General features: G+C 43.2%; 1 protein-coding gene across 1 annotated transcript; it reads right to left on the bottom strand.

Moving 5' to 3' along the window:
• Positions 1 to 21,588: 21,588 nt before the first annotated feature.
• On the bottom strand, positions 21,589 to 49,759 carry LOC126262479 (cuticle protein 19.8-like). Its single transcript, XM_049959142.1, has 3 exons — positions 49,649 to 49,759; positions 39,399 to 39,731; positions 21,589 to 22,493 (listed from the first exon to the last, which is right to left on the bottom strand). The coding sequence occupies exons 1-3, from the start codon at positions 49,661 to 49,663 to the stop codon at positions 21,822 to 21,824; spliced, it is 1,020 nt and encodes a 339-aa protein (XP_049815099.1). The 5' UTR covers positions 49,664 to 49,759; the 3' UTR covers positions 21,589 to 21,821.
• Between the last annotated feature and the right edge of the window lie 22,330 nt (positions 49,760 to 72,089).

Genomic DNA, 72,089 nt, shown 5'->3' with positions numbered 1-72,089 from the left:
CGCACTGCGCGCTCTTTAGTTACCTAGTCAGTAACCCTAATCAAAGCCATCCCGTGGTCAAAAAATGGCTCTGAGCACTATGGGACTTAACTTCTAAGGTCATCAGTCCCCTAGAACTTAGAACTGCTTAAACATAACTAACCTAAGGACATCACACACATCCATGCCCGAGGCAGGATTCGAACCTGCGACCATAGCGGTCGCGCGGTTCCAGACTGTAGCGCCTAGAACCCATCCCGTGATCAAGTTGCTGATAATTTCTTTCCATTCCTCACGTATATTTCTTACGTAAGAATCATGTTAGGCTGATCGGTCAATTACCTTCGAACTATGACGTCGGCAGTTGCATCAGTGAATTGGTGTAGTATAGAGCTTCACCATATTAACACGTTAAAGTCATAATTAAGTGAATACGTGAGTCACATCATTAATTTCATTTACCTGTTTTTTTTCTTTTTTTACTCAGGTTTACCGTCTTCGAAAGTTTGTCTCGCCCGTCATGGTGAAAGGTGGCTACACTGAGTCACAGCACCAGAGACTGCGCCAAACATTATTATTCCGCCGCCTCCACTGGTGCAGTAGTAGTTCAGAGGATGTCGAGGGCAGTTGTTGTTCTGTTGGGCGAGAGAGTAGATGCTGTTCGGTTGGTGTAATGTATAGATGGCTCAAATGGCTCTGAGCACTATGGGACTCAACTGCTGTGGTCATAAGTCCCCTAGAACTTAAAACTACTTAAACCTAACTAACCTAAGGACAGCACACAACACCCAGCCATCACGAGGCAGAGAAAATCCCTGACCCCGCCGGGAATCGAACCCGGGAACCCGGCGTGGGAAGCGAGAACGCTACCGCACGACCACGAGATGCGGGCTAATGTATAGATGGAAGAAGTTACAATTTTCAGAGTGTATTTGAGGAGATGGGGTTTTGATTTATGATTCTGGTGTAATGGAAAATTTTCACTGGTACAGTCAACAAGGCATGTGGCTCGTGTTCATTTATTAGACTTGTAATTCTGGTTTCTATGTGCAATTATAGTATTTCTGGTTTTTCAATTAGTTCATTGTAAATGGTGTTTAAAATATTTGTTGTATTGAGAAAGAACCGAGTCAGATACATGTACGTTGAGGCACACTACCACACACAGAACAGTTACACTTGTGCTTTGTTGTTTCGTAGCTTTTATAGTTGCAGGCGACTTAATTAATCAATTGTGTTAATGGAAGTTCCTTGTCATTCTTTATTTTTATTTTATGCAGTCAGATTGCATGCTAATACTAGTCAGGGCCAACCGGTTACGAGACTTTGTAACCGGTCACACAGCTACTAAAATTATTGCATTTATTCATTAATATTTTAAAATTAAGCCCCCATTCAATGGGATTGCACATTAATCAGTATTTTTTATTTCCGTGACGTACTGGGAAAAGTTCTCATAACAGTGGTACCCAGACCTTTCTCTTTTACTATAAATTCCAGAGGGAAACATTTTGTACCCCAGTCCCGCCTCAATTACACAGTTCGCAAACATTTATAAATTTTCACTCACTTTCTCATGAACAGCACCACACGCAGACAGTTGGGTACACTTATTCCGGCCAGACGGCTAACGGGGTGGCAACAACAACATATCCTGCCACCCCCTTAAGTTAACCATGACAAATTCGTTAAAAATCATGCTGAACCTCAGCCTATGCGATACAAAAAATAATAAGAGGAAGACGAGCTGTCGGACACCGTGGGTACCTTACTAAACTGTTAAAGAGATATCCCTGAACAACATCTGAAACTCTGTCTGTAGCGTTCTCTTTCACCTAGCATAACTTCACTCAAAAAGTGTCGATGTTATTATTCGGCAGCTATAAACGTTCAGCATTACTTACGTATGTCGGGAAAATTCACCCCATTGTTCGCTCTAACTTGACAAAAACAGTAGTTCCATATATTCATTCGTTCTAGTCATATTTGGGATGATTGGTCACAGCTGCCTCAGCGTGTACGGCGGAACACGCGAACGGACAGCTTTGAGCAAAAGAGTGCAGCTGCAGGTCTGGAATTAAGGACACAGATCCATTTACCGCATCCCTTGAGAAAAACACTATAAATAAGTAAAAAGTTTACCACAGGAAATCCGAACGTGCAGAAACTGGAAGTATCTGAATTGTGGTTTTATCGAAGAACTTCAAAATTCGGTGGATAGGGTACGAAACGAAGAAAAGTCAAAAAGGAAGTCAAAAGGGAAGAAGTCTAAGGATGTAAGGGATAGGTCAGTGGGGCATCTGCGGGGACATCCTGTGTTAGTTACCTTGGTGCTGGAAGGAGTAGTAGGTGCAGACAAAGACTGGAATGTCCTGAATGGATTAAAAAGGACGTTGGGCGTAGTAGCTATGGACATTGGGTGACATACTTCGCGAGACCCCTCTCCTTTTCGTTACGCTGAACTGCCAAGACTTACTATATGCTACACAGCATAATAGGCAAGGAGATACATTGAACCAACATATTACCAATTCACATGTGTCCCTACTGTACCTTACACAAAACAAAAAGTGGTATACTAGCAGGATTGAAGTTTGGAGTTAAAAAAAGATTAATTTCAAGCAGAAAAGGTTTAACAAAAAGGTCCATTTCCCTCTTCCGCATAACAAGGAAGGAAAATAGTCATCTAGGAGCATTACAGCTAGTAATAACAACGTGTGACGTGCACCTTTTCATATGAGCTTGTGTAAAGTTAGTAACTGATCTGTAGTTCTATTTCTTCCATAGCGTTTATAGATCTTCACGGCTGGCTAATGCTTTACTATATGACTCGAGTGCTACAGTTCGAATGTATGAGTCAGACGTTTGTGATGGACGTTCGGTGGATCAAAGGAGCCGATAATCACAATTTCAGAGAAGAATCACATAAAGCCGGTAAACATATTTATTTATCGGTATTAACATAATATGATGTCTAACGCGAATCATATTATGTGTTAATGTAGTTCTCGTAGTTATATTAAGATCTAGATAAATTTTTCCTGTTGTTTCTGACTGAAAAACGAAAACTAATAACAATCTGGAATAGTACTGCATTGGAGGGACAGGATACAGAAATCCTTCTATACACCGTCTGATACGAAGCACTATAGCAGTGGTTCCCTTGAGTTTATGAGCTATTACCTCTCAACGTAGTCGTATATAAACTAAAACTCCCAACAGATTTTAGAGACTAACTAAAGTTTATATTGGAAAAAAAGCTGTTGCAAAAAATACTTGAATGATCCTATTTTTGAAATTACAGAAAATATGTAATACTTTATTATCATTCAACACATATAGCTCACATGTTTATTGCGTTATATTCAATCAAGAAATAATGAAAGTCAATGAGATGATTGTTACTGCTTATTTATAATAATCTTTTTTATATTCTGTTTGGTCTCGGCGAACGCACATCATAAATTGTGTTCCAAGTATAATCGGTTCCTCGCTTTTGTTTCAGCTCCACCATAGCCGTATATCCACTTTCACATCCGTAAGTTGTTTAAAATGAAATCACTATTCTTAAGCCTTTTTCCTTATAAACATAGATACATGTCACAAATCTTCCTCCAAAGTGTTGCTAATTCTGTTTTGGAGAAATCTGTTTCCAATTTATTGTCTTCGCATAGTCCAAGAAATTCTGCTTTTACTTGAAATTCACAATCTTAAAAATTCCTTCATTCTCTGAAAAGTTCTTAAAAGCAAGGCACTTACTTGTCGATTCTCCAGTTCAATAAAACAGTTACTGACAGACTTTATTACTAATGGCTTATTTTGTGTCTGAAGCACCAGCATCACACTACTGTTTCAGTTCTGGAAACATCGAAATGTCCTGAACTTCAACCCTGCCTTTATAAAGCTCCCATCCGCGAAGAAATCTGGCAACTTTATTTTGTGCTGTCACAAGCCTCACCAATTTCCTTGTAAGCCGAAGTCAAGCATTTCCTGAGGACATTTTTGTTCCGTTGTTAAAGCAACAAAAAATGCATGTTTTTCTCGCCAAAAGCGTTTCTCCTTATTGAAGTAGCAAAGATATTCACAATGTGATTTATTTTCTAGATAGAAAAACAGTTCATGAACAAGTTGTTGGTTTTTACTTACAGCAGTATCTGCTTGGGTTTTCGCCTGCATCAGAAAATGCCATCTGCTACTACGTCTTTTGTTTCTTTCTTCGTTAGACACTGATACTCGTGGTCTAATTTTACGCTACTTTGCAGAACTATGTTTTCTTACATTTAATACAGCTCATTTTTCGTACACCAGTTTACTATTCATTTGTATACTTCTAAGCTTGTATTGTGTTTTGCAGTGTTACCAACGTTGCCATTAGTTTTCTTTGATTTTTTTTCTTTCATTGTACATGTGTCGTTCCATTTATGTTGCTGTGCATTTACATCTGTGTAAGAGTAATTAAGGAATAGTGATGGAGTTTTTTGATGAATGGCTGGGTGAGGGAGAAGGAAAGATGATTGGAAATCAGTGTATAGTAGTGTGATGGACAGTGAGTTGGAGGAGAAAGGTGAGGGGCAGAAAATGAAATGAAATTGGGGAGGAGGGGGTGCGGAAGAGGTTGAGTGGGAGGGGATGAAGAATGGAAAAGGCCCTTTTCTTTTTCACGTGATTTCTTTAATTATTTTACATAGTGTATGGTTTCCAGAATTTATTTGATCATTGGGCAACTGTTTATTTTGTTTTAACGCTTGGTGTAAACGGAAATGTTCTTCAGAACGGATGAGGTGTCTGGCTTTAATATTCCGTTCAGTGGTGGTTGGTCTGTGGTATTCCGGATTTAGATGGTCTGAAAACGTTGAACGGTTTGTACCGTATTTTAGTGTTCTTTATATATTGTATCAACTGTCCTGCCAGTCAGCCAAATGTACATTTTTTCATTGCCTCTGCAGCTGAGCTAACAGATGCCAGATTCTTGTTATCTTCCTGGTCTTGATTTTAGTTTTGGGATGCGGTTTGTACTGAGTTGTTTGTTATGTTAGCAATGTTTATGCCTTGTTTTTTTAAAATATGTTACCTATTTTATGTGTAATTTTATGGTAGGATATTCCATGACTTCGTTTGTGTAGCTGTATGTGTCGATGTGGTTTGATTAATTTTTTCATAATTTGTCTCTTTACTTTTCCGTTTAGTTTGTCTACCAGTGTTTCTTTGTGTCCACTTTAATACTGTCTTTTTTATAATGACTAACTCTTTTTGGTCATCAGGAGTGTTTTGGGGGAACCTGTTCATTTTGTTTAACATGTATCTTATTGCAGCCTGTTTCTGATTGTGCAGGTGGTTGGACGTTGCAATTGTTGTGGGTTTTCTATATGTGTCAAATGTGTGTTTGTGGCTTTCATTTCTTATGGCTATGTGTAGAAAGTTGTGTGCGTTTTTTTATTCTTCGTCTACTCTGGACTTTATGTTCTTGATTGTAGTATTTATGACTACGTGTATTTGTTGTATTATAATTCTAGGTTCATCTAACATGCATATTATGTCATCCATCGACATGTACCAGCAGATGATGTTGTAACTATTCCTTGTGAATTATGTCTTCAAACATTAATTTTCTATATGACTCATGAAAATGTTGCCTAGTGTTTCTGAAATAGGTGAATCAATGGGTCAACCTTCTCCTTGTTTCTAGTATTCTGGATTCAATTCAAAATAATTTCTCTGTGTTATTATATGCAACAAATTATATCGTTTCATCTGTGTGCTGATGAAGTACCTGGTTGCGTATTTTCGGGTTTTCTTCAGTTAATCCTATGGATTCATTAACAGGGATGCAACTGTACATACTTTCTACATCTTTCTGCCTTGAACGGTCGGCTGCGACACACACAGTTGTGCAGCTGTGATCAAATAGCATCTCTGAGGTGCAGTTCGCCTCTCTTTTAAATGCCGGTGTTCTCACCATAAACGTTTACAACAAAACAGGTGTAACTGGTTAAAAATAATATCTCAACAATCTTCCTTCTTTCGTCTATAACATCTGCTGTGCTCCTGTGCCTGAAAACAATGGTGAGACGGGGCGGAATGGGGAGGGGGGGTTGCTATATGATCTGCAGCAGTGCGTTTCTTAACGTTGTACTGGTATGTACATAGCGCAACTGTTCAGTGGTAAGAGTGTACTTAATGTGCTATGTAGTGTAATTGATATGCTACTATTGGTTTGTGTATACTCTGTGAGGTATTTCAATTCCAGTCGTTTTTACAATGGATCCATGTCCACTGTGACGATAACGCAACAATAATTGTTTTATGTCACGTAGAGTTCATGTGTAGGTGGATGTAGGTGGTGTGGTATTGGAATTCCAGTCGTTTTTACACTGGATCCTTGTGTCTCACGGCTTTTGTGGACACTTTACTTAAAACCAGTGGGCTATCTTAAAAGTTTTTCAATGCCATTTTTCCCACCATTTTCACTTATTGAATTGCCCTAAGGTAAGTGGGTGGGGGGAGGAGGGAGAGAAGAGATGAAGAGGGTGGAAACCTGGCAACAATGTGGAGTGGGTACTATGCAGCGAAGATCTTCCAGCAAGGTGGGGTTAATCTCCACAGCTGCAACATTTTCCTACAGTAGCCTGTCTTCTTCTGGAGTATTGCTGGACAGTTGGGATACTTACTAGATAGAATTGACGGAGGACATGGAAAAAGTTCAATCAAGCGGAACTCATTAAGTATTATAGCGAAATAAAGGAGGTTGTCCTGGATTTGATACACAAGCTGAGAAGCCAGTCATTAAAACAAAGGCGATTATCGTTGCGGCAGGATCTTTTCACGAAATTTCAATCACCGACTTTTTCTCCAAATGAAATGTTTTGTTGAGGTCCACTTAGATAGGCAGAAATTATTGTAGTAATAAAATAAGAGAAATCAGAGCTCACCCGGGAAGACTGAGGTGTTCGGTTTTCCCGCTCGTTGTTCGAGAGACGAATGGTAGAGAAATAGCATGACGATAGTTCGATGAACCCCCTGCCAGGCATTTAAATGTGAATTGCAGAGTACTCATGTATGAGGTCTGTTCGGAATATAAGGTCCGATCGTGCGCGTAATGGAAACCACAGTGAAAAGCACAGTGAAGCTTTGCAGAAATGTCAGGAAGTGTCTCTAGTGTGCCCGTCAACGTGTCACGTCTCTCTTTTCAGATCTGAGCGCTCAGAGAGCACGTAAATATACGTAGGTAAATAGTGTCTCCCCCGAAATCTGAGGGCCGGATCAGAGATTTCGCCTGTTGTCATGCAGCCCACACAACGTAACTGTCATGCCCTTCCTTCTCCATGACTTTTCTCGGCCGCTCTCTGCAGGGGCAATGAAGTTGAGCCTACAGCGTTTTCCATGGTAAGTGTTTGATCACCCACAATACAGCCCGTAATTTGCTCCCCCTGCGTTTCATCTCTGCTCACATGAACCGCTGACTATGAAGAAAACATTTTGGCACAGACAGCGATCTGTAGACCAGCGCAGAGAATTGGCGCAGAACACAGGCGGCTGCCTTTTATGGCGAGGATACTACTACAAATGCCTAAATCGGAGCGGCGACTATGTAGAAAAATATCTGGAAGGGGTAGCTAGCTTTTGCAAATAAAACATTTTTGATTTAAACAATGGTTTCCATTTCGCGACCGACTGGACCTTAATTTCGGAATAGCCCTCGTAGATGTAGATGTAGGTGTAGAAGTGTCTATCATAATAGTTCAGTCAGACTTGATGCCTAGCTACCGATAGAAGTAGCAGCTATACTTTCCAAATTTCATATTTAGCATTTTATTCATACATTCTCCTTATGTATGTGTGCAATAAGTGGAATTTCTTATTTGTATCATTTCTGCTGTTGCCATTTTAATCGCTAGGGGATATTATAGTAGTGTTTTGGTCTGCAAGGACCTGTAATTACATTGTGGACAAACAGATTCCAGGAACTTGGACAAGATTTCCAAGCCAATTAAACCGTCACTGAGGAACTCTTGAGCGTGTGTTTCAATGCGCTACAGAAAGCCGACGAAGAACGCTGAATATGGAGCACTTAAGGGATTTTATTTTAAGCCCCGAGAACACAAAACTTAGAAAACGTCGCTGAAAGAAACCTCAGAGGTATTGTAGTATTGTGTCTCACTGTTTAGAGGCACAAAACGCGTGGGTGTTCTCAGCTCGTTGCTAAATGCAAATAAGTAGGAGGCCGGGTTGATAGGAGCTGAAGGAGTCCAGGTTGCGATAATATGCATTACGGCACACTGTGAGAGAGAAGGACTATTATTCCGGAAACACATAGTACAATGAAATTACTTATCTTCAGTAGTTTGTACGACTGCGGCTGCGGTTATAAACTGTTGTTGATGTTGTTGTGGTCTTCAGTCCTGAGACTGGTTTGATGCAGCTCTCCATGATACTCTATCCTGTGCAAGCTTCTTCATCTCCCAGTACTTACTGCAACCTACATCCTTCTGAATCTGCTTAGTGTATTCATCTCTTAGTCTCCCTCTACGATTTTTACCTTCCACGCTGCCCTCCAATACTAAATTGGTGATCCCTCGTTGCCTCAGAACATGTCCCACCAACCGGTCCCTTCTTCTTGTCAAGTTGTGCCACAAACTCCTCCCCAATTCTATTCAATACCTCCTCATTAGTTATGTGATCTACACATCTAATCTTCAGCATTCTTCTGTAGCACCACATTTCGAAAGCTTCTATTCTCTTCTTGTCCAAACTATTTATCGTCCATGTTTCGATTCCATACATGAATACACTCCATACAAATACTTTCCGAAACGACTTCCTGACACTTAAATCTGTTGTGGATTGGCAAGAGGGCCAACCCACTAATGTAAGAGGAAGCCGAAAGGCACGCGTTTTAGCTCATGCAGGCTGGCGTGAGGTCTGGAACAGGACAAGGAAGTTAGACTAGAAAAAAAAGGATGTAGCTGGTGGAATACTTAACTTTAATCCATTAATGTTGAACGTAGCTCTTGTCCGTACATTCTTTACAATATCAATAGCAACTGATAATGGCGCCTTGCTAGGTCGTAGCAAATGACTTAGCTGAAGGCTATGCTAACTATCGTCTCGGCAAATGAGAACCTATTTTGTCAGTGAACCATCGCTAGCAAAGTCGGTTGTACAACTGGGGCGAGTGCTAGGAAGTCTCTCTAGACCTGCCGTGTGGCGGCGCTCGGTCTGTAATCACTGATAGTGGCGACACGCGGGTCCGACGTATACTAACGGACCGCGGCAGATTTAAAGGCTACCACCTAGCAAGTCTGGTGTCTGGCGGTGACACCACAAAATCTATACTCGATGTTAAAAAATTTCTTTTCTTCGGAAAAGCTTTCCTTGCCATTGCCTGTCTACATTTTATATCCTCTCTACTTCGAGCATCATCAGTTATTTCGCTCCACAAATAGCAAAACTCCTTTACTACTTTAAGCGTCTCATTTCCTAATCTAATTCCCTCAGCATCACCCGACTTAATTCGACAACATTCCATTATCCTCGTTTTGCTTTTATTGATGTTCATCTTATATCCTCCTTTCAAGACACTGTCCATTACGTTCAACTGTTCTTCCAAGTCCTTTGGTGTCTCTGACAGAATTGCAATGTCATCGGCGAACCTCAAAGTTTTTATTTCTTCTCCATGGATTTTAATACCTACTCCGAATTTTTCTTTAGTTTCCTTTACTGCTTGCTCAATATACAGATTGGATCACATCGGGGAGAGGCCCTGTCTCACTCCCTTCCCAACCACTGCTTCCCTTTCATGCCCCTCGACTCTTATAACTGCCATCTGGTTTCTGTACAAATTGTAAGTAGCCTTTCGCTTCCTGTATTTTACCCTTGCCACCTTCAGAATTTGAAAGAGAGTATTCCAGTCAACATTGTCAAATGCTTTCTCTTAGTCTACAAATGCTAGAAACGTAGGTTTGCCTTTCCTTAATCTATTTTCTAAGATAAGTCGTAGGGTCACTATTGCTTCACGTGTTCCAACATTTCTACGGAATCCAAACTGATCTTCCCCGAGGTCGACTTCTACCAATTTTTCCATTTGTCTGTAAAGAATTCGTGTTAGTGTTTTGCAGCTGATAGTTTCACATCTGTCAACAACTGCTTTCTTTGGGATTGGAGTTATTATATTCTTCGTGAAGTCTGAGGGTATTTCTCCTGTCTCATACATCTTGCTCACCAGATGGTAGAGTTTCGTCAGGACTGGCTCTCCCAAGCCGTCAGTAGTTCCATTCGTATGTTGTCTACTCCCGGGACCTTTTTTCGACTCAGGTCTTTCCGTGCTCTGTCAGACTTTCACGCAGTATCATATCTCCCATTTCATCTTCATCTACATCCTCTTCCATTTCCATAATATTGTCCTCAAGTACATCGCCCTTGTGTAGACCCTCTATATACTCCTTCCACCTTTCTGCTTTCCCTTCTTTGCTTAGAACTGGGTTTCCATCTGAGCTCTTGATATTCATACAAGTGGCTCTCTTTTCTCCAAACGTCTCTTTAAGTTTCCTGTAGGCAGTATCTATCTTACCCCTAGTGAGATAAGCCTCTACATCCTTACATTTGTCCTCTAGCCATCCCTGCTTAGCCATTTTGCACTTCCTGTCGATCTCATTTTTGAGACGTTTGTATTCCTTTTTACTACGTTTTTATATTGTCTCGTTTCATCAACTAAATTCAATATTTCTTCTGTTACCCAAGGATTTCTGCTAGCCCTCGTCTTTTTACCTACTTGATCCCCTGCTGCCTTCACTACTTCATCCCTCAGAGCTACCCATTCTTCTTCTACTGTATTTCATTCCCCTATTCCTGTCAATTGTTCCCTTATGCTCTCCCTGAAACTCTCTACAACCTCTGGCTTAGTCAGTTTATCCAGGTCCCACCTCCTTAAATTCCCACCTTTTTGCAGTTTCTTCAGTTTTAATGTACAGTTCATAACTAATAGATTGTGGTCAGAGTCCACATCTTCCCCTGGAAATGTATTACAATTTAAAATCTGGTTCCTAAATCTCTGTGTTACCATTATGTAATCTATCTGATACCTTCTAGTACCTCCATGATTCTTCCATGTATACAACCTTCTTTTATGATTCTTGAACCAAGTGTTAGCTATAATTAAGTTATGCTCTGTGCAAAGTTCTACCAGACGGCTTCCTCTTTCATTTCTTACCCCCAATCCATATTCACCTACTGCGTTTCCTTGTCTTCCTTTTCGTACTATCGAATTCCCGTCACCCATGACTATTAAATTTTCGCCTACCTTCACTATCTGAATAATTTCTTTTATCTCATCATACATTTCATCCATCTCTTCGTCATCTGCGGAGCTAGTTGGCATATAAACTTGTACTACTGTGGTAGTCGTGGGCTTCGTATCTATCTTGGCCACAATAATGCGTTCACTATGCTGTTTGTAGTAGTTTACCCGCACTCCAATTTTTTTTATTCAGCATTAAACCTACTCCTGCATTGCCCCTATTTGATTTTGTACTTATAACCCTGTATTCACCTGACCAGAAGTCTTGTTCCTCCTGCCACCGAAGTTCACTGATTCACACTATATCTAACTTTAACCTATCCATTTCCCTTTTTAAATTTTCTAACGTACCTGCCCAATTAAGGGATCTGACATTCCACGCTCCGATCCGTAGAACGCCAGTTTTCTTTCTCCTGATAACGACATAGTACTTGTCATTAATTACCTTCAGTGGCGCAAGCTTTTGGCTTTAATGAACATTTTCTCTGGAAATAATTGTCCTTCCGTAATCTCCTTCTGGGACAGTTTACAAATCAGTTTCAAAATAAACAGAACATCTGCTATGGACAACGACACATGAGAAATGTTATCTGTGCTATTGGAAGCCAATTTGATCTTCTTATAAACTTAAAATCTTCTTCCAAAGTAAAAAGAATATTAGAAAATACTCCTTCTTAAAAGACAAATAAAAAATTATTCTCAAAAAGAAATAGAAAGAGAAACTCTTCTTGAACCTATTTCTTGTTGGAAACAACATCTTCTTGGCAACTTGTAGACACAATTCTTCTTCTAAATAGTAATTTATTTTAGAGACTAAAAACCCTCTTGGACTCTAAAATATTTTTTAAATTTAAAACTTTATTCGAGAGTGGGTCTATGAAAGATCAACTAAAATAAACACTGACTCCTTAACGTGTAAGAAGAACGAAGGATACACGCAACACTTTCCCTACGGGAGTGTTTCACATCGACAGTCGTAATCACTTCTCGTTTCATATTTTGCACCTCGATCTATTCGACCAGTCTCCTTTCTGCAGGCCACTGGCTGTCACTAACTGATAGACACCTTCTTCCTGTGTTCTTGGGTAGCGTTCTCTTATCCTTCTCGCTTGTGGAGTCCATTTTCAAATTTTTTTTTGCCACCTGTTGTCATCCAGTATTTCCATATAACCAACCAACAATAGCCCTTTTGCTTATATTATATCAAACACCGTCTTGCTGGCTACCATAACATTTCTTGTTATATCATTGTTCACAGTGTCCACTTTCTACAAGCCACAACTTTTTCTCTAAAAATCAATTTCCATTTTCACTATATTCTGTCTCTGCCTCTTATTCAGTTCCCATATAACTGCACCACGTGAAGCAACTAGGTCTTCTTCTTCATGATTAATTGGAAGAAATCCATTGTTCAACTTATTATCCTTCTGAATCAGTAATAGTTGTTTACACATTGTCGAGGTTGGTTGTGACATCTGAGATAGAGAAATATTCTTAAAAACGGATCAACCACGTAAGAAATGGACTGGACGATTGAAAGCTTGAAATCTTCTCATACTTAATGGCAAGGGGAAATAGGAAGGAAGGTAGGGGAAAATTGAAAAGGTTTTCCAGATACCACTACCAGTCGAAAAATTTATTGATTACTTAAATTATTTAACTTAGCAACATGTTTTCAGTTACAATCCTCATCTTCAAGCTACAATGGCAATATAAAAACACTTAACAAAAAATTGTTCAAATGGCTCTGAGCACTATGGGACTTAATATCTATGGTCATCAGTCCCTTAGAACTTAGAACTACTTAAACCTAACTAACCTAAGGACAGCACACAACACCCAGTCATCACGAGGCAAAAACACTTAACAAAAATACACATAGTGGACGGATGACGGGGACCGTGTAGCTAGGATGAGCTGGTTCAAATGGTTGAAATGGCTCTGAGCTCTACGGGACTTAACATCTGAGGTCATCAGTCCTGCCGGCCGCGGTGGTCTAGCGGTTCTAGGCGCTCAGTCAGGAAGCGCGCGACTGCTACGGTCGCAGGTTCGAATCCTGCCTCGGGCATGGATGTGTGTGATGTCTTTACGTTAGTCAGAGTAGTTCTAAGTTCTAGGGGACTGATGACCTCAGATGTTAAGTCCCATAGTGCTCAGAGCCATTTTAACCATTTTTTTGTCATCAGTCCCCTAGAACTTAGAACTACTTAAACCTAACTAATCTAAGGACATCACACACATCCATGCCCGAGGCAGGATTCGAACTTGCAACCGTAGCGGTCGGGTGTTTCCAGACTGAAGCGCCTAGAACCACTCGGCCAGAGCGGCCGGCCTAGGATGAGCACAGGATGGCATAGTTTCGGAAGTAGGTCTTGGGCTTGGCTCACATAACGCTTGTTGAATTCCGGTTTTGTACACGAAGAATACAAGAAAATAATTGACAGAACCCAGGTGCGTAGTTTTTAGTTAGTAGTGGACGAAATTTCGGCTAATGATGCGTAACTGTAGAGCTTAGTCAGGTGGGAAAAGTTCCACTCTATAAAATTCATTTCAGCCAATTCTAAAATTAATTGTTGAATTGCTACACCGGTTTTGACTCACCGGTCAGTATCTGCGAGGTACGATCGAAAAATATTGTGAATGATTCTATTAGAAATAAAGTAATAAGCCTACATAGAATTTGATTTAATTAGTTTCAAAGTATTGTCCTTGGCTAGCAGTGCACTCATCACAACACTGAATCCATAACTGGAAGCATTCCTGGGACTTGTTGCGGAAGGGCGTTCAGATGCTCTGTCGTGGCCCTCTCAGTGTCAGGAATGGGGCCAAATGTTTTCCTTAAAGTACGGCTATAATTTTTGAGAGGAGCCTGAAGTAAGGCGGATGTGGGCAGACAGGAATATTTTATCCAATCAGAAACCCTCGATCAAAAGCGAGGTGTGGCGTAGCGCATTGTCGTGATGAAGGAAGCCAGTGCATATTTTTCTGGTCTCTTTCTTCGTACATTGTTTTGCAGACGTTGCAGTACCCCCTTGTAAGATTTAGCATTTATAGTTGTTCCTCTTGCTACAAACTTTGGTCGCATTGTGCCCTGAATATCGAAAAAAACAATGAGCAAGACTTTGATACTCGACGTGACTTTTTAGGGCGATTCACTGATTTTCCAATGGAAAGAGTGAATTTTCGTCTCAGGGTCATAGTAATAGATCCAAGTTTCACCTACAGTTACAAATCTGGACATAAAGTCCGGGTCTGAATAAAGCCGATCCTTCAACTCCGTCAAACTGACACATGATTTTCCTTCTGTTCATCACTCAAATGTCTGTGAACAAATTTTGTACTCAATCGTCTCATTTACAAAATATCGGTTGAAATGTTTGGCACGGACCCGTACGAGATGCTAAGTTCTTAAGTACTCTCTCGAATAGATGTTTAACTGTTTGAACAATCAATTTTTGCCACTTTTATGCACGATTTCTTCTGTTTTTAAGGGTAATGGACGTCCAGAATGTTGATTGTCACCTATCGACTCATTTCTGCTTTTAAATTGCTCATACCACTTGTAAATAGTCTTCTGTGTTACAGCATCATCACCATAAGCTTATTCCAACGTTTCAAGAGTTTATTTAGCACTTTCTTGCAGTCTGAAGCGTAACGTAATGTTCACCCGTTGCTCTACATCCATTACGCTAGACAGACATGACACAACACTCTAACGCCTCTGGATACTGGCTGACATGTCAGAACATGTTCCATCTTGACGCCGCCTGTCTCAGTGGATCAGGCTATCGGACAAATTCCAACAAATGTGTATAGCGACAGCAGTTATTGCTAAAAGACCCAGTCACCGTATTTTTTGATCACACCTCGTGTATGCCACAAATATTTTTTGGCCGATGGTTGCATCATAGTATGCTACGAGTCAAGATTCTCATGAGGCTTCTACTAGAGGACTCAGAGAAAGATTAGACACAGTCGTTGTCCAAGAAATGTTAGTACATGGTAGATAATAAGTGGTCATTCTAAACGTGTATAGCAGTTATACCGTTTATACGATGTATACAGGGTGGTCCATTGATCGTGACCGGGCCAAATATCTCACGAAATAAGAATCAAACGAAAAACCTACAAAGAACGAAACTCGTCTAGCTTGAAGGGGAAAACCAGATGGCGCTATGGTTGGCCCGCTAGATGACGCTGCCACAGGTCAAACGGATATCAACTGCGTTTTTTTAAATAGGAACCCCCATTTTTATTACATATTCGTGTAGTACGTAAAGAAATATGAATGTTTTAGTTAGACCACTTTTCGCTTTGTGATAGATTGCGCTGTAATAGTCACAAACGTATAAGTACGTGGTATCACGTAACATTCCGCCAGGGCGGACGGTATTTGCTTCGTGATACATTACCCGTGTTAAAATGGACCGTTTATGAATTGCGGAAAAGGTCGATATCGTGTTGATGTATGGCTATTGTGATCAAAATGCCCAACGGGCGTGTGCTATGTATGATGCTCGGTATCCTGGACGACATCATCCAAGTGTCCGGACCGTTCGCCGGATGGTTACGTTATTTAAGGAAACAGGAAATGTTCAACCACATGTGAAACGTCAACCACGACTTGCAACAAATGATGATGCCCAAGTAGGTGTTTTAGCTGCTGTCGCGGCTAATCCGCACACCAGTAGCAGACAAATTGCGCGAGAATCGGGAATCTCAAAAACGTCGGTGTTGAGAATGCTGCATGAACATCGATTGCACCCGTACCATATTTATATACACCAGGAATTGCATGGCGACGACTTGGAACGTCGTATACAGTTCTGCCACTGGACCCAAGAGAAATTATGGGACTATGACAGATTTTTTGCAGGCGTTCTATTTAGCAACGAAGCGTCATTCACCAGCAGCGGTAACGTAAACCGGCATAACATGCACTATTGGGCAACGGAAAATCCTCTATGGCTGCAACAAGTGGAACATCAGCGACCTTATCGGGTTAATGTATGGTGCGGCATTATGGGAGGAAGGATAACTGGCCACCATTTTGTTAATGGCAATCTAAATGGTGCAATGTATGCTGATTTCCTACGTAATGTTCTACCGATGTTACTACAAGATGTTTCACTGCATGACAGAATGGCGGTGTACTTCCAACATGATGGATGTAGGGCACATAGCTCGCCTGCGGTTGAAGCGGCACTGAATAGCATATTTCATGAGAGGTGGATTCGTCGTCGAAGCACCATTCCATAGCCCGCACGTTCACCGGATCTGACGTCCTCGGATTTCTTTCTGTGGGGAAAGTTGAAGGATATTTGCCATCGTGATCCACCGACAACGCCTGACAACATGCGTCAGCGCATTGTCGATGCATGTGAGAACATTACGGATGGCGAACTACTCGCTGTTGAGAGGAATGTCGTTACACGTAATGCCAAATGCATTGAGGTTGACGGACATCATTTTGAGCATTTATTGCACGAATGTGGTATTTACAGGTAATCACGCTGTAACAGCATGCGTTTTCAGAAATGATAAGTTCACAAAGGTACATGTATCACATTGGAACAACCGAAATAAAATGTTCAAACGTACCTACGTTCTGTATTTTAATTTAAAAAAACCTACCTGTTACCAACTGTTCGTCTAAAATTGTGAGCCATATGTTTGTGACTATTACAGCACCATCTGTCACAAAGCGAAAAAAGTGGTCCAACTAAAACATTCATATTTCTTTACGTACTACACGAATATGTAATAAAAATGGGGGCTCCTATTTTTAAAAAAACGCAGTTGATATCCGTTTGACCTATGGCAGCGCCATCTAGCGGGCCAACCATAGCGCCATCTGGTTTCCCCCTTCAAGCTAGACAAGTTTCGTTCTTTGTAGTTTTTTCGTTTGACTCTTACTACGTGAGATATTTGACCCGGTCACGATCAATGGACCACCCTGTATAGCTCACGGGCCGCCCCCAGATCACGTTTAGTAAATCCCACAACATTTCCTCGAGGCAACTGCACGATATCGTCAAATGGTGACTGTTACTGCTGAGAACCAGCAATTGATAGTGTCCGCCTGCGATGGCCTGTTGCGGAGTACTCATTTCAAAGTCGTACATCCGCGCTACAGTTGCTCGCAGAGGGATGACTGTAGCGTGTTCAGAGCCCACTTAAGCCACGGCTTTCCGCTCATACGCCTAGTTATCGTGCTGCTTTCGAGTGTCGCTTTAGCCGGGAACCAAACCAGAATTGGGGGCCGTGTGTGCCCCGCTACGTTACGGTGTAGCTGTTGTCGGAAACCCTTCTTTGGTTGTATATCTAATGGCGACACGTGTAGCGTTCCAGGCCGTACGTAGTTGGAATCTTGACTTCCTATTTATTAAGCCATCCGCCGAGCGAATATGTATTTCCTCCGTTATCACCAGCCGCAGAAAGACGAAGTTGAGCATATAATCTTTGTTTTCGCGTCTATGATGCGGTGTTCTTTACTAATGTAATTTTCAGTTTCTACGGATTTTATCCAGTTGTCTCAGACGTGTATTATCGTGTTCGTACAACTTAATCGCACTTCTAATATTTATGATGACGAGCATTGTTTAGAGCAGACCACGTCGGCTATAGCCACGGGTGATGTCTGTCTGAGTCTTGTCTGTGTATTTCATAACATTGCCGAATGTAAGTAGCAGTTAGTTTATCGTTTCACTTAGCTTCGGTCGCGGATCGACTGAAAGAATTACGTAGGTGTTTGTATGGATTCTTCGTTTAAGTTCTTAACACAGACATAGGTCAGCTAAATGAGCTCAAGTGCCATCATTGTTTCATATATTAAAATTGTTATATCAAACCCAGTTTTTCTCTTTAAGCACCTTCAGGATCCCCTCAGTTTTCAGTCGAGTTCCTATCATCTCAAAATTCTAGCTTTATCCATGTGTATTAGTTCCTGCTACACGATCCCAACCATGCTTGTCGACCTCTTGAAACCGCTCACAGGACACAATCAGAAGTAAGTGGCATGCTGTTTGATCGAGCGTGGCTCAGCGATGCGATAGTATGAAGCTGGAAGTAACCTGAAGCCGAAATCGTTTTAACAGGATCTGACAAATTCCTCAGTTTCACTGTGAGACGAAATATACCTTTAATGTTGTGTCTGTTGAGGACTATTAAGGTACTGACGAAATACCACAAAACTATGGCAAGCAATCTGTGATCGTGGTCTGCTTCCTTTTATTTATTTTGCTCCCTCAAATGGGGTTGTTTTGTATCGAATGCGAAATGAATTTCTCTTTCAGAAGAACTATTCTGCTGGAAAACCGTCGCAAGGAGTTGGAGGTTGTGTGATTTACAAAACATGATCCGACGGCAGACCCGATAGCTATATATCGAACATATCCGCAGCAAAAAGGGTATGTAAGCGTTGACTGAAATAAACTTTTTAGTTAAAAGTAAGAAACTGATTCTCTCTCATAAAACGATAAACATTAACTTGTAGTCTGAAAGATATGTGGCACGTTAATGGCGTGTGGAATTTTTCATGAGGTAACAGCCAGCATCTTTAGTGTCCAGTTGCATATCACCACGACATCCCGCCACAAGGAGCGCTGCATTGTCTATAGACTAGCAGCGACCATGGAGTCGAGTTTCAGCCAAACTGACGCGATGCGCCACTGAGTCACGGGAGGTACGTCGCACTGACGTTCTCCCGTCGCTTTAGACGACAGTGTCTCCTATATCCCTCCACTTCTTCATTTCGAACATTTACCAGTTTTTGTATGTAAGTGTACCGTACCTGCCTGCGCAGAGTTGTATGGTAATCTAGCTCACAGTTGACAATGCGTGGATTTTCATTCAAGGGCGCATGTCTTTTTAAGTAGAAGTGGAACATTCGAGTCAGTTGCAGGCAGTCATACTTTTCAGTTGGTCAAGAAAATGGTTCAAATGGCTCTGAGCACTATGCGACTTAACGTCTGAGGTCATCAGTTGCCTAGAACTTAGAACTATTTAAACCTAACTAACCTAAGGACATCACACACATCCATGCCCGAGGCAGGATTCAGTCGGTCATAATTGCAGAAGTGGCTTTACATATAGCAGTAATTGTTATGATTGAGAATATTAATTTAGATGGTGAACGAAGCAGGGGAAACTTGTTGAGAGGAAAATATTAATTAGTAATGAGAGTGAAGAGACTGTCGTAGAGAGTTGTTAAAACAGTAGTTTCCTTATTAAGAATGGCGCAGATACTTACTTTCCGGACTTTGGAATCCTGGAAGATTGTGTGTGCAATTATGTAACTCTAAACGCGTTACCGATTGCATTTCGTACAGTTTGAGCTTCCTGCGCTGGATATCAGTACAACCGCATGGTATTTCGAAGCCTGCATATCAGCCTGTATTTGTAAACAGCTCTACTGCAAATGGATGCTTACTGTGTGAAACAACGCTGCAAGGTTACTTAAATAAAAGTAAGATTCATGTGTAAACTGAGTTGAGTAGTTCATCGTAGTTACTTTTGTACATACTATTATTAATTTTGATAAAATATAAATAAATTACACTTGTAATATTCTTGTACAATGTAAAATATGATTGGTATTTAGCAGTCCCGTCAGGTGCAGGGCAGTGACTTCACAAGTTCAGGCCACATTGATTTTTGGCTGCTTCCCTTTGACGTTTACAGATTTTTCTGCTTTCAAGACCTTTTACATATAAAAACATATACATAATGAGGCCATGCATTTTATAAAAAACAATAGAAATAATCCATGACTTGTAATACATTAATGAACTTAGTAACATTTTGTTTTGTTTCAAGCCACGGCTGCCTAGTACAGAAGAGGTCTTACGGACGAAGAAATTCATACTCTAATAGAAAATTCTCAAGATGATATGATACATCATCTAATATAGTGATGTAGTGAAGATGAAATTATGATAGTACTCTGTGGGATGATAATGCAAAAACTTTTCAGGCGTGTGCTAGTACTTCACAAAATATTACAGAACCTGAACTAAGTACTAATAACGAAGAGAAAGACAATGAAGAAAATTTTCAAACTGTATTTCATGAGGTACGTGCTAGTACTTCACAGAACGCGGATGGACCACTGTGCAGCTCACTTTCTTTAAAATAATTATGGGAATTAAATATGCAGTGTATCCAAAACCCAGAAATACAGAACAAAGATTGAAGTGGTGGGACGGTTGTACAAGATTATAATGTACACATGGGTGGCGTAGATAAAGTCGACATAGTTAGGTCTCCTTAGGAAACGGACAGAGAGTCAAAAAAGCATTGAAACAGACTGATTTATGCAATGGCTGAAATGACTCCTGACAATTCCGGTATTTCATACAGTGACGTAAAAGGGACACTTCGACTGATTGATTGCAAACATGGGACTACACTTGGTCTACTCACACTTGGAAAGCAAATGTCCAGAAGACCGGGATAGCCTAAAAACGATCAAAATTCTCCTTTCTCCACGCCAGGAAGAACAAAGACAGCATTTTCGTTACCAAACGACGTGCGTTTCCAGAATACAGGATCTTACTGGCCAACTTCTGTCTATTCAAAAGGTAGATGTGATCTTTTCTCAATTACAAAGCTGTAATCGAGAACGAATTCGAATTGTTCGTATAGTAATATCTTTTGTATGTATATGAAAAAAAGAACTGTTTTAGATATATCACGAGGAGCAATAATCGTAGCTGTATGGTTCTTTTCGGACTTCACAGTCTCTTAATGTAATTGACTTGTATAATCCTAAAGCGACTTACAAATTCTCTGAACATTTCATGTATTTTAATGACTCTGTATCATGTTTTAAATAATTTGCTATTAATTCAACAAGAGGTCATAAAACATTAAAGCAAGCATTTTGAACAGTGATTTTATATTTTTACAATCACAGTCAATAACGGTTAAGTTTGTCAGTCACATGTGAATGATAAGAAACAATAATTGTCATATACAGTGTTTCGGCCAATTTTACGTATTTTGCTCGTTATGATTGACTGAATATAGTCCATTCTCCGACTATTGACTAAATAAATTAAAATTAATAATGATCTAATAATAATCAAACTGTGTTCAAATCGAAATAGGAACAAAGAAAGGGTACTAGTCACACGATCACCTTCATGTCCTTACTTGCATCTTAGTTCTATCCCCAACTAAATAAATTCCACTTGCATGAGTTAAACTTGCGACCCATAATATTGTAGAAATATGAACCAGAGTGGCATTGGAAGCTAACACATAATAATGGAATATGAGAGGAGAATCAAAAGCTGAACAAACTAAAAGCAGAATTGTAGTGAACAATTTATTAAAAGTGAAATTTATTGTCATGAAAACAACGTCCTTTCATCGAGTTTACACTCACGTTTGTACATTCTCTGTATGTATGTAAAACAACGAATGAAGATTCTCTTATTTAAAAACCTTTTGCTAGCGCTTCAGATACGAAGCAATAAGCTTTAAGTGTCTCTCACAGTGAAAAAATTCCGGACAGTTTTGTACTGGCTGCTGCAGACAGAACGCGCTACCCCCTGAAGTTCACCCGACGCCCTCCAACGGCGACAGTGGGCGCAGGCGCTCCGAAAGAGCCGAATGCTGAACCTCCCGGGATGGAGAGGTCGCCGCCGGTCGGGCCAAACGAAGGAGCCTCCAGGGTGTTCCCGAAGGCCGGGCCCGGAGCGCCTCCTCTGCCCGTGGTATCGAAGCCCCCAGCGCCGAACCCTCCGGCCGAGGCGTCGAATTGCTGGCCGCCGCCGCCGAAGGCGCCACCTGCGGTCTGTCCCGGCAGAGATCCCACCCTGGGGGCGGCCAGGTTGCCGTCTGGACGGATCGAGCCAGACGCGAAAGCGTTACCGGGAGGCGCCAGAGCGAGTCCGGAGGCGGTGGGGGTGGGTGCGGGGGCGGGCCTCGGTGCCAGCGACCGCGGCTGCTGGCCGCCCACCACGCGCCCTCCACCCCCGCCGCCGCCGCCCCCGGGCGCGGGTGCAGGCGGGAAGACGGGCTCGCCCTCGTAGATGACCTCGGCGTGGAAGCCCGACTCTTCGGTGGCGGAGTACTTGACGATCTGGTTGCGGCCGTCGGGCAGCTGCACGGCGTACTGGCCCTCGATGCCCTTGCCGTCGCTGTTCTCCTGCTGGCGGAAAGCGGCGCCGCTCTCCGCGTCGCTCACCGAGTACTGGAACTGGTACGGCTCCGGCTGCAACAGTGGCGGCTTCTTCTGAGGCTAAACAATCACACTGCATCACTGTTCGAACATCATTTAGACGGCTCTTGTTTATTGTAAATGGGGGGGGGGGGAATCAACGGGCAGGGGAAGAAGACACCAATCGCCACAAGAAGTTGCTGTATACGATCTACATCTACATCTACATCCATACTCCGCAAGCCACTTGACGGTGTGTGGCGGAGGGTACCCTGAGTACCTCTATCGGTTCTCCCTTCTATTCCAGTCTCGTATCGTTCGTGGAAAGAAGGATTGTCGGTATGCTTCTGTGTGGGCTCTAATCTCTCTGATTTTATCCTCATGGTCTCTCCGCGAGATATACGTAGGAGGGAGCAATATACTGCTTGACTCTTCGGTGAAGGTATGTTCTCGAAACTTTAACAAAAGCCCGTACCGAGCTACTGAGCGTCTCTCCTGCAGAGTCCTCCACTGGAGTTTATCTATCATCTCCGTAACGCTTTCGCGATTACTAAATGATCCTGTAACGAAGCGCGCTGCTCTCCGTTGGATCTTCTCTATCTCTTCTATCAACCCTATCTGGTACGGATCCCACACTGCTGAGCAGTATTCAAGCAGTGGGCGAACAAGCGTACTGTAACCTACTTCCTTTGTTTTCGGATTGCATTTCCTTAGGATTCTTCCAATGAATCTCAGTCTGGCATCTGCTTTACCGACGATCAACTTTATATGATCATTCCATTTTAAATCACTCCTAATGCGTACTCCCAGATAATTTATGGAATTAACTGCTTCCAGTTGCTGACCTGCTATTTTGTAGCTAAATGATAAGGGAACTATCTTTCTATGTATTCGCAGCACATTACACTTGTCTACATTGAGATTCAATTGCCATTCCCTGCACCATGCGTCAATTCCCTGCAGACCCTCCTGCATTTCAGAACAATTTTCCATTGTTACAACCTCTCGATACACCACAGCATCATCTGCAAAAAGCCTCAGTGAACTTCCGATGTCATCCACAAGGTCATTTATGGATATTGTGAATAGCAACGGTCCTATGACACTCCCCCTGCGGCACACCTGAAATCACTCTTACTTCGGAGGACTTCTCCCATTGAGAATGACATGCTGTGTTCTGTTATCTAGGAACTCTTCAATCCAATCACACAATTGGTCTGACAGTCCATATGCTCTTACTTTGTGCATTAAACAACTGTATCGAACGCCTTGCGGAAGTCAAGAAACACGGCATCTACGTGTGAACCCGTGTCTATGGCTCTCTGAGTGTCGTGGACGAATAGCGCGAGCTGGGTTTCACACGACCGTCTTTTTCGAAACCCATGCTGATTTCTACAGAGTAGATTTCTGGATGCTAAAGGAAAAGAGGAACGATGTGAGTAAATGGCAAAGAAATAAATTGCATTAAAAGGGGTGGATGAGGAAGAAAAGTCCAATTAAGTGGAGGTTTACAATCTTTTGATTCAAAAAACAGATTTTTTTAAATTCCATTTTTCAATCCATAAAAGTGTTTAGAATCCACCCCTGAAACGGTTTTTCCGAATACGGAACTGAAATGTTTGTTATCCGCGGTTGAACAAAAAAATGCACCTGCCTGAAATCGGCCTTTTTCAAACACCAGTTTTTTTCTTTAGGAGAACGAGTTATTGTACCCGTGCTTGGGAGGAAAGACATAAAATTCAAATGAAAGTCTGAACGCGTGTGTTTGGAAGTTAGCCCCCAAGCATTTGCATTCTGGTGCGAAGAATGTGGAGATTGCGACTTTCCTGGCAGTGAGCAGCTTCAGCGAAGGGTCTTCAGCAATTCTGAAGACCATGACAACGATGGACGTCACCCTGGGACTCTATTCGACGCAGTTCGCCAAGCATTCGGACGACCACCGGATTCAAGCGGCCGTAACCGCTTGTCACCGGCCGTACGAGCGGCTCTGGAGCAGCGCAGGATGGCCCAGATCGCGCAGAACGCCCTCTATGAGGAAGAGGAAGGACTAATTTATGGACCCGCAATAGCAGATTTAACGAAAGTTGCATAATGTTGCATTTATATGTAGTCAAAACTTGAAACGCGTTTTTCTCGAAATGACGTTTTGTTATCGCACGGTATGGTAACTTCAGATCAACAGAACCGATTGGTATGATTCTTTCTTTCCGACGAAGCTAACTAAATTGTCTAGGAGTTGTACCACTTTTATTCCGATCCATCAACTATTAATATTTTTACTTGGCCGACGAAGTCGAAAAATCGATGAAAAAAAACCTATTTTTCTTCAAATGTCCGCCATTTTGTTTCCTATGGTCCAAATAACTTAAGCGAAGTACAACTCCTAAAGAATCTTATATACTTCGCTAACGTCAACTCAATTTTGATTTCAGACAAGCCGGCTGACCTGTGACATACCGCGCGTGGAGGTCTACATCGAAATTTTGTTTCGTTCCGACGGAACTTCCGCCTTTGCTCTTCGACATTTCCGGTCAAAAAAATTCCAGTTTGTGAAGGAAATATCAATACACATTTTGACCAAATTTGACATTGATATCTATAAAATATCCCGAGAAAAAAAATCTCAAAGAACATGCTTTTTTCGGGCCAAAGATAGTAAAACTCTTTCTGGTGCGCAGACTTGTGTAAGGTCTTGCTTTGTTGTGCAGAAGGACTTCCTTTGCATTTTTGTGACGACGAATACATAGCAGAAGTCACAACTGTGTGCGGCCGGCCGGAAAACGAGAGATCGGGCAGGTTTGCGCCACCTTGTTACGATGATGACAGACGCCTTACCCAGCGACTCATCGTGCTTTTGTTAACTGCAGGTCGTCTCCGACATTCTCCAAGCGCCTATGAATCTCTTCGATGCTCTGGTTTTCCGCCGAAAGAAACTCAATAACGGCTCTCTGCTTGTAACGCACCTCCGTTATAGATGCCATATTGCGGTCTATGTATAGTGCCGCCGCCTATCGGAACTTCCTGAGAATATAGGGGCTGAAGCGGGAATGTTCCAGTATGTCCCCCAACAAATTCCACATTTTATTTAACCCCAATGGGCCGAGAAAGAGGATATGTTGCATTACTTATCGAACACCCCTCATATAAGAATCAAGTGAAAAGAAACAAAAAGGACTTTGTTCTGCGCAGAAGTAGAGCGAGCTCTGCGCAGTACCAAGGGCGAAGGTTAGGTTTCAGTATAAGACCAGCTGGAGTTATGCGGAAACAGGAGCTGCACCGTGTGATGAAGGTAGTTTAGCCGTAGGAGATAATACCAGTAGAGTGGGATTGGCTCTTTTTTTAAAAAAGAGGTAACAACAGAGAATTTACCAATTGTAAAGACGTGATAAAGATGTGCCACTGTGCAATGGGAGATAATTCTTGAGAAAAGATTAAGGGACAAAATTTTTGATGAAAATGAAGAAAGCGCAGTACGGCTTCAATCTGACGAGATCAACGACACATTTTATATTTAAGGTAAGGCAGCTCTACAAGAAAACATTTTAAGTATGGGAGTTTGACAATGTGTGCTACAATAATGCATGGGAAGCTCTGGAGAACATATGCGTGTAAACATGCGCAGTTGACAGGGTGACGTAAGTTGCTGATGAGGCAACAGAATGGATAAAGCAGAGAAGCGGTTTAAAATATTGAAGTGTACTTCCACTTTTTATGGCTTTCATGTTGACATAATGGGTAAGATAACTGAAAGGATACTTTTATGCCGCGCGGGATTAGCCGTGCGGTCTCAGTCGCTGCAGTCATGTACTGTGCGGCTGGTCCCGGCGGAGGTTCGAGTCCTCCCTTGGGCATGGGTGTGTGTGTGTTTGTCCTTAGGATAATTTAGGTTAAGTAGTTTGTAAGCTTAGGGACTGATGTTATATGTTGATACTGTAGCTTTTGATGATGAACTAATGAACTGGAAAATAAGGAAAATGTTCAACAAGAATTAGATGCATGGACTGGCGTGGGTAGGTACATGGTATCAAACGTGAGGAAGAGTGAGTTCATGACTGTGACCAGGAAGAGAATGGCAGGAAAGAATTTAAAGAAGTCAACAATTGCAAGTATCTTGAAAGTGCAGTGGAAAAAATTGGAAAAAAATGTATGAGGAAGTCAATGAGAGAAGGAGACAAGAAGCTGTGTTTCTTACAAGTCTCAGGAGACTGGCGTGGAATAAAGATGTCCTAAGGAAGATCCTACTATATGAGGTTACACCTATCGCGACATATAGTTCCGTAACGTCGACTAAGTAGTACAAAGGTTTAAGCAAGATATAGGTTTCTGAAATGAAATTTCACTGAATCAGAGTGAGAGTACCAAAAATGCACAGAATGAAAGTGAAGAGATCAAGGAAACGTTAAAGTAGATGCACTTGCAGAAGCGAATATAATCGACAAGGGATAAATGGTACGGAAATAAAGTATGATGTTTGACTTCGAAGTTCCAGTGTAAAATATCGAGGGATGGTTGGGTGAAAGGAGTAAAGGAGGCATTCCGAGGAAAGGCGAGGGCTGTGATGGAGGATGAGAGGATACAGGAAAATAAATAGGCAAATGTGCAAAACAGTCCTAACCAGCGTCTGGAAGCTGTTCTTGATGAAGATGGTTATGCTGATGATGATAATAATCATTTATTAGTAAGAAAAGTCGCGAACTGCAGATTGCACTCGCAACAAATTTATGAAATATTCTGTAATACTATTCATATTTGTGAAGTCTATCTACACCGACGGAAAAAATCTCACCACCAAAAAATTAATGCACAGTAATAAAACTTCTGGAATACACTTATTTAGGTAACATATTTCAGTGATATGCATTGCAAGACGTTAATGTAAGTGCGAGATAACCACTGAAAAACTGAAATGCTGATATTTAATAAGTGGTACAATCGCGTGAATGTTTTGTGCAAGCATGCACACATGCATGCATTGTGTTGTACAGGTACCATATGTCTGTTTATACAGGGACACTTAAAGCTGGTTGTGAATGACGCTGCAGCTATCATCCGATGATGTCCCATTATTTGCTTGATTGGAGACATATCTGGTGATCGAGCAGGCGAGTCAACATGTCGATACTCTATAGAGCATGTTGGATTACAACAGAGGAATGTGGGCGAGCTAATGTCCTGTTGGAAAACACCCCTTGAAATACTGTTCATGAATGACAGCACAATAGGTCGAATCACCAAACTGACGTAAAATTTTTTTGCATTCAGGGTGTGTGGGATAACCTCGAGAGTGCTCATACTGTCATGCAAAATCGCATCCTGGACCATAACTCCACGTGTAGGTCCAGAGTGTCCTAGCACGCAGACACGTTGGTTGCAGGCCCACAACTTGCTTCCTAACCAACAGACGGCCATCACTGGCAACGAGGAAGAACCAGCTCTCCCAGAAAACGCATCAGACTTCCATCCTGCCCTCCAGTGAGCTCTCGCTTGACACCACTGAAGTCTCAAATGGCGGTGGATTGGTGTCCGTGTAAAGCACGCTACAGGGTGTCTCCCCGGGACTGTCATTGAAGTAACCGATTTCGAACAGTTCGTTATGTCATTATGGCGCCAGCTGCTGCAGATGCAATACGATGCCCCAGAGCCATCGATCGAACATGATGGTCTTCCCCCTCGTTAGTGTCACGTTGCCGTCCGGAGCCCAATCGTCTTGCGACCGTTTATTCTCGTGACCACGGCTGGCAGAAATCATGTAGAATTGCTATCTACATTCCTGCCAAGTCTTTCTGCAGTATCACAGAAGAAACATCCAGCTTCTCGTAGCCCTATTACAAGATCTCGTTCAAACTCAGTAAGGTGTCGATAATGGATTCATTGTCGCCTTAAAGGCATTCTTGAATAACATCAACTCACCATATCCAACCTCAAACGGAACTAACGCTTGTGACTATTACATAGTTAAGGCAAACCTGATATGCAATCTCGTATTGACGCTACTAGCGCCACTCTTATGCGACGGATGTGCTAGAAAAGACGTCATCTTTCAGATGTTGTAACATGCCTACCTACTTTTGTTTATGTGGCACAACTCCTCTTGGTCTTGCGATTTTTTTCTGTCAGTGTATAGAACATTGAAACGTTAGGAAACATTAAACGTAATAAAAAAGGAGAGTGTAAATAAGAGAATACCGTCATTACACTAACATTTATTTATTTTATTTTATTATTGCTGTACGCCTATTAGTGTTTCCCAGGCAGAATATTTCACTATGGCAGCGTACCAGCGAAACCAGCAGCCGCTGCTAACAATACGAGCTCTGACTGCGCTGTTCGCGTGCCAGAGCGGATCGAGGAGGATTGAGGCTGGGACGTAATTTGGCTCGCTCTGCTCTAATGGGAGAATTTCATATCGTATATTAGGGAAACAATTCAGGTATGGTATGGCATACAGAAAATAATGTAGATCTTTGATAAATCGACTTCACCAAGATACACTACTGGCCATTAAAATGGCTACACCACGAAGATGACGTGCTACAGACGCGAAATTTAACCGACAGGAAGGAGATGCTGTGATATGCAAATGATTAGCTTTTCAGAGCATTCACACAAGGTTGGCGCCGGTGGCGACACCTACAACATGCTGACATGAGGAAAGTTTCCAACCAATTTCTCATACACAACAGCAATTGACCGGCGTTGCCTGCTGAAACGTTGTTGTGATGCCTCGTGTAAGGAGGAAAAATGCGTACCATCACGTTTCCGCCTTTGATAAAGGTCGGATTGTAGCGTATCGCGATTGCGGTTTATCGTATCGCGACATTGCTGCTCGCGTTGCTCGAGATCCAATGACTGTTAGCAGAATATGGAATCGGTGGGTTCTGGAGGGTAATACGGAACGCCGTGCTGGATCCCAACGGCCTCGCATCACTAGCAGTCGAGATGACAGGCTTCTTATCCGCATGGCCGTAACGGATCGTGCAACCACCTCTCGATCCCTGAGTCAACAAATGGGGACGTTTGCAAGACAACAACCATCTGTACGAACAGTTGGACGACGTTTGCATCAGCATGGCCTATCAGCTCGGAGACCATGGCTGCAGTTATCCTTGACGCTGCATCACAGACAGGAGCGCGTGCGATGGTGTACTCAACGAGGAAACTAGGTGCACGAATGGCAAAACGTCATTTTTTCGGATGAATCCAGGTTCTGTTTACAGCATCATGATGGTCGCATCCGTGTTTGACGACATCGCGGTGAACGCGCATTGGAAGCGTGTATTCGTCACCGCCATACTGGCGTATCACCCCGCGTGATGGTATGGGGTGCCATTGGTTACACGTCTCGGTCACCTCTTGTTCGCATTGACGTCACTTTGAACAGTGGACGTTACATTTCAGATGTGTTACGACCCGTGGCTCTACCCTTCATTCGATCCCTGCGAAACTCTACATTTCAGCAGGATAATGCACGACAGCATGTTGCAGGTCCTATACTGACCTTTCTGGATACAGAAAATGTTCGACTGCTGCCCTGGCCAGCACATTCTCCAGATCTCTCACCAATTGAAAACGTTTGGTCAATGGTGGCCGAGCAACTGGGTCGTCACAATACGCCAGTCACTACTCGTGATAAACTGTGGTATCGTGTTGAACCTGCATGGGCAGCTGTACCTGTACAAGCCATCCAAGCTCTGTTTGACTCAATGCCCAGGCGTATCGAGGCCGTTATTACGGCCAGAGGTGGTTGTTCTGGGTACTGATTTCTCAGGATCTATGCACCCAAATCGCGCGAAAATGTAATCACATGTCACTTCTAGTATATATATTTGTACATTGAATACCCATTTATCATCTACATTTCTTCTTGGAGTAGCAATTTTAATGGCCAGTAGTGTAGTTTTTTGTTCGCCATTTTAGGTAGCAAACTTTGACAGCCACAATAAAGATCATAGAGCTTCAGTTAATATCGATTAGGATGGACACAAATTTTTTTTTATAAGATTTACGCTAACCGCAGTTATTAGAACACGTAAGAAAATCAGTTGGGTGATTGTGAGCGCTACTTGCTGTGTAAGGTGCTGTTTTGTTCATTACATGCATTTCCAATTTAGTACATTAGTCACCATATTAGGTATCCTCCAGGGGCACCTTCTTCGACCTCCTCACAGTAGCGGCTGTTGGCTTGAATAGCTTATGAGGAGACCAAACACAACCAGAAAACACCGCCCGCAAACTTCGACGTCACCCAGGTCCCAAACTCAGCATTTCTGGATAGGGGTCTCCACTTCAAATAAGTCCAGTTTTTCGTTGTCAGTAGCGTATTGAGCGTGGTAGATATTTTTTTCTACTTATCTTGCATTAGACTTTTACTAAGCACACTTTGAAGTTCCTTAATTGTTCTTAGCTTCTTTTTTATGCCGCTCTGAGTTTGAGAAATATGTAATAACACAAAATATGCTGAACAAGACTGGTACAGGATGAATTTTGTTTGCATTTACATTATATTAAAACTGTTGATTTTCTTGGTTGTTTGGATTAAAATAGTTCAAATTGCTCTGAGCACTATGGCACTAAACATCTGAGGTCATCAGCCCCTAGAACTTAGAACTACTTAGACCTAACTAACCTAATGACATCACACACATCCTTGCCCGAGGCAGAATTCGAACCTGCGACCGTAGCGGTCACGCGGTTCCGAACGGAAGCCCCTAGAACCGCTCGGCCACAGCGGCAGACTAGGATTAAAATCGAAGGACTAAAACATAAACATAAGAACAAAACTACGTATATTTAAACGCGTTGAAAAAACGGTGATGTCCCTTTAGAAAAGAGCATTGAACTTGCACTAAAACGCTGGAGGACCTCGACTGGGAGGGGGGAGGAGGTTGGGGGGCGGGAGTTTTGAAAATGTGCTCTGTATAGGTGTCGCCACCGGCGCCAACGTTGTGTGAATGCTCTGAAAAGCTAATCAATTGCACATCACAGCATCGTCTTCCTGTTGGTTAAATTTCGCGTCTGTAGCACGTCATCTTCCTGGTGTAGCAATTTTAATGGCCAGTTGTGTATTATATCCCTGTTACCTTCAGAATTTAAAAGTGTTTAATCCAGTCAGCACTGTAAAGAGCTTACCCTCAATCTAAAAATGCTGTAAATATAGAGTTGCTTTTCTTCAATCTATGTTCTAAGAGAAATCAGTACTGCCTCGTGTGATCCTATCTTTCTTCAAAACCCAAAATACTCTTCGAGGTCGACTTCTACCAGTCTTTCATTCTCCTGCAAATAACTCCTATCAGTATTTTGTAACCATGACTGATTAAACTGGTGCTTTGGTAATATTTATAACTGTCACTTGCATTTTTTTGGAATCATAATTAACTAAGCATTGAAATGATTACGCTGAAACCTGTTAAATTTTTAATAGTGTACTATTTACCAACGGAAAAGCTTCTTTACACCATACATTTCGTTTTTGGATAGCAAAGAGAAGTCTATTCAGTTTTTAAAACTTATCTGTTCTTGCTTCTACAATTTCAATAACTTTTTGAAATAACTCAATAGCACTCGTGCCTTGTCACGCTAATGGTGAATTCCCGAGTTGCCTCTCGCAAATTATTAGGCGGAGGTAGCTGTACAAGGTGATGTGTTATTCGCACCCCTGTAGCGTATTCGTTCCTTCCGATCGTTCAGTAGCAGCCGTTCCACATTGCAGCCGTGAGTCGTTAGTAGCTCTCCCCGGACAGGATGCAACTTGCGGATATAACATACAGTGACGGAAAAAGTAGACTCCGTACATGATTACTGGCAGCTGTAGTCACGAGAATGTACGGTCGCAAAAAAGACCGACCGATCTCCGGCCGGCGACATGGCACTACAGGGAGGAAATCCCATCGTGTTCGTCGTTTGGCTCTAGGGCATCGTACTACATCAGAAATTTGAGCAGCAGTCGGAACCACAGTGACACAACGAACTGTTACAAATCGGTTACTTCAATGACAGACGCCCTGCAGCGTGCATTCAATTGACCCAAATCGACAACCATTTGCGACTTCAGTAGTGTGAAGCGAAAGCTCATTGGAGGACAGGATAGAGGTCTGTTGTGTTTTATGATGAAATCTGGTTCTGCTTCGGTGCCAATGATTTCCATATGTTGGTTAGGAGGAGGCCAATTAAGGTCCTGTAATCAAACTGTCTGCGTGCTAGACACACTGGATTTGCACGTGAAGTTTCAGTCCGCGGTGCGATTTCGTATGACATCAGGAGCGCTCTTATGGGTATCCCACGTACCCTGACTGCAAATCTGTACCTCAATCTGGTGTTTCGACCTGTTGTGCTGCCATTAATTAACAGCATTTCAGGGGTGTTTTGCAACGGGATAACGCTCGCCCGCATGCTGCTATTGTAACCCAACGAGCTCTGCAGAGTGTCGACATGTTGCCTTGGCCTGCTCGGTCACCAGATCTGTCTCCAACCGATCACATATGGGACATCATCAGACGACAGCTCCAGCGTCATACGTAGCCAGCGTTAACCGTCCCTGTATTGACCAACCAAGTGCAACAGGCCTTCATCCCACAAAATGACATCCGGCGCAACATAATGCATGCATGTTTGCATGGTTGCGTTCAACATTCCGGCAGTTACTCCGGTTGTTATTGTACCAGCATTTCACATTTCGAATTCCTTAAATTAACACCTGTCCTGCAATACTGATGACTTTTTTGTTACTTAGACAAATGTATTTCCGAAATTTCATTGCTCTGCGATTTTTTTCCGTCTGTGTATTTTCTCCTTTGGTATCTTAAAAGCATTCGCCTACTGAGTGCAAAGTCGTTCCACCGGAAAGCAGTGCCACTTTTCCAGCGCGGAAACCGTAATACGTTTGCAGTTCTAAGTGTATTGTGTGTCAAGTAATTAATAGGCTTCTCTAAGTACTATGGGTCTTAACATCCGAGGTCATCAGTGCCCTAGACTAAGAACTACTTAAACCTAACTAACCCAAGGACATCACACACATCTATACCCGAGGCAGGATTCGAACTTGCGACCGTAGCGGTGGCGCGGTTCCTGGCTGAAGTGTCTAGAACCGCTCGGCCACTGCGGCCGGCCTCGTCCTCTCTCTTCTACTTTATATCCTCTACACTGCTGATCTCCAAAAGCAACCCTCCAATCTATCTCCTTCAGTATCCCGATGCTCCTGCATTCCTAGCCTTCTACCCAACACTCCAGAAATCACAACGATCCCTCCATCTAAATCAGGTTTCCTCCTGGTGTAATTAGTGGTTCCTGAAGATTAATTCCTGTAAAATATGGGCAATAACGGTAGAACGAACCAACTTTAGCTTTTTCATTCATGATTTTTACCTCAGAATTCACAACCTTCTATCTAGTTAACTGATGAGATGATGAGGTCTTAAATACACTAAAATATGTTGGAACAAGCCTCGAGCGACAACTAAGAGCGAAAATTCACGTCGTAACCACCCAACAGAATGTCTACGTTGGAATAAACTACTGACTGGCCGAACATTAGGATCGCGACGCTCTGCTGTAGTCAACAACCACAAAAACTCCTTCTGTTCCATCCTCTCGCACACCAATGTTGCCTGAATATCCACTCCACCCAAATTATTTCATCCCTTTCAAAGACCCTGCACTCCGTCATGCTTTCCACATCCGTTTACCTTCACCGCACATGGATCCTCTACTGTCTCATAAAATTACCATCCCTTTTCATCAAAATGGTTCAAATGACTCTGAGCACTATAACGACACATTTAACTGTTCTTACAGTTTCAAGCACTTCATATCCTGTCCCAGCGCAACTTCAACGGCTCTCTATTCCAGACAATGTAAACCGCCTCGATACTTAATCATCCTGTCATCTATAACTTCTCCTCACCTGTCCCATTCCAAATTAATGTCCCCCCTCCCTCTTCCTTCTATATCTTCCCCACCCATCCTCCTGGTTACACTATGACCAAACGAGGTGGCGCAGTGGTTAGCACACTGGACTCGCATTCGGGACGACGACGGTTCAATCCCGCGTCCGGCCATCCTGATTTAGGTATTCCGTCATTTCCCGACATTGTTTCAGGCTAATGCCGGGACGGTTCCTTCCCCGTCCGTCCCTAATCCGACGAGACTGATGACCTCGCTGTTTGGTCTCCTCCCCAAAATTTAGCAACAACAACTGGTTACACTGTGGTCGTGCTTACACACAAGGCTTCTTCCCATTTTCTACCAACTATCCATTTCCATGGCACTGAACCTGATATTTACAGGACATCAGGAAAGTTTCCAACCGATTTCTCATACACAAACAGAAATTGACGGGCGTTGCCTGCTGAAACGTTGTTGTGATGCCTCCTGTAAGGAGGAGAAATGCGTACCATCACGTTTCCGACTTTGGTAAAGGTCGGATTGTAGCCTATCGCGATTGCGGTTTATCGTATCGTGACATTGCTGCTCGCGTTCGTCGAGATCCAATGACTGTTAGCAGAACATGAAATCGGTGGGTTCAGGAGGGTAATACGGAAAGCCGTACTGGATCCCAACGGCCTCTATCACTACCAGTCGAGATGACATGCATCTTATCCGATTGGCTGTAACGGATCGTGCAGCCACCTCTCGATCCCTGAGTCAACAGATGGGGACGTTTGCAAGACAACACCCATCTGCACGAACAGTTGGACGACGTTTGCATCAGCATGGACTATCAGCTCGGAGACCATGGCTGCGGTTATCCTTGACGCTGCATCACAGACAGGAGTGCCTGCGATGGTGTACTCAACGACGAACCTGGGTGCACGAATGGCGAAACGTCACTTTTTCGGATGAATCCAGGTTCTATTTACAGGATCATGATGGTTGCATCCGTGTTTGGCGACATCGCGATGAACGCACATTGGAAGCGTGTATTCGTCATCGCCATACTGGCGTATCACCCCGCGTGATGGTATGGGGTGCCATTGGTTACACGTCTCGGTCACCTCTTGTTCGCATTGACGTCACTTTGAACAGTGGACGTTACATTTCAGATGTGTTACGACCCTTGGCTCTACCCTTCATTCGATCCCTGCGAAACCCTACACTTCAGCAGGATAATGCACGACAGCATGTTGCAGCTCCTATACTGGCCTTTCTGGATACAGAAAATGTTAGACTGCTGCCCTGGCCAGCACATTCTCCAGATCTCTCACCAATTGAAAACGTTTGGTCGATGGTGGCCGAGCAACTGGCTCGTCACAATACGCCAGTCACTACTTTTCATGAACTGTGGTATAGTGCTGAAGTTGCATTGGCAGCTGCACCTGTACACGCCATCCAAGCTCTGTTTGACTCCATGCCCAGGCGTATCAAGGCAGTTATTACGGCCAGAGGTGGTTGTTCTGGGTGCTGATTTCTCAGGATCTATGCACCAAAATTGCGTGAAAATGTAATCACATGTCAGTTCTCGTATAATATATTTGTCCAATGAATACCCGTTTATCATCTGAATTTGTTCTTGGTGTAGCAATTTTAATGGTGTAAGGGTATGTACAACTTGTATCGAAATCAGTGGGCAGTTTGTAAGACTGAAATGTCATCAAAGCGAAGCAGTAGAAGGGAGTGAGACAGGGTTGTAGCCTATCCCGATTTTTTTCACTTTGCACACTGAGCTAGCTTTGAAGGAAAGCAAGGATAAATTTGGAAAACGTTTGGGGAGTAGATAAAAGAATTTGAAGTTTGCTGATGATATAATTCTGTCAGACACAGAAAATATCTTAGAAGAACAGCTGAACGGAATGAATAGTGCCCTGAAAAGAGGTTACAAAATAAATGTCAACAAAACTAACAGAACTACAATGAAATGAATTCGAATTAAATAAGGCGATGCACTGGGAATAAGATTAGGAAATGAGACACTAAATGTAGATATGTTTTACTACTTGGGCATCAAAACAACTGACATAGGCTGGAATAGAGAGGATATAAAGTTCAGATTGGCAAGAGGACGAAAAACGTTTCTGACCAAGAGAGATTTGTTAACATCTAATCCTGGGTGCTTATAAGCAAAGTGCAACTACTCACGGACGTTCATTGTGGACTATAATCATCATATGATGTGCTAAGGTGGAACCGATTTACATGGAAGAAAATTAGTTCCAATTTTGGCCACCCGGTGCAAATCGTGAGATGTGAATGCAAGAAAGATGTATAGAAATGTTTCCATATGTAACGGAATAGGAAATCGATGGAGCATAAAAGGTCAAACAGATGGGAAAGCCATAAAGTTGATTTTATTATTAACCGCCACTTACGGAATTTCTTCAATCTGATCTACAGAGCCGGCCGAAGTGGCCGTGCGGTTAAAGGCGCTGCAGTCTGGAACCGCAAGACCGCTACGGTCGCAGGTTCGAATCCCGCCTCGGGCATGGATGTTTGTGATGTCCTTAGGTTAGTTAGGTTTAACTAGTTCTTAGTTCTAGGGGACTAATGACCTCAGCAGTTGAGTCCCATAGTGCTCAGAGCCATTTGAACCAGCCATCTGATCTACAGAGACGTCGGCGAGATGTTGTTCAGCGTCAGACCAGCACCTGGTGGGCTAAATTGGAACTAATTTTTTTCAGCGTAAATCGGCTCCACATTAACGCATTAGCATATCTGCCAGTTTTTACTGCCTTACTAATTGCAATCCATACTGGACCTCCGTGAGTAGCTACACTTTAATTATAGGAAGTCTTTTCTGAAGACATTTGTCAGGAGTGTAGCGTTATACGGAAGTGAATGTGGAAATGTAGCCTTGTATGGAAGTGAAACACGGACAGTAGGCCGGACAAGAACAGAACAGGAGCTTTTGAAATATACTGTTACAGAAGAATGATAAAGGTTAGAAGGGAAGATCAAAGAAATAATGAGGGAAGAAGGAATTTATGACATAATTTGATTAAAAGAAAGGTTGACGTATCATGTGAGGATAAGGAACCGTCAGTTTGGTAATGACGGGAAGTGTGGTAGGGGGAGGTGGCCGTTAGAAAGTGAAGAGGGACACCACGGCTCGAATAGAGGAAACAAGTTCGAATGGATGTAGGTTGTAGTGGTTACGCAGAGATTTTACAGGACAAAGTAGCACAGAGAGCTGCATCAAATCAGTCCTTGGACTGAAGAACACAACAGTATCACTCATCCATACTATGTAATGGGGATGGTGGTTATCGCTGAAACAATTGTTTTTCGGTTGCATCGATTTTTTTCCACGCCAGATTAACCTGACCGTTAAAACCGCTGAACATAACCAGTTTCTGAAATAACCGATTTTCGGTTTTTTATTCTTATTATTTCCTGTAATAAAGGTAGAAATCGAAGTTTCAAGATACAAAGAATCAAAATATTAAATTGAGATGACAAATAAAAGAAAACTTAAACTGTACACCGTTCTCTGCTTTCCTCTGAAAGTGATAATTGATTGAATACTACAAAAAAAAAATCACCAGTACTCTCCTATTGATTCCAATTTTCTGAAACGCTGCTCAAAACTTACGTTGTAATGAAGAATCACACCAGTATTTGGATTTTACGAGTAGTCAGTACTAAAAGGTGGAACTAACGCGGTCGCTGGTTCGAATCCTGCCTCGAGCATGGATGTGTGTGATGTCCTTAGGTTAGTTAGGTTTAAGTAGTTCTAAGTCTAGGGGACTGATGACCTCAAATGTTAAGTCCCATAGTGGCTAGAGCCATTTGAACTATTTTGAAACTATCGTTGAGTAACTCTGGTTGTTCAAATGGCTCTGAGCACTATGTGACTTAACTTCTGAGGTCATCAGTTGCCTAGAACTTAGAACTAATTAAACCTAACTAACCTAAGGACATCACACACATCCATGCCCGAGGCAGGATTAGAACCTGCGACCGTAGCGGGTGCGCGGTTCCAGACTGTAGCGCCTAGAACCGCTCGGCCACTCCGGCCGGCTGTAACTCTATTTTTCCCGTTAATTTGTCCGTTTTCAAGGGCTACAAGCAGGTAAAGGCACATTATGTTGACGCAGGCAGATCAGCAACTTTCAGTTTTTATTGTTACTATGAACTAATTGTTGTTAAGCTATTAATTTATTACTGTTACGTACTGTACCACCCTCCATTCTTACTTCAGAGAAATGGTAGAAAAATCTTCAATTTTTCAAAGGAAATAAATGATTGTATTTCATTGCTACTTGATTTCGTAAAGATATTTCCAGATTGGTTAGAGCCATACTGCAGTACAATGGATTTCTAGCGAAGCAGCAAGAATCTACCATACAGAACAGTAGCAGCTTACCTGCTGCACACTGCAAGAAAACTACTGGTAGAAGACGAGTATTTTTGGGCCACATATAATATACTTAGCTCTAACAATAACCACTGAAAAAAAAAAGAAAAACAGGAAACGAGAGGGACAATTGAGAGAACAGCATGGCGTGCCCGGAATTTCAAACTGAAAATGATCAACTTATCGTAACTTTACAAAAACGGATTTTGTTTTACTGATCGTGTGATAGATGCTCACTTCTCTGGCCGGCCGCGTTTGTCTGGTATAGACCACACCTACACACGTACCTTAAGCCATGACATTATTGTCTCAGCGATGCTGTAGCAGTTCTTATACCATGTGCTCGATTCTGTCAATATTATCTACATAGTACAGAGTGTTTTTCCCATTTTCTATAATATTGCAGTACTTTAATCCGTTTGCAAAGTTGACGAAAGAAGTCCTTCTGTTTCAAAAAACGGTTTATGTAAAAACGAGAAATTTTAGCTCCGCTGCTATGGCTAATTGGTTTTTCGGCTCTTTCACTCTGTTATTAGCAACAAATAAAAAAAGAATCTTTTTTAATCGAAGCCAAATTTAATACCGGAAAATACCGATTAGTCAGAAACGAAATATCGGTATCCTCTATAACTGGTCGGTTTTTGCTATCCCTGCTACGTGATGCGCAGGCTCACCGGTCCGAAGACGTCGTCCGCTAACCGGCCAGAGACGTCGGGCCGGAGGCCGACGGCCGGCGACCGTCGAGGAGGAGGCGGCGGCTGCGGGGGCGGCGGCGCCGGCGCCGCGGCGAGTGGGAGGGTGCCCGGGGGCACCCCGGCCGAGCGCCCGAACGCGTCCAGAGCTCTGCCGGTCGCCTGCGGCTGCCCGAAGCCGCCCAGCGGCCTGCTCTGGGCCTGGGAGAACGCGTCCTGCGGCCTGCCGCCCTGCAGGGGCCCCGAGAAGCCTCCGAACGCCTGCTGCTGCTGCTGCGCCACCGCACCCCACAGAGCGGACACGCTCACCAACACCTGTTCACAGTAGTTGCAGTTTTCACATTCGATTCGGTGAACTAATGTCAGACAATAAGTCTAGAAAGGCATGGAAAGGTGCGTATTAAATGCGTAAGGCTGCTCACCACTCCCCGTTTGGGACGTGGAAGGTGCTCAGCCTTCACTGCCACAGCACCAGGATTCTACATCTACATCAACATCTGTTCTCTGCAGAACACTGTGCAGCGGCTGCCAGAGGGAATTTTTCCTTATACCACGCTTTGCAGCTGTTCCTCGTTTCATTCGCGTACAGAGCAGTGGTAGACTAACTGTGTAAACGTCTATACACGCGCTTTAATTAGACTTATCTTATCATTATGATCTCTACGAGAGCAATACATAGCGAGTAGTAGCATACGCCTAGATTCCTCACTTAAAGATGATTATTGAAATTTTTCAAATAGATTTTCGCGGAATAGTTGGCGGCATTATCCAATCGCTTCTTCAGCATAACCATGACACTCACCTATGTGTCTTACAAACCTGTGACCATTGGTGCTGCCCTTCTTTGAAGACTAAATATCGTGGATCCCGAATTCAGGGTGAATCACGAAGATATGCAAAGATTATTCTACAAGTAAATTCATTTATTTTGTAGGTCTTTATTTTTCCCTGAGATGCTTAAGCCTCTTCTTTATCTACGACAAAGATTGAAGTAGCAGAAATGAATTAAAATTTGTGACCTCGAGGCCCGGCGGCATCACAAATTTTATTTCATTTCTTCTGCTTCAATCATTACCGTAAATTTGTTTACTTTCCAAATGGCTCTGAGCACTATGGGACTTCACATCTGAGGCCATCATTCCCCTAGAACTTAGAACGACTTAAACCTAACTAACCTAAGGACATCACACACATCCATGCCCGAGGCAGGATTCGAACCTGCGACCGTAGCAGTCACGCGGCACCGGACTGAAGCGCCTAGAACCGCTCGGCTACCGCGGCAGGCCTTTACTTTCCATTAAGAACGTAGAAACGTTTATGTCGTTGTTGGCAACCGTTAGTAAGTTGTTTCAGTCGTTTCCTAACCTTGAAATGCGTTAGTTTTCTGTATTGTTCAGTGAAAGAACATAAAAATACTAGTGTATTTAATTTCAACATGAATTCACGTATGCAATGGTATTAATAAACGCAGATTATCTGACACATTCACAGAGTTTCAGCTAACGTTATTACCATCATTGTTTCAAAATTAAATTCTCTACAATTTTTGTTGAAAACTTTGTGCAGTTGTCTGGAATTTAAAAAACAAATTGGGCCAAGTAGTTAATAAACTAAAAATTTTACGAAATTACTTCTTTTCTTCTCTGGATGTTCTGGAAGACTGCTGCAGATACACACTTGGGACATGTTTTATTAGATTCACCAGATCAATAACAACAAAATAAATGGAAATCGTGCTTTACTTTAACCTCATACAGTTTTTCAGTGGCTTCATATTAGCAAACCTGCCAGATTTCAGGCAAAATCTTTTACTAGCCGTAACTCCGTAACTAAACATTTGCGGACCTATATTTATATGAACTTTTTTCTTTAGTTTTACTTGTAGAGTGACATATTAAAATATTTGCATACCTTCGTGAATCACCTTTTATATGACCAACCTTTTATAGACTTACAGTTTTGCCGTATCCTGCTAATGAACCAAAATGTGCTTTACATATTATTAGGATTTCCCTCTACCAAAACTACATTTCGGTAGTTTTGGTTCAGCACATAAATGACATAGTAAATGGTAGGATTATCGTTAGTATTGGTAGCACTGGTATGGAAAGAAACATAAACGAATGGATGAGAAAGAAACTGGAAGCCAACGACTTCTCTTTGACTTGTTTTTATGTTTTCCGCGTAATTGTAACTGTACATCGTCTAGTATTAGTCCATTGTATATTTTATAACCTTACAAAATATAAATTTCATTTTATATATAAGGAAAATTAGTTGATACAAACAAATCAGTTACATCTGAAGCAAGTACAGTTTATATGCAGAAACATAAAAAATTAAATACTTATTGTTGTAATTTAGTATTCTGTGGAACATTCTTCACTGTGATCAAATATAAGAGTTTCCTGTTATTGTTGATAAATGTGAATACTTTTTACAAATAACAAACATGTTTTATATAACGTTTTTTTTAATTTTTGGTACAGCATCCCTTTGGTTTACGTTACAAGTCAACAATTTTTTTAGAAGAACCTAAATTAAACATTCAAATCATTTTTATTGTCGTATAATACTCTTTATTTTTAAGTAACAGACAGAACGACATCTACGTAGAGCAAAACTGTTTCGTAGGTTATGTGACCCTATGTGGTTCACCACTTCTGGTTACTATGGGAATCTACAATGAGCGCCAAAAAAACTGGTACAGACATGAGTATCCAAACAGAATACGTAAACAGGCAGAAAACGGCGCTGCGGTCGGCAACGTCTGTTTGAGACGACAAGTGTCTGGCGCAGTTGTTAGATCGGTTACTGCTGCTACAATGGAAGGTTATCAAGATTTATGCAGGTTTGAACGTGGTGTTATAGTCGTCGCACGAGCGATGGGACATAGCATCTCCGTGGTAGCTATGAAGTGGCAATTTTCCCGTACGAGTGTACCGCGAATATCAGGAATTCGGTAAGACATCAAATCTCAGACATCGCTGCGACCGGAAAAAGATGTTGCAAGAACGAGACCAACGACGACTGAAGAGAATCGTGCAACCCTTCCGCAAATTCCTGCAGATTTCACGTTAGGCCATCAACAAGTGTCAGCGTGCGAACCATTGAACGAAGCATCATCGACACGATCTTTCGGAGCCGAAGCCCCACTGTTGTGCCCGTGATGACTGCACGACACAAAGCTTTATGCCTCGCCTGGGCCCGTCAACACCGATATTGTACTGTTGATGACTGGAAACATGTTTCCTGGTGGGGCGAGTCTAGTTTCAAATTGTGTCGTGTGGATGGACGGTACGGGTATGGAGACAACCTCTTGAATCCATGGACCCTGCATGTCGGCAGGGGACTTTTCAATGTGATGGAGGCTCTGTAATGGTGTGGGGCGTGTACAGTTGGCGTGATATGGGACCCCTGATTCGTCTAGATACGACTCTGACAGGTGAAACGTACATAAGCATCCTGTCTGATCACCTTCATCCATTCATGTCAATTGTGCACTCCAACGGACTTGGACAATTCACTCAGAGTCGCTCCAGGAACATTATTCTGAGTTTAAACACTTCCGCTGGCCGCCAAACTCCCCAGTCTTGAACAGTATTGAGCATATGTGGGATGCCTTGCAACAAGCTCTTCAAAAGAGATCGCCACCTCCTCATCCTCTTACGGATTTATGGTCTCAGTTTACTCCAGAACTGCTTCAGACGTTAGTCGAGTGTTGCGGCACTTCTGCACGCTCGCGGAAGCCCTACACGATATTAGGCAGGTGTACCAGTGTCACAGGCTCTTCCGTGTAGTAAGACACTGACCACATGCGCAAACCAAGCATCTAAATAAAGTGACGCTTGATAGTCATGCAACATAGCTAATGTGCAGGTAACGCAGTCATCATCTTAACTGACCAAGGCAACCAGGAAAACTACTGTAGTCCATGTTTACTTGTGACAGTTTAAGATAGCCTACACTAGTTTAACAACTCCATCTATCAATCATCCTATGTGATCATTCCATTTAATATTCCCACTTAATATTGCAACAAGACATTTGTATGAGTTGACTAATTGAATTTATGACTCACATTGTAGTCATACGAGACTGCTTTCCTGCGTTTTGTGAAGCTCACAGTTTTACATTACTGAACATTTAAAGCAGTTCCTCAAACTTCGCATAATTTCAAAACCTTATCAGAATCTAAGAATGTTTTGCAGCATTTTTCAGATAGTACTTCACTAGATATAACTGCGAATGGCCTGAGGATACTCCGATACTGTATGCCTGTCAACGTGGAAAAACAACGCCTTGCATACACTACCTGTGGCACCCCTGAAATTACAGTGATGCGTAAAACTTAAAGATGAAAGTAACTTTCACATAATGGATCACTGCTGGATCGATGAGATTTGGAGCGTAAATAGAAAGAAATGTTACAGCACAGTACGGAAGGTAACCTAAAGGAATACGCAATGCGATGAACAGAGATCACAGTTTTATTCGACGATAGTAATTACGGTGAAGTCAGTGTGATTTATGATGGTACCACGGTTATCACAAAAGAACGGGTCATGGTTCTTGGTACAGTGTGTGATCACCACGGATAGCAAAGCATCCTCTGCAACGTGTTTCCACGCTGGCCATAAGGATGGTAAGGAGTTCCTGTGATAGGGTTTTCCATTCCTCCAATAGCACAGTTGATAATTGCTGATGTGCTGCCATACGTCTCTGGATCGCACCTCGCACGTTCTCGGTAGTATTTAAGTCGAAGAACGTGCAGGCCAGTCCATTGGCTGGATAGCCTCCCATTCTAAGAGCTGCTCTACCTGCACTGTTCGATGCGGTGGCGCATTGACATCTATAAAAATGAAGTCGAGGCCGAATGCACTCATAAAAAGATGCATATGGGGAAGTAGTACAGTGGTTCAACAACGTTTACGTGTGAAGTAAGGTGTTCAAAGATTTGGAGATCAGTTGTCGCATGCAACATTATTCCCTTCCACACCAAAACAAGTGAACCACCAAAGCGATCATGTTCGACACTGTTGCTGGATATATTACTTGCCCAAATATGGGGAGAGTGGTAGCATGGATGCATTGGGGAGGCGTACTGCATCACGTCCACATGCAGTTGTTAACCGCGCTTGTGGAGGAATGAAACTCCGGACCACAAGAATGCATTATCAACTTTGTAGCCATGTGGCATGTTGCAAAGCATGCATTGCCGCCCGATGTGCCACGGACCCTATTAAGAACCATTTCCCGCCATTTGTAATGTCCAGGGGTCCACCATGAATCGCGGTGACTTCAGAATAATTTTTTTCTTTGAATAAAAGTGTCATTTCTGGCCGGCCGGGGTGGCCGAGCGGTTCTAGGCGCTTCAGTCTGGAACCGTGCGACCGCTACGGTCGCAGATTCGAATCCTGCCTGGGGTATGGATGTGTATGATGTCCTTAGGTTAGTTAGGTTTAAGTAGTTCTAAGTTCTAGGGGACTGATGACCTCCTCTGTTAAGTCCCATAGTGCTCAGAGCCATTTGAACCATTTGTCATTTCTGTTCGTCTCATTGTGTATCTCTCCGAGTTACATTTTGTACTATAGTGTAGCAGTTCTTTGTATGTATAGTCCAAATTTGTTATTTTATCTGGTAGTGACACAGAATGAGAAAGTTACTTTCATCCTTAAGTTCTGCATACCAGTCCGAGTTACACTTTGTACTATAGTGTAGCAGTTCTTTGTGTGTATGGTCCAAATTTATTCGGGCTATTTTATTTGGTAGTGGCACATCATGAGAAAGTTACTTTCATTCTTAAGTTCTGCGTACCATCGTATTCTTACATTTACACTTGGCTCTCCATCCAAGATGAGACGCTACGTCTTCCTTACCAAGAACCGAGCTACAAATTTCGTTTGTTACACCATGTGATCGTACTTTCATTAATAGACATTGATTTGGTACTGAGACGAACGCTTTCCGTAGAGCGAGGAATGTTGCATCTACCTGACTGCCTTGATTCAGGACTCTCAGGGTGTCATACGAGAAAACACAAGTTGTGTTTCGCATACTGATTTTTTCGGAATTGGCATGGTCGAGGTCATCCTGTTCGACATACTTAATTACTTTTAATATGAAGCAGAGTAGATGCTCATGGAGAAAGGAGATGTATGGCTGATGCAAGTGAAAGGCGTTAGGACTACCAGCGTGCACAGTGAAAAATGTCCTCTGCAAACGTCGAGGCCATTTAAGCCCTGGAACATTGACAAAACAGGCGTGATATGTAGTCGTGAGGGATCGTTACTTTTGATCGATGGCAGTTGTTTATGAAAACGTTTTAAACATTTAGACTAGGTAATCGGACATTTTCTGTATCAGCAAGAGAAAGGCTTGGTGCATAAAGGACGGACCGCTGTAGACTATTCAGAAATTAAGTGCTTCCATAAGTTAGAAGCCATGCATGGAAAGCGTCTTGGAACGATGAGCATATACTCTATTATACCGCGATTCAAGAGAAGGACTATGGGACCAAATGGCTGTGGCCAGCGGTCCCTAAACTTACACACTACTTAACCTAACTTAAACTAAATTACGCGAAGGACAACACACACCCTCATGCCCGAGGGAGGACTCGAACCTCCGACGAGAGGAACCGTGCGAACCGCGACGAGGCCCCTCAGACCGCACGGCCACCCCGCACGGCTGATTCAAAGGACATTGTGACAGATTCGCTGAGTGGCAACTATATTATTTGTTCGGTACGTAATTCAGCTTTCGGATGTCGCGAAAGAGGTCGCCGCAAACTCATTACATGGCTATGGTCATTGACCCACCCCACGGTTGGTTCGACATTTCGTATCTCGCCATTGAAACATGCGGAACAACTGTCATCTCGATTTCTGGATCTAGAATGTGACATTAAACTCTGTGAGTGTGTGTTGCATAAGATGATCCTGGTTTTCTGATTTGAGCTCACGGCAGTCTCAACGTTCCCTGTCTACTGGCCATTGATCTTGGTTTGCAGACGATAGGTAGTCCACGGCATTTTCCTACCTAGTCCACGTCAAGCTACGACTCCAAAACCATGTTAAAGAACGTTGCATCGTTGCTGACAACCGTGACAGACTTCGAAAACGTCTATCATGCGAAGAGGAGCTCGTTTGTTTTTCATACTAAAAAATGGTTCAAATGGCTCTGAGCACTATGGGACTTAACATCTGAGGTCATCAGTCCCCTAGAACTTAGAACTACTTAAACCTAAGCAACCTAAGGACATCACACACATCCATGCCCGAGGCAGGGTTCGAACCTGCGACCGTAGCAATCGCGCGGTTCCGGACTGCAGCGCCTAGAACCGCTTTGACACAACGACCGGCTTTTTTCATATTATGTAACATATTTTGAATGTCGTGAATCAGCCTACTAACGAGATATTGTGTCATGGGAAAATTAGGACTCGGCAAGACGTAAACATCTACTGGAAAAAATTTATTTGTACTAAATGGCCCGCAGAATTTTTAACTAAAGAGATGCTTCCCCAAAAGGCACGTCACTTCAAGTTTTCCTGGAACCGACACGTAGACACACGCATGAATTTAGGTATTCCCTCAGAAAACCGAACACGGTCCCTGCGTTCATTACACGTCTTAATGCCAGTGGAATGAAGTGTGTGTGACTTCAGACTGTAGATAACGCGTTAACGTGTATAAGATTAACATAGTTAAAACTGCTTAAGCTTATTATGAAATTTTAAGCTTCATCTATATTTACGTCTACATCGATAATTCGCAAACCTCCTGGCAGTGTGCTATGGAGGGTATTTTGTGTGCCACTACCGCTTTCCCCCTTCTCAGTTCCAGTCACGAGTTGAACGGGAAGAGCGACTGTTGCCAAGCCTCCGCACGACATCGAAACCAACTGACTTTACCCTCACACTCTTTTCACGAAATCTACACAGGAGGAAGCAATGTTTTCATTGATTCTTCCAGAAACATATGAACTCGAAATTTTAAGAGCAAGTCGCGTCATGATGTACGACTCATCTCTTGTAGCAACTGCTACTGGAAGTGGATCAGCATCTCCGCTTACTAAACGAACTCCGATGAAATGGGTTGTTCTTCTTTGGATCTTCTCAGTTTTCTCTATCAGTCCTACGTACTAAGGCTACCAGACTGAAGAGCAATATAGATCTACATCCGTACAACCTGCTCGGTTGGAAGCTAGCTCCTTTTATAGAAATATGCAATCTCTTGTATTTTACTGGAGTTACATTTGTGCCTCTCAACTACAATAAGTTAAAAATGGAGTGTCATATAGTACAATGAAAAGGAAGTAGCAATACATAATGTCTTTGTAGGACTGCAGGACGCATACGCAACTGGATAAATAAGGATATCCTGTGTAGACAAAGAACGGCATGGTGAATGGTTACCGGTTTGTTTGTCTCAAGGCAGAATTTCACAGAACTGTTTAAAAATCTGAATTAGTTACCGGTCAAGGAAAGGCACTGAACAACTCACAATACTCGCCAACTAAACTTGTTTTCATTGTGTGATCAAGAAATAAATTTATTAATATTTTCACGTGTCTATGCTACTTGATAAATGCAGTAGATGAAATTCTTCTTCTGCTAAATGGTTCCTTGTCAGCATCAAGGGTGCATAATACAGTATGCCGTGTCCCCCTTACAAGAGTTGCTAGTTTTGGAAAGACGATACAACATGTCTAAAACGGGTAGTATTACTAACAAAGGACGTTTTTGCTGAAGTGGTAATTTATTAGCTGCTTCCAGGAATATTGTAAAAACCGTGGGGAGAGATTTGTCGCTGTCAGCTGACACAAGATCACATAGCTCCAGTCATGAATCTGACTTACTATACAGCTGGATATTAAAATTACAATAACATCTGCGATATGCAACAAACGTGGAATCCGTATGAGCTGCAATACACGCTTGGATATGCAAGTGATTAGCAATGCAGTCTAACCCCGTGAAGTGAGTAGTTGTGAAGCCATGTCTTCTGTATGCAAAGAAAGATTACGCAGCAGGTTTACAACTCAGAAATCTAATTTCAGTATTTTTTGTGAGGAGATCGTGTTATGCCTCGTGTAAGAAGCCGATAAAGAAGTAGATGATACGGATATAGGAAGTTTTATAGAAATTTGTTGCCTGCCATCAACATGTTTCAATAATTGTGTTCCGAATCTAACAGAAAAAGTATTTCGAAAAGCAGGAGGCGTAGGAGGAGAAAGGATAAAGACAATTAAGCATGGAAATGATCAAGCAATCTTGATAGAATCATAGGAAGAGGGTTGTATAAGTGGGAAAATATTATGGAATGAGATTAAATGTAGGGACCATCTAAGTGATAAAAATCAGCAAACTTGTAAAATCCGTCAAAATATCATAGGAAGGAAAGATCCAGGAATAAGCAATGTGTTTTAGGTACTTTGGGAGTTTCGTAGAAGAAATTCGTATGGTAAAAAGACATTTGAAATGTGAAATATTTTTGCGCCAGCCGGAGTGGCCGAGCGGTTATAGGCGCTAAGGTCTAGAACCGCGCGACCGCTACGGTCGCAGGTTCGAATCCTGCCTCGGGCATGGATGTTTGTGATGTCCTTAGGTTAGTTAGGTTTAAGTAGTTCTAAGTTTAGGGGACTGATGACCTCAGAAATTAAGCTCCATAGTGCTCAGAGCCATTTGAACCATTTTTTGTGAAATATTTGTTGACATCAGAAATGTTTTCAACAAAACTATGAAACAGATCTGAGAAATAGTTTGTCTAGGTTGTAGTGTTATATGCTAGTGAACACAGGCAACTAAAAAGAAAGAGGAAATGTGATAATGAAAGAAAGGGCTTAATGTGAAATGTGCTGACAGAATGAGGAATAAAGAAGTACTTCTAGGAATAAGAGGGACAAGATAGCTGATAGAAACGAGATGAATGAGGAAAACATCTTGGATGAGCATGTATTGCAAAAAAGATGCCCTCAACGGGGTGGCATCGATTGTAAGTTGACAAAGAAGAAACGAAATAGAAGAAGAAGGCTTGGAAAACCAGATGACCGTAAAAACTGGAGAAGTTAGAAGTAGGTTAAGGACGGTGCACAGGACAGAGGAAATTGGGGAGCGTCCAGTTGAGATCAGTAGCGACAGAGATGTACCAAAGAAAAGAGGAAAGTTTTAGTTTACCGCGCCCCTTCTCGTGTGACTGCTGCCTGTCTCGCGACAGCAGGTACTCTACCTTCAGGCACAGCATCGCCGCTTCAGATGTGCTGCAGTCAGCAAATACAGGCCGCAATTACGGAACGTTTCATTTGGGAGGGCGGTCAGGCAACTGAGACGGAAGAGCGAATGTAGACCGCTTATATAGCGTCATTTCGGCCTGCTCGAGGCGTTACAAAACGGGCCTTTAAGTTAACGGCATAGTGGGCGTGAGTTGACAGGCGGCTGCGGCCAGGATGCGCCGTGAAGGGTCACCGCGAGGCCAGCCAGATGGTATCAGGGCCGCCAGGGAGCCCTGCCCTCTGGCGAAACAACTCCGTCTTCTGCTCCACTCTGCTGTCTTACCTCATGAAACTCACTCGCTTTCTGCATATCCGTTGCATCTTTCCGCTTTTGATAGAACCTTATGCAGATCATCGTCTCCATTTCCAGTGCTAGTCGTAAGATTTTAATTGTTGTTGTTGTTGTCAAACCTCTTCATCTCCGAATAACTACTGCAGCTTACATCCTTTTGAACCTGTTTAGCCGGCCGGAGTCGCCGTGCGGTTCTAGGCGCTACAGTCTGGAGCCGAGCGACCGCTACGGTCGCAGGTTCGAATCCTGCCTCGGGCATGGATGTGTGTGATGTCCTTAGGTTAGTTAGGTTTAATTAGTTCTAAGTTCTAGGCGACTGATGACCTCAGACGTTAAGTCGCATAGTGCTCAGAGCCATTTGAACACTTTTTTGAATGTGTTTACTTTATTCTTCGTTTCACCTTTAACCCCCCACACTGTCCTCCAGTACTAAATCGGTGAACCATTGATGTCTCAGAACGTGTCCTGTCAACCGATTCCCGAGTTTAGTCCACCTCTGCCAGTTCTGTTTTGCCTCTAGAAAAGACTTCCTAACAATTAAATCTATATTCGATACTAACAAATTTATCTTCTCCAGAAACGGTTTCTTTTCCATTGTTAGTCTACATTTTATATCCTCTTTACTTCTGTCGTCATCGGTTATTTTGTTGCTGAAATAGCAAAGCTCATCTACTACTCTTAGTATCTCGTTTCCTAATCTATTTTCCCCATCATCGCCTGATTTAATTCGACGACATTCCATTACCCTTATTTTGTTTTTGTTGATGTTCATCTTATATCCTTCTTGAAAGACATTGTCAATTCCACCCAGCTGCTCTCAAATAGAATAGAAGAGAATAGCGATTTAATCACAAACTTCAAAGTTTTTATTTCTTCTCCTTGAACTTTAATTCCCTCTCTAACTTTTTTCTTTGCCTTCCTTTACTGCTTGCTCAATATCTGGACTGAATAACGTCGAGAATTGGCTAAAACTCTACCTCATTCTCTTCTCAACCACTGTCTTACGTCCACGTCCCTTGACTCTTATATGAACGCCTTCAAATTGAGCTGCCACCAAGAAAGTTGATCATGGTTTTAGTCCTTCCCTAGTATTTATTCTGCAGTGAAACACATTTCTTCCAGTGCCAGATTTGGATAGGACTTTTATCGTTGCGTTTTGGCTGTTCAGAAAATCGCTTTGCAATCATTCAGGAAACTCCGATCACGCAATGATTTTCATTCAAGGAAAGAGGAGGGTATCAGTGAGTGTCATGCCAAGAGAATACACGAGCTGAGGCATAATTTGATAACCCAAAAATGCGCAACTTGTGTGACTTTGTATAGATTTGTTCGTGGCCTGTCTGTAATTAACTGCTTCGCAAAATTAATAACAAATGATGACAAGTATCTTCTGCAGCATAAGACCACGCCCATTTACTCGTATAATTAAACTTCAACAGACAGAACACACCTAACTACGTTTTGTTCATACACACTGCTTCACAAACCAAAATCTATTTATTTCGAAGCAGTTCCAGTCAGTTCACGTTGGTTACTTACAAAATGGTTCAAATGGCTCTGAGCACTATGGGACTTAACATCTATGGTCATCAGTCCCCTAGAATTTAGAACTACTTAAACCTAACTAACCTAAGGACATCACACAACACCCAGTCATCACGAGTTACTTACAAATGTGATTATAATTCTAGTAAGCTCGCTTATAAATTATTTCCTGGGCCGGTTTTCACTGTAACAACAGCCATTCACACTAGAAAATACTTTAAGCTAAGATTCACCGGCTAGCGCACGCAGCTAGGCAGATCGCTGGTACGGGTGGTGATAATACTACCGATATCACACGTGGAGCTACAGCGCACCATCGACAACTTCCTGCTATGTTTCGACTTGACTTACTACAAAAAATGCAAATATGTTCCTCTTCAAAAGACTCAGACAATAAAGTGGGGGACCAGTTGCCTCAAACCTCATTCCGCCTAACTTATCAAAAATTTTGTCATGCGAACATGACGCACTGTTTTAACAGGAACATTATAAATTCATTCACGCAGTTCCTCTTTGTAGCTAAGCGTTCACACTCAGCATCTCCATCTCATCACAGTTTTAATCTGCCAGGAAGTTTCATATCAGCGCACACTCCGCTGTAGAGTGAAAATTTCATTCTAGGAACATCCCACAGGCTGTGGCTATGCCATGCCCCCGCAATATCCTTTTTTCCAGGAGTGATAGTTCTGCAAGGTTCGCAGGAGAGCTTCTGTGGAGTTTAGGAGGTAGGAGACGAGGTACTGGCGGAATTAAAGCTGTGAGGACGGGGCAGAAGTCGTGCTTGGGTAGCTCAGCTGGTAGAGCACTTGACCGTGAAAGGCAAAGGTCACGAGTTCGAGTCTCGGTCCGGTACGCAGTTTTAATCTGCCAGGAAGTTACAACTAAAAGGCTGTCGAACTACACGCTGTGCTGGACAGCATCAACACGGAGAGGAAAAACATACTGCTGGAAAACTACGCTAACGACCAGGGCAGGTAACTGGGGCGTCAATGGCCACAAGGCAGAAAATACCGCTGGTGTACTTCACTGATGAGTAACAACGATTTTAATAGTTAAAGACTACACAGGAAGATGGCAGCGAAATTTTGGCGACTCCAACATACCATACGTTGCTGCTAGCTGGAACGGCCCAGGAAGCGACAACCGGCAATGAACAAAGAGATGTCACAGCAGCTGAGGTTTCATAACGGGTTAACTGATCACTAAACTTCAGTGTCCAGGTTCGGTGAGCAACGAACTTTGTAGCTCTCGCAGCTAGCGCCTCACATTCCAACCGCACGTGCACGCTGCCAGCGGTGTCGGTCTGACCTCCTGCCGCGGAGATTTCCTCGCTGCTGTGTCCCAACCGACCGACTCTATCCAGCTCACAGACAGCATTAAAATAACTGCTCAGACAAAACCACACAAGCCACACACGGTTGGGCGAAAACACTTCCACAAAGAACTGGAACAATACTAAAACGGTCACTGTGGAACAACAAGGAAGAATCACAAGTCGGCACACACATAGAACACAGATGCGGTCGGCGACCAAATACACGTCGTCCGATGAGACGACCGACCGAACGATCAACCAAGGTCGTCCGCGCTCAAGTCATGTGTGTCAGCAACTGTCGGGCAAGTGACAGCTATCCGGATCGCACTGCTGCTCCATCCCGACTCAGCTCTCGACACACGACGACCCGGAAATACTAGCGGTCGCTCCAAAGATAGTAGGAATGAATGGCTCTGAGCACTATGGGACTTAACATCTATGGTCATCAGTCCCCTAGAACTTAGAACTACTTAAACCTAACTAACTTAAGGACATCACACAACACCCAGTCATCACGAGGGAGAGAAAATCCCTGACCCCGCCGGGAATCGAACCCGGGAACCCGGGCGCGGGAAGCGAGAACGCTAAAGATAGTACGACAGTGCTCTTATCGATAAGCGCTGCTACTGCCTCTCACAGGCAGGCAAGCCAGCAACTTAGCGACGCCAGTAAATGGAATAAGAAACGGGACGGCAGTACCGCAAAGACAAGATGTCAAGTAATAAACGGCACGAATACGAGCCGCACACGGCTCATTTAGGAACTTGCAGGTCATTTTATGCAAGAGATGAAAGAATTTTCAATTCACTACAATACATGTCTGTAGTCTTGGTGAAGACTGAAATCATCGCGCCACGGCACCAGAACAACCCACCTAAGTACCAAAAGCCTGGTGGTGCAACTTATTTATAAAGCATGGTATTTGGTTTTTTGCATTTGAAAGGGAGTAATGTTTTGACAGTCAATGCTGAGATGGTGGAAGTGTATGGCAATACACTGAGGTGAAAATGTCACGAGATAGCGACGTGCACATATACGATGGTAGTAGCATCGTACACAAGGTATTAAAGGGCAGCGCACTGGCGGAGCTGTCATCTCTACCCAGGTGACGTGAAAAGGTTTCCGACGTGATTATGGCCGCACAACGGTAAGTGAGAGACTCTGAACGCGGAATGGAGATAGATACACGGGACATTCTATTTCAGAATTCGTCAGGAAATTCAATATTCCGACATCCACAATGTCAAGATTGTGACGAGACTACAAAGTTGGAGGCATTACCTCTCAAAAAGGACAACGCAGAGGCTGACGGCCTGCACCTAAAGACGGAGAGCAGCTGCGTTTGCGAAGAGTTGTCAGTGCTAACAGAAAAGCAACACTGCGTGAAATAACCGCAGAACCAATGTGTGACGTAGGACGAACGTATCACTTAGGACTGTGTGGCGAAATTTGACGTTAATGAGCTATGGAAGAAGATGACCGACGCGAGTGCCTTTGCTGGCAGTACAACATCACCTGCAGCGCCTCTCCTGAGCTGGACCCCAGACGACTGGGATACCGTGTGGCCTGATCAGATGAGTTCCGATTTCAGGTGGTGAGAGCTGATGATATGGTTTGAGTGTGACGCAGACCCTACGAAGCCATTTAGCTAATTTGTCAACAAATCACTTTGCAAGCTTTTAGTGACTCCAAAATGGTCCGGGCTGCATTTAAATGGAACGGATTGGATCTTTGGCCCGATCATTGACTGGGAGTGTTTCTGTTCGGTTACTTGTATACCATTTACAGCCATTTAGTTTGTGAACGACAATGCGCCATGTAACCGGGCCATAACTGTCCATGTTTGGTTTGAAGACATTCTGGACATTTCGAGCGAATGATTCGGCCAGTAGATCATTCTACATGAATTCCGTGGAACATTTATGGGATATGATAGAGAGGTCAGTTTGTGCACAAAATCCTGCTCCCGCAACACTTTCGCAATTATGGACGGCTATAGAGGCAACATGCCTCAATATTTCTGCAGGGTATTTCCAATGACTTGTTGAGTCCATGCCACGACCAGCGGCTGCACTACGCCGGACAAAAGGGGGTCCGACACGATATTACGAGGTGTCCCATGACTCTTGTCAACTCCGTGCATTGTACCATCACATGACACAGTGGTTAGGAGGCGCAGATGCTTCCAGAATTGTCAAACAAGTCCAAACGACGAAGAAAGGAGTAACAGACTATGGCTTTGTGAAGAATCAGCAACCACAAGAGTAGAGGAGGCCCTGGTACTCGACGTCCAGCGTATAACAGTCGAGGCGAAAATGAAAAATGTGAAAATCAGTGGTGGATCAGTTTTCAACAAAGGTCGCCACCCGCTGGGATGCGTGACTGCTCCATTCATCCAAAAAGCCCGTTGGACCGAGGCAGAATCGGTAATGTTACAGCTGTGTCGGCCTAGTCCAGATGACTTATTTACCCGCCTAACCACTATGGACTAGTGCTGGGTATATCACTATCAACCCAGAAGCGGAGAAGCAAAGCAAGTAAAGCAGACATGTGGATTCAGGAAAAGATGAAGAGCTTGCAATCATCTAAGAAGGCGATACTGAGTGGTTTTGTGATTGTAATCGTGTAGTGATAATCCTTCCGTACGCACCAGTGCATGTTCTAATAAGCCATGCGCGAAAATGCGATCATTCATGGGGCTATATCTGGCGTTCTCTTGATCACAGAGATAAGCGTGTTAAGAGTTTTTCATAGGCCTTGGCCTATCAACGAAGTGTGTACCTATCGGAAGAACGGGAATACTGTACCTATTCTGAAGTACATGGTCAATACTTAAGCACTACACACTTCATCCTGCTCAGGCAAACTGAGCAAACTGGTTGGTTCTTTTTCAATATGTGTAGCCTACAATGGACCTTATGCGGTTTATAGAAACACCCTTCGTCCATGGACGGTTCTTGAGAAAACCCCGAAATGCCATGAATTTTAGATACGAAGAGTATAAGAAAGCACTACTGGAGCTTAAAGAAAGGAAGGCTCGGGGAGATGACGGCATACAAGGAGAACTATTTAAAAATATGGGTAAAAAAGAGAAGATGGCGCTTTACAACTTGATATATGGTATTTAAAGCTCTGACGGATTACCAGGAGACTTTGTTAGTACCATTACCTAAATAAACCAGATGCAAGGACGTGTAAGCAACATCGAACATAGAGCCTGATGTGCCATGCATCGAAAATTATTTTCACAAAAAAGGAAAAACAAATAGAGAGAACACTGTCTGAAGACCAGTACTGTCTTAGAAAAGGGGTGGGAGTGAGAGAAGCAATATTGGCACTGAGGCAGGTGGTTAGAGAAACAGCTGAAGAAGGACAAGAGTATATTCATAGCTTTTGTAGATGTTGAAAAACCATTTGACAATGTCAACTGAAATGCATTATTCAGGACCCTTCACCAATCAGGAATAAGCTTTAGAGACAGGAGACTGTGACACCTACGTACGTGAAATCGGAGTAGTCCGCTGTTGTAATAATCAGCTAGGACTCAAAAGGGCGTTCGGAAAAGTCGCTCCCTATACCCATACTTATTTAATCTGTACATTCAGAAGGCATGGGAGTAACAATTTATGGAGATAAGGTAGACATGCTGAGTGTTGCTGATGATAGAGCACTAACTGTAGGAGATCTACAAAAATCCTGAACACAATGGTTAGAATAATAGAGGAGGAATTCCATATGACAAATAAACACACATAACACAAAAGTTGTAGTCTGTAGTAGAAACAAAGAAAGCAAGATATCGGTAAAGTTGAAAGTGAAACAATTGAAGAAGTAAACAAGTTCAACCACGAATGATGGAAGAAGATACAACGAGATAGTATGCGCAGGCCAAGAACGCTTTTAAAGAGAAGGAAAACACATTCCCTACGAAGAATATAAGCCTTGACGTGAGGAAACAAATGTTGAAGACTTATGTCTGGAGCACTGCAACGTACGGCAGCAAAGTTTGGATGATAGGAGTGAGAGAGGAGACTCGCTGCATTCGAGGCCTGGTGCTGCAGAGGAATGGTGAAAATCAGCTGGATAGAAATTATCACGAACGAGAAACCTTTGTGGAGCAAGAGAGAGAAGGTGCTTCATGAAACACCTAAAAAGAAGAAAGGCTTAGCTGACAGGCCTCATACTACAACATGATGGTGTACTGAAGAGAATCATTGCGGAAGCAGTAGAAGACACAAATTATAGAGGAAGTCCCAGACTACAGTACATGAAACAAATAACGGAGGATATGTTTTGTCCTTCATACAGTATTACGAGCCGAAAAGGGAGACGGAAAGGGAGAAGAATAAAAGAATGGGAAGGTACTGCCAACCAGCCTCACGGCTGCTGACTAGAGAGAGATGCGTCAAGGTATAGAAATGTGTCGAAGTATATAAACAAACTGCCAAAACTTTACTGACCTGTAGAATTCGTTTTATTTAAGCAGCGCACGCTGCTGTAGCAGGAACAAGAAGGGAGACAACGAAAAAGTTACGAAGGACCATCTGTGCGGAATTGCTTGCGCTTTACGAGCCTGATCGTGACAATTTGTTTTCGAATATTATCACAAACGATAAGACATGGTAAACGACAATCCACGGCGTGGCGCCACATCACTTCTCCTCTGAAGAAAAAGCTCAAAGCCACACTCTCAGCCAGCAAAGTCATGGCGACGGTCTTCTCTGAACTGTATTGTGCTACCCTCAGGAACTTCAAAAAACGCCTTCAGCGGTTTCATCGCCACAAAAATGAAAACGATCTTCTCCTTCTCCATGACAACGCGAGGACTAACACAGGTCTGCGCACCCCAGAGGTGCTCATGAAACTTGGACTCTTCTTCCTCATCTAGCCAACAGCCCGGATCTTGCACCTTCTAACTTCCATCGTTTTGACTCAATGAAGGATGCACTCCATAGAAAGCAGTACGTGGATTAAAGGGAGGTAACTGCTGGAGCACGATGTTGGCTCAGACGTAGTCTGTCCGAGCATACAGGCTCTCCCGGTAAGGTGACGTAAGGCCGTCGCATTTAACGGAGATTATGTTGAAAACCAGTGTTTTGTAGAGGGGAATAATATGGTGTATTGGAATCTTGAATAAAAACCTGTTTTCATTGCGTACTGAACTCCCGTCGCACATAAAATTATAAATCTCTCGGTGATTAGACTGCGTGGACACGACTCAGGTATTAATGGGACGAAGGGACGCAAGAATGACCCCTCCGTCCCTGATAGTCATTTGTGGTGTGGAGATGTCGGCTGTAGACGCTGGCCCGGAACGGCGCGTCACCTCGGAGCTGTGCCCTCTTCGGTGTCCCGTTGCTTTAAGACGAGACCCAGGTGCTGTCCCCCGTTGTCGCTGTGTGTTGCCCTAGCAGAGCAGCGTTATCGCGGTGTCTGAAAGCGTGTTTCAGGCAAGGAAATTGCAGCGCTCAGTCGAGTGTTCGATTCCCAAGCAATGTATTTCTCGAGGCCAGTTAACATGGAACGGGAAAGCAATAAGCCACAAAGTAACGATGAACATTCGAATGGGAGAAAGTATCAGATTCAAAGTCAGCAAATCAATTCGGCGATGGATGAAAGAGCTCCCATGTCCTCCTACTTCCGCGCTGTCACACTCACTCTCTTCACTTCTCATCACTCTGCTAAGTTCACCGACTCTTCGAATTTTTGTTCTTCTCATCGTTGTCGTGACTGATAGACGTCTCTCGACTGCGTCATTCAGTGCAGAATGGAACTTTTCTGTCTTGCATGAGCTGGTGTGTGACTCGAGAGTTCGCGTCCTTCTGATGTTTTCGCTGTCAAGGCTTTTCCCAGCATTGGCTGCACATTGTTCCGATGTTTTTCTGCGTTCCTTGCACACTGTGAAAGCAGCCACACAACTCTTCTTCGTGAGGGCTACCTCTGTGCGACGGCTGGATAGTCTCATGTTTGTGTTTATTCTAAGAATCTGCTGGCGTTCGTCACTTACAGGCAACCTCTCTACTGTCAAGAAAATCTTTCTTTTTTTTTTTAATCAGGCTGACTTTTTAAGCAGTTCTTTAGCCACATGTTTGTGTTTTTTCTAAGAATCTGCTGGCGTTCGTCACTTGTAGGCAACCTCTCTACTGTCCAGAAAATCTTTCTTTTTTTTTAACAGGCTGACTTTTTAAGCAGTTATTTAGTTTCACACGCCTCCCCGTCCCAATTCTAGGCGCTTCGTGTCTATGCTCCATCCCACTGCCTGCAGGGCCAATCAATTATCGGAACGTCTCACATTTTAAGGCACTCGAAAATGGCTGCTGCCGGACAGAAGTTTGGCATTCCTCCAGGTGTGCATTCCTTCACTTTTCTGACTATATTTTAGTTCCTACAAGAATCCACAACTATCTGCGCGTTTAGCGGCAGTAACTTTTATTGAGAGATAAGCCCTCCATTTCCTTATCCAATGAAAAGTATGGCATGGCGATCACCCGCAACGATGGAACATTTTATACGGAGCGTCTGAGTGGCAGTCGTCCACAGGGTGGTTAAGACGAGACACGTCTGCTCACGACAAGTCATGGGCGCCAAACACATGTGCCAGTTCGTCTTCAGTGCTGCATCGGTACAATGGCTACCGCCAGATCCAGCTGCTGTGGTTAGAAAGATGTGGATGATAAAGATCTTGGCCGGTAATAATAACAATTCCATCTAGTCCGACGGCCAAGATTCAAATGTACGCCACTTCAGCGATTTGCGTGTCCCTAACCTACCCCAGTAATTCTTCAGTTTGTCTTGGAATCTGAACCATTTGTTATCCCTGGAGACTTTTCACATCATTGGGAGATGAAGACATGGTCAAAGGCAGATTGAAACATTGTCTGGTCCCGTCGGGATTCGATTCCGCAACTATTCGGTTTTCTCAGGCATGCGTTTTACTCACTAGACCCCTAAACCAGACGCGGACCTCTCCTCTTCATTATACAGAAACCACAGTCTTCCACAATAGGAACGGCACATGACACATACATTTGCTATTGGCGACGTAACGGCGTCATTGGACCTATCAGACACTTTGATGTTGTCACTTAGGTTACGCAGACGTAGGGCCATCCTCCGACTGATCTCTAATCTCCTACAGCCACATCTGTATTCTGTAACTGCTTTGACTTGAGATCCATGTAAATAATTTTTCTCACTCTCTAACTGCATGTAATCATAAAAAATTTTATAAATGTGTTTTGTGCAGATATGTTATTTTATATTATGTACAAGCAGACATCATTATACGCGAATTTGTTATCCTGGTTTTCGCATACACATGATTTTAGTTCTAAGTCCAGTGCTGCAGTCTGTTGACAGTACGCGGAAGCTGCAGTCCGTGTCGTCTTTGTCGAGATGTGAATAGTGGTGTAGGTCTGTAGAGCTGCAAGCTACCCTTGCCAGGTTCCATATTTAAAGTGTCGGATAAAAGGAAAGAAAGTGCCTGTCGAGGGAAAGAAGCGTGTACGAAGGTACTATTCGTTAGAAACAAAGTTATAAATTATGCATCGCTAAGAGAAAGGTGAGCGTGTTGTTGACATTCAGCATGCTTTGGGCCTTAGTGAATACACTTTGAGAACTATTCGTTACGATGCAGAATCAGTTTGAAAAACTGCTCGATCTTCAGCTGACTGAAGAATGACTAGAGAGACCAAATCTCGCTTGAAGGCGATTGAAAGAATGGAAAAAAAAAATGCTAAGACACTTGATTGAGCACCACAACTAACAGCACATGCCTCTCTGGAGCTACTATTCAAGCTAAAGCCGAGAGCTTGTGTACAGACTCAATTACAGAAGAGGATGTTCCAGTACATCTCTTTGCCATCTCAGGATGGTTTGATCGCTTTAAGCATTGTTTCCTATTCCACAATAGTAAAATGACAATAGAGGTAGCTGTTGCAGATGAAATTGGGACGGAGGAATTTAAAAAGTGGTTTGCAGAAATTGTAACAGATAAGGGCTGTACTTTTATAAAGGCTATACTGCGAAGTTGGTTTTCAACTGGGATGAAACGGTCTTATTTTGGAAGCGAATACCTAACCGCACATTCATTTCTATTGAAAAGATAACAACACCTGAATTTAAGGCTTCCAAGACCCGTGGTCCCATCTTTTCGGAGAAAGTGCTGCACGGGTCTGCGAATTAAAACCCCTTATAATCTATCACTTTCAAGTATCTAGGGCACTTGATGCTTTCAACAAGAGCTGGGTTGTTCTCTAGAGATGGAATAAAAATGTTTGTATGATTTCTGCTATTTTCAGCGACTATTATGTTTACGAACTGAATAGAGAATTAAAGGCGTATCGTGAGAAAGAAAAAAAATCCTTTCAAAATTCTTCTTCGCCTTGATAATGTTCCCGACCATCCACTTTCCATTATTGAGATTGAAGTCCTGTTTCTGCCACTGAACACTACATCTGTCCTGTAACCCATGGACCAGGGATTTATTTCTACAGTCATACTTTCTGCAGTTTCAGTGATGGATGTGATTCGAGTGACGAACTCACCATCAATATTTTTGAAGTAATCAGTGATATCGCCGTTGCAACGAAAGAAACTGCGCACATGGCACATCACATTCGATTCACTGGTGTCAATTAAAAGGATGTGTGCGACCTCCTAAACTCTCAATCCGAGGGACTGAGCAACGGAGATTTGATAGTTTTCAGTGAGAACAGTAATAAAGAAGAAACAGCAGTTGACGAAGTTAAGTCTTTTAGAAACCTGACAACGAATAAAATCGCCGAGGCCTTCAGAATAATCGACGCTGCAATGTCAGTTTTTTTGAAGAACATGATCCTCAGGATGTAAGGAGCGCAATAGTGAAAAGGGAAGCTTAACTACTACAAAGAGCTGCACAATCGATCGGCAAAGAAGACTACACAATAGAAAATTAAACATTTCTTTGCAAAACAGAGTGGCACTTCAGATGGGTGTCAAGCACCTAGCGAGAACACTTCAGCAACTAAGGATTTTCACGTAAGGAAAGTCGTCATGGAAACTGAACTGACTCTAGCACCAACAGAGTTTTCCGATGCAGGTGATCCAGAGCCTGTTTATGGTGTATATCGACTTAATAAAAATGGTTTGTGCTCCGTTGTGCTTTTCAGTGTTTATGTTTTTTTTTTTTACAAATCTTCATTAAAATGCATTTCAGAAAGATAACAATGGTTATTTTTTGTAAAAATTCAAAAAACTCCGTATTTTAAACGTAACATGTTATTACACAGGAACCTAATCCCATATGTTACGTATAAAGTGACTCTATTTACGCGAATTCGGTATACGATCCCGCGAAACGTTTAACGAGATTTACGTATATGTACTAAATTGTAATGTATGTAACTGGTTCACGCACAGAGAATGTAGTATTGTACGAAACAGAAAAGCTAGAGGCAAGTCTCTCCGCAACGGAAAGATTTAGGTGGAAACATAAAAGGTGGATTGGCGCGAAGTAACACGGGCTAGACTTCAAACACTCGACATCCAGAGAACTCAGTGAGGGAAGGATTTCTCTAAAAGTAGTGTAAGTATGCCTCGAATATGAAATGTTATTAGTCGTGGTATCATATCATTTATTGGAGGGCTCTGATGATATGAAGAAATATTCAGAACACAGTACATCAAGAGCCATGATTGCATCATACGACATTGTTCTGTGGCCACAGATTATCGCCACTAAATCCACCATTTAGTTTTTGATACGATGCATGGACCAGGGTTTGCTAAAGAGTTCGCATTATAGTGATTTATGTAAACTTTGTGTCACAAAACTTAATTTGTACTGAGTCACTCACACTGATGGGTTCCTGTTACTTTTCCAAGATGATTTCTAGTTTTAAAACAAAGTTAAAATGACGAACTAAATAACTGCAATAACTGAAAGAAGCGTTAACTTTCGTGGAGCAATAGTTTTTAGTTTGGCAAGTAGTCTTTTGCGTGTAGCGTTCCTCGCGGTAGTCACAGCTGATAATCTCAATACATAATAATATTCAATTGAAATTTCTATCGGAGTCAACCTTTCAAGAATTATTAAAATCATTTCATAGTATCTAAAATACCCTAATAAAAAGTGGTTACATAACTAGGTCTAGGCCATGACAGTATAAATGCCTACAGCATTTCTACTTATGTGTGTAACAGGTTTGTAAATAATACACTTGTATTTTTGTACTTTCGTGTAAGTGTTACAGGTAATTAATGTTAGGAGCGTTAATCAGAAAGCAAGTTAGGAATGATAACAGGTTTAGGGTGTCAGTCTATGTTAACAAGTGTGTCAGTAATACTGTAGTGAAAGTTTGTATAAAGTTCTGTTGACTATTCTTGAAATTTCGTGCTCTTCGAATTATGAAGTGCAGTAACTTATATAAGCTATAACAGGTTAAGGGCTCCCATATACAACACATGATCTGTACAAGGCTAAGGCTTACAACAAGGCAATGAATATAACTGGGGTTTGTGTTACTTAAAATAATAACTTTGCAACTATATTGAAATTACCCTCCTTCAGTAATGAAGTTTTTGTGCCACATCATATCCAAATTGTGAGTACTTTTCTCGGGTTAAGTGGGATAATGTACTCAGTATTATTCTTTACACACTAAACCTAGCAGTATCCGTTATTGTGAAGTACTTTTGTTTCCAGTATATTTAAACAGAAACTGGTTAGTTCATGGCTGGTTAGCTGCTAGTGCATGCTAATGCTTTTGGATGTATGCAATTACGGAACAGAATCCTTATTGAAGTTTAATACAGCAGTTAGTTTACATTTTTTCCTTTGCGTTCACTTGAAATCACTTTTGCTTAATTAGGCTGGCGACCGTATTTGTTTGACATGAACATAAATTTTTCTTACTAAGCAACTTTCTAATAAGCATTATTCAGGTGACGAATTGTAGTTCGATTACTTGTCATTAGCATACAGTAAATCCTGTCAAAGGGGTAGCATTTTAGGGTTTGCATATTTAGCAACCCCCGCCATCTCTAACGGTAGGTGGATATGCTGATGGTGAACAGGAGAAATCATGCTGAGTCAGCAGGGGGGTGGGGGTGGGGGAGGGGGAGGAGGGGTGTACCAAAAACGGATATCATCGTTCACCGTAATAGTGAAGACGAAATCAGTGTGACCGTCTCCCCAAGTGCTTCACCATAATTTTCCCAGCACGCTACAGTTAGTAATATTTGTACCAACAGCGTCGGCTCTTGCTCATCACAACTTGCGTTTGATGTTTTCCATGTTATTTACGTCACACGTAGCCTAGCTGGATAACTCAATCTTGACGTCTAATTCCTTCTCAATCGCAGCCACCAGGTACGTCCACGAAACTAAATTCTATTTTTAAATATATTTTTGACGCTGGTTTTGAAACAGAAACCGTTTGATTTCGTGATGCAGTGATTGCGGAACCCCCCTCGCTATTAAAGAAACTGAGAAATGGTGTTGGTTACCTATCTAGATTTCTTCCCCAATGAACCATTCTCATTAAACTATGTGCAACTGCATTAATAAAATCTAATTTTTAGCCCAGCAGTAGATCAATGGGTGCGGTTGATCACACAGACTCCTTGATAATGCTCTCAGGTATCTAGCTGTGAAGTGAAATTCCGAGATACGATAAAATCATGAGTTTATTAGCACAAATTGATTTCGTTAAAAACATTGTCAAGTGATTCAGTAAAAGTTGCTCTCGATGTAACAACAACAATAAACACAAAAAATTGAAGCTATTTATGGTTGGCAAAGTTCAAGAAGGGATTCCCGTGATGGTAAGTTCACGTCTCTGAGATACTAAATTTTAACTGACAAATCCGCGACTAGACAACAGTGATTACATTCGTGCTTCTATTGTAAGTAAAGTAGCTGTGCAGCCATGCAAGCCCCAGTGGCCGGTATAAGCTAACCGTCAATTTATTCTGGGTCATTTAATTCATCGAGACCTATGCCACCGGCGCTACCAATAAGTCTCACCATCGTTGGATTATGAATGTGCTGGCCGCGGGTGGCGCCCGTGTGAGTGTTGCTGTTGCATAGTCGTCGGACGAGGTCTGTCCGAGAAGTCTGCTGGTCAAAGTAACGTCTGGAGGTCCTGACCGAAGATTCTCCCAACTACGTGCAAAACACGAAGTGTTTCTACCATGCGTAAAGCTTGAAGTGACTCTGGTGCAGACGGAGGCCGAAGTGTTCGCTATGCCAGCAGAGCCTGAAGTCGTTCTACTCACAGCAGAATCCGAAGTGAAGTTAAAATCGCAGAGCGCGTCAGCTATACAGAAGTTTCCCCCGTCGCAAGCTACAGTTGCCAACCGGAAAGTAACTACACTCCTGGAAATGTAAAAAAGAACACATTGACACCGGTGTGTCAGACCCACCATACTTGCTCCGGACACTGCGAGAGGGCTGTACAAGCAATGATCACACGCACGGCACAGCGGACACACCAGGAACCGCGGTGTTGGCCGTCGAATGGCGCTAGCTGCGCAGCATTTGTGCACCGCCGCCGTCAGTGTCAGCCAGTTTGCCGTGGCATACGGAGCTCCATCGCAGTCTTTAACACTGGTAGCATGCCGCGACAGCGTGGACGTGAACCGTATGTGCAGTTGACGGACTTTGAGCGAGGGCGTATAGTGGGCATGCGGGAGGCCGGGTGGACGTACCGCCGAATTGCTCAACACGTGGGGCGTGAGGTCTCCACAGTACATCGATGTTGTCGCCAGTGGTCGGCGGAAGGTGCACGTGCCCGTCGACCTGGGACCGGACCGCAGCGACGCACGGATGCACGCCAAGACCGTAGGATCCTACGCAGTGCCGTAGGGGACCGCACCGCCACTTCCCAGCAAATTAGGGACACTGTTGCTCCTGGGGTATCGGCGAGGACCATTCGCAACCATCTCCATGAAGCTGGGCTACGGTCCCGCACACCGTTAGGCCGTCTTCCGCTCACGCCCCAACATCGTGCAGCCCGCCTCCAGTGGTGTCGCGACAGGCGTGAATGGAGGGACGAATGGAGACGTGTCGTCTTCAGCGATGAGAGTCGCTTCTGCCTTGGTGCCAATGATGGTCGTATGCGTGTTTGGCGCCGTGCAGGTGAGCGCCACAATCAGGACTGCATACGACCGAGGCACACAGGGCCAACACCCGGCATCATGGTGTGGGGAGCGATCTCCTACACTGGCCGTACACCACTGGTGATCGTCGAGGGGACACTGAATAGTGCACGGTACATCCAAACCGTCATCGAACCCATCGTTCTACCATTCCTAGACCGGCAAGGGAACTTGCTGTTCCAACAGGACAATGCACGTCCGCATGTATCCCGTGCCACCCAACGTGCTCTAGAAGATGTAAGTCAACTACCCTGGCCAGCAAGATCTCCGGATCTGTCCCCCATTGAGCATGTTTGGGACTGGATGAAGCGTCGTCTCATGCGGTCTGCACGTCCAGCACAAACGCTGGTCCAACTGAGGTGCCAGGTGGAAATGGCATGGCAAGCCGTTCCACAGGACTACATCCAGCATCTCTACGATCGTCTCCATGGGAGAATAGCAGCCTGCATTGCTGCGAAAGGTGGATATACACTGTACTAGTGCCGACATTGTGCATGCTCTGTTGCCTGTGTCTATGTGCCTGTGGTTCTGTCAGTGTGATCACGTGATGTATCTGACCCCAGGAATGTGTCAATAAAGTTTCCCCTTCCTGGGACAATGAATTCACGGTGTTCTTATTTCAATTTCCAGGAGTGTATTTTGTTCCGCCGAAGAAAAAATTAAGCAGGCACCGTTGTACTCCCAATCAAGTGTACTGAAACCCCTCTTTCACAAACTTGCAAATACAAATGCATCACGATAGTCCAGTCCATCCAGATGTCATATTTGGCACCATCTGCGTGCCGTTTTTTAATGTAGGAACATAAAAAAATTAAATAAGTAAAAATGCTGAGCTAGATGCCGAACAGGCGGCCGAAGTGTGTGACCCTCATTTCCAGAAACTGTTTGTGTCTTCTAGAAAGCTTTCGAGATCGGTATCTCGTCTAGAAAGTTTTTTCTTAAGAATGGCTCAAAAAACTGACCAGGTTATTCACAAAACCCCGTTTCTGCTGGGGAAACTCATCGCAGATTATCTTTAGGAGGAAAATGTTACAGAGTTCGCCTGGTCGATAATGTCTCTTCACGAAGCAGCAGAGCAAAATGATCGGCTATCTCCAGCTCCTATAACTACGTCCTGCAGTAGAGGTTGACACTTTTCCTCCCTACTAAACTAGCGGGGCTTGGGATGATTCTTTTGAACTGCCGTTATTGCTATGTGGTAGCACAGCATGCAGAAATCGTCTTACCCAGTACACTCAATGGAATGTCTACAAGCGTCCAGATGGAAGAAAATGAGGAAATCAACTATGCAACCACTGTTGTTGTATTGCAAGTGGAAATAAACGAGTGTTTCCACTCTCTCACTGATTTCGACTGGATTTACAGTGAAATGTAATTTTCATATCAAATGGCTCTGAGCACTATGAGACTCAACTGCTGTGGTCATAAGTCCCCTAGAACTTAGAACTACTTAAACCTAACTAACCTAAGGACAGCACACAACACCCAGCCATCACGAGGCAGAGAAAATCCCTGACCCCGCCGGGAATCGAACCCGGGAACCCGGGCTTGGGAAGCGAGAACGCTACCGCACGACCACGAGATGCGGGCAATTTTCATATCAGACGGCTCTAATTTGCATATAATAGTGTAGCTAGTATGCATAATGACATATCGTGGAATGAAAAGGGATGAGGTCTACCGCTTCGACGCTTTCCAGTGCAGTGTCTGAATAATAGTCATCTAGTGTTTTACTCGACCTCTTCCCAGATAAAATTATAGTTGAATCTGGAACACCCTGTAAATTTTAGTTATCATGTGTGTACAGTGTACTAGGAACAATCTGGTACTAAGTTTGTAGATCATTTGGGAGTACACACATTTCGATATGTAGTACACAGAGCTACCACATCTGGCATAAACAACAGCTGTAACCTGGCTGGGCATCGATTCGAATCGAGTTTGGTTGACATATATGGATATGTCACTCCACACCAGCTTAACTTTACGCCAGAGATAATCAGTGATAGTGAATGATGCGTTGTGGTGTCCCAGTCTCTCAGAAATCCATGACCGGGCGTTTTCAGTTGGTGAGAAATCAGGAGAAAGTGCAGGCCAGGCCAACAGTCGAACACATTTTATATTGAGATAGGCCAGGACAGCACTGGCAACGTGCCAGTATTGGATTTTCCTGTTGAAAGAGGCAGATGATTAGAAGATACGGCATACCAAAAACCCTTAACAGTTCAGAAATGTAACTATTGCTGTCCAAATTACCTACTGTGCGAACCATAGGTAGTCGTGTTTTGTACCAAATGGCACCGCAAATTCTCACACCAGGCGCTCAGCTACTCTGTCCGTATGATGATGACGAACGTAATCTGTCAACGTTTGTTCTCGCCAGAGCCTCCACAAATTAATATGGCCATCGTGATGCTGTGCAGACAACCAAGACTCGCTTGAAAAGACGACATGCAGCCATTCTTGTGTCCAATGTTGCAGTTGGGCACACCATTGTCGATACGTCTCTCTCTCTAGTCGGGCGGACGTCGATTTGTTCCAGTGTGATCCAGTCTTCCGAAATAAAGTTTCATGTCTATGCAGAAGGTCACCTCTCTCGGTCAGTCATTAATAATGATCAAATGGTTCAAATGGCTCTGAGCACTATGGGACTTAACATCTGAGGTCATCAGTCCCCTAGAACTTAGAACTACTTAAACCTAACTAACGTAAGGACATCACACACATCCATGCCCGAGACAGGATTCGAACCTGCGACCGTAGCGGTCGCGCGGTTCCAGACTGAAGCACCTAGAACCGCTCGGCCACACCGGCCGGCAATAATGATCTGCTCTCAAGAAGTCAGATAATGTAATCAGCTGTAGTGATACCAACATCGATTGTACATGGGTTTGACAAGAATATGCAAACGAGAAATGCATGTTTGGGCATAAGTACAGATGCTACCCAACACTGCAGGTTGTGCTGTTGTATTTGTTCACGGGTGGCACATGTGCAATGCCACCAACACGTTGCAAGTGTCGTTCGCGGTCAGAGCAGGGTTCTGTGTGATTGTGCGAGCATTATGTCGAGGCTAAGTGAATTCGAACGTGGGTAAATTGTTGGGGCACGTATGGTGAGCACTTCCGTAACCAAGGAAGCCAATATGTTTGGTGTTTCAAGAGGAACCGTATGGCAGATTTATACCGCATACAGCAAAAGTGAAGAAATATTGTAAGCTAAGTCACAAAGCGGACCAAAATGTGTTTTGGGTGACAGTGACAGGTGGTCATTGAAAATGATTCGGCTGAAGAAAAGGGTACAACCGCTTCAAAAATCACTGCTGAACTGTCAGCACAAAAACAACACGAAGGGAGATCCATATGATGGGAATTTCAGACCGGGTTTGAATTCCAGGTACACTCATCAGTGAGAAAACTTCCATTTCAGGGGAAACAACGTGGTGCCGGAGCCATAAAACCGTAACTATGGAGCAATGGAAGAAAGCAGTTTGGTTGAATGAGTCTTCTTGCACACTGTTTCGACCGAAGAGTGAACATAGAGAAGGTATCGGTAATAATTTGGGAAGCCATATGCTCGTATTCCATGGACCCCATAGTAGGTCGCATTATTGCCAAGACTTACGTGATCATTTTGGCTGATCATATCGGTCCCATAGTTCAATGTGCTTGTTCGCAGTCAACCTCCATCGTCGTTATCTGATTTACCACTATTTTGCAGGAAGAATGCCATAGGATTTCCTTGAAAAACTGTTTTTGTCCATTATGAGACGACTGGAAGTTGTTCTGAATTCCAAACGGTTTCCTACACCGTGCTAGTCGTGGTAATGTGTTGTACGTTTGGTGTTTCCACATTTTTGTCCATTCCTCTGTTCTTGACATACCGCATCGCACCTTTGATCAGGTAGAAGATTCTGCGCTGCACGCCAGTTTTCTACGCCGCGCAACACAATTAAAGAATCACTTTTTGGAAACTCCATAATTCTCTCCCATTGTGAAGCATAAGTTCCAAATTTGACTCAAAAGTGTCCCAAACTTTCTCTGTAATGATGCAAAACCGTAGCCCCCCGGGACTTCACCCACGGGCTCGACGACGCTTCAAACAACAAGAAGATGTGGGCGAACAAAAGGGCAACTCAGAAGTTCATGTGACGTGTAAAGTGGTTTAGTGATTTCCTACTGGCACCAAACTTCATAACAATTCTGTCCAATACCACCGGGGACGTGTCACACGATGTGAAGGACGTCACAGCCACTCTTACCCCCATTTCACCCCTTGTTTTGACGCCTCTGCGGTGGAGATCAGAACCGCGACGCCCAGAGTTGAAATCACGCGACTTTCTTACGGGCGAACGAGGAAAATGTTTCAGACACACCGCCGCTCAGAATCGAAACGAAAAGGCCTCAGAGGGTGGCATGAAGGGCGACAACGAAGGGCACCAATGAAAACACCCCTTTCTCTGGGACATTGATTCCCACACATTTCACGGTGGAAAACGACAGTTCGCATTGCGATGAGTAACAGGAAGACTTATTGACTATCTTTATTGCGATGAGTAACAGGAAGACTTATTGACTATCTTTGATACTGCTGACATCTCACTGACGCTTCAACCTTTCCCTGAGGACATCGTGGGACATCAATTCCACTGAACGTGGTTTCACCCCTCTGGAGTCCAGTGCGACCGTAATGGTTGCTCCGGTGTACAGAGTAGAACCACTAGAGACCGTTCAAAATCATTCGACAAGATTTGACCGTGATCCGAAGCAGCAAAGGGTTCTTATGCTCTTTCAGTGTGTCTGTTTCGCAGCCTCCCGCGGTAACATTGACACATGCGTTAGTAGAAAGTCAAAGGATTCCTCAGAGAACACCATCCCCCCCAAAAAAAAAATCCAGATCGGCAAAACTCTGGGTGGCACCCGTCCATATGTATTTCAAAAACGTGCCTTTACAGAGAAAACCTGAAAAATATTCCTAGGTGCCTGCAGGTAGGCAGACACTAGACACACCTCCAATGCTAGTTGCGAAGCTGTGGCTTACTAGTGTCTACACCAGTAGTCACTGCTCATACACTAGAATACATAGATGAATAATTTAATATAATGTGGGCCTGCTTATTTAAGGCAGTAGGGACTCCAAAAGAAGGCAAACATCACATTTGAAAACGTTAAAACGTCGACACAGTTCTGTTATCTTCAGTCAAGGTCTACCCAATTTGCGAAATTCTCAACTTACTAAATTCACTTGCATGGAATATAACCTGAGACGATGAAAACAACACGGCGTACATGACATGAAAACGAGGAACTATAGAAGTTGTGTAAACAACATAACATCATGTGATAAAAAAAAGACGGTTCAGCTGGTCTGGTCAAAGCAAAAATATACATGAATGTCTGTATTTCTTGTACAGGGATGTCTTAAGTCTTTTGGGTCAAACTGAAACAGGTTCACAATTGAAACTTCCTGGCAGATTAAAACTGTGTGCCGGACCGAGACTAGAACTCGGGACCTTTGCCTTTCGCGAGCAAGTGCTCTGCAAAGTTTGGAAGGTAGGGGACTAGGTACTGGCAGAAGCAAAGCTGTGAGGACGGGGTGTGAGTCGTGCTTGGGTAGCTCAGTTTGTAGCACTTGCCCGCGAAAGGCTAAGGTCCCGAGTTCGAGTCTCGGTCCGGCACACAGGTTTAATCTGCCAGGAAGCTCCAACGTCAGGCGCGTAATGGGGCCCCTTAGAGAAATGGCAGCAAGAGAGGGGAAGGAAACCAATGTGCACTCCGTGTGCATACCGGGGGGAGTCATTCCAGATGTGGAAAGGGTCCTTCCGGATGCCATGAAGGGTACAGGGTGCACCCATCTGCAGGTGGTCGCTCATGTCGGCACCAATGATGTGTGTCGCTATGGATCGGAGGAAATCCTCTCTGGCTTCCGACGGCTATCTGATTTGGTGAAGACTGCCAGTCTCGCTAGCGGGATGAAAGCAGAGCTCACCATCTGCAGCATCGTCGACAGGACTGACTGCGGACCTTTGGTACAGAGCCGAGTGGAGGGTCTGAATCAGAGGCTGAGACGGTTCTGCGACCATGTGGGCTGCAGATTCCTCGACTTG

Source organism: Schistocerca nitens, chromosome 6 (assembly GCF_023898315.1).
Source record: "Schistocerca nitens isolate TAMUIC-IGC-003100 chromosome 6, iqSchNite1.1, whole genome shotgun sequence".
In the NCBI taxonomy this organism is placed as follows: Eukaryota; Metazoa; Arthropoda; class Insecta; order Orthoptera; family Acrididae; genus Schistocerca; species Schistocerca nitens.
The sequence above is the reverse complement of the archived record's forward strand: the minus strand, read 5'-3'. Positions and strand labels throughout refer to the sequence as shown.

What these genes read in the sequence shown, in the direction of transcription:
- LOC126262479 (XM_049959142.1), bottom strand. An exon ending in CGGACGACGTCTTCGGACCG is followed by an intron (nt 22,494 to 39,398) that starts GTGAGCCTGCGC and finishes CCACTGTTGCAG; the next exon opens with CCGGAGCCGTACCAGTTCCA.